We start from the raw sequence: 53,371 nt of genomic DNA, 5'->3' as shown, positions 1-53,371 counted from the left end.
GTAGGTGAAACGTAGCGCTAGGGCTGCTTAAATTAATATTTGTAGGGGGCACTATTGAGCCATATTGCCATTCTGAAGCATTAAAATCGTATCAGTTCACTACATCTTTGACTTTAAATGTGTGTGCTAAGTTAAGTTACATTTCAAACATGTAACAGTGGCTTATTCGATCACGGCGAATGATCAAACTTCGCCGATGCTCCAACTCGCCGCCCTTAAACGAATCCATACGATCTTTACTTTGAAGCATTATCGAGGTTTTAAGTCTATTCTGACACATTTTGAGAGTGATCCGATTAATCTGTGAGGAGAAGGGTCCGGAGATCATTTATGTATTTAGTTACACCTGTATTTTACTGCTAAGCGACAACAAAAGGTCGGCTGTGACAAAAGGCCTATTCAACTAAAAAGACCGTTAAATGAGTCAAATATTTGCAAAAATTGTAGGAAGTCAATAAAAATACGTAAAGACAGGGAAGACATCACTAAAAAGTAAAGTGCCAGTAAGGATCTAGGAAGACATGTACACTTAGGATTCCAACAGTCATAACCACTGAAGAAGCTTTAGGTTGTGCGATTTTATTAAGTGCCACAAGTAATGCGAACATTATAGTTTATCTCCGAATACTGCTGTAACTGGACAGGTGGAGTATCAATTATTTTCACACTAAATGTCCTGTGCATACATTATGAATTTTAAATGGTTATAGAATACAGTTCAATCACAAAAAACATCAAAAATATTTGTATATATTCAATTCATCTTAAGTCCCCTCATAAGCAACAAAACAAGTCAGAAAATAAGTATTTTTCTATTAAATTCTGCTTAAAAAAGAAATAGAAAAACTCAAGGGCTTTTGGCCTGACTCTAGCGCAAAATTCACAAACTCCATTGCATCTGTAATAACTAGGACCCCACACACACACACACACATAAACCACCACACTTCTGCATGTGAAAGCATGCATCCATACACACAGCACCTTTTGTGTGCAGTACATTTTGCAAATGGTATGCAGTGTAGGTGAGATTTTGGTCCCTTTGTCAGCAGGCAATTCAAAGGATTATCCAGATCCTCAGGTCTAAAGCGTTGGTGTTATGTAAATCTGGCCTTAGCACAATGGGATGTGGCTTGAGTCCATGGCAGCTGTGCAGCATTCGAGCTAAGAATAATCTAAAGAGACCGCGGAGGACGGGTCGTATGAAAAACAAAGCCCCAATGCTCATAAGAAAGGCAAGAAAGTTAATCATAATATTGCAAAGTATGGTTAAATGTGATTTTTTTTAAAAAAACATCCTCTGCCATTTCGTAGACTAGTGTCCATCTCCACGCCCCATCCCAAGGTCTATAATCGAGTTACAAGGTGTGGATCTTCAGAAGGACAAGCAGCACTCTATGTCCAGAGCGAGGCAGGTGTGGAATGGCACTCATTGGCGCGGGGACACGGTGGCTTGAGGGGAACCTCCTAGGCCTTGGTACCTCTGTTTGGCATGCTTCTCACAGTACATCAGATCTCCGACGCAAAAGTGACCTCGCATCTTGAGGTTAAGACTGCAATCTGTGCAAGTGTAGCACTCTGAATGGCGGAAGCGGTCGTCTGCAATGCGCACGGCCAGTGTGCTGTGAAGAGGCGAAACACAGGACTATCAGACAACAGGGCGAAATGATTTGCCTCAATCCCAATGCAAATGGAGAGATTTGCAAAAGTTAGCAACAATATAAATCATGGTTTAATTTGTGACAAGGTGACAAGATTACATCTTTGGCATGTTTGTGTTCCAATTACACTCAAATGTGGCGATACAATTTTTACAATGCAGTTTAACCTTCTCAGATAACATCTGTATCATGACAATACATTTAAAATCAAAACATTTGATCTGCTTTAGAAATAACTATTTTGTGCTTTACTTAGATTTAAAGCTTGGTAATAAACTACATTATAAACACTCAAGCATTAATAAAATATGACCTGAAGACTTGTTTCAGTACATTAAATAATTAGATTTAATAGTCATAACTGGTTGTGACCCAAGAACCCCACCCCCCCAGGAAAATACAATCATACTCTCACACCATTTAATAATCACACCCTACTCTGTGGAACATACTTTACTGCAGGGCAACTTATTTTAATAGCTCACACATCTATGTTACTCCAGTGAACATGCAACTACAGGGAACTTACACAATGCTGGTGCCACATTTCTCGCAGGTGTGGTTTTTCTTTGCTCCTCCCACTGATGTGCTTTCTTTGGGGACGTTGGGCGAAAGTTTCCCTGGGAACTGCAGCGCTGCCTCTGGAGTCAACGACACACACAGAGCCGCTAAGAGGGAAGCTGGGACAGGCCTTCATCTCGGTTCAGCACATCAATCATAATGCGTCTCTGTCAGTGCAGCTTGTTTGCGTTTCCCACTCGTCATCACAAGCTCATCACCCATGGGACACGCTCCATGAAATGGGTTTCCACACATTGGCCATTAACGCGTCATGAAAGAATGTTAGTGCTATGTGGATGCATTTGTCCCACCATTTATCAAAAGCAGAGGGGTGGGAAAAGGACAACGGATGAATTCCATGATATGGTATCCACAATCTGAACTGCACACTGGAGAGCTTTTCTCTCTTACTGCACAAGTAGTGGCCATATGGCAACAATGCAATTTTAACATTCATGTACTCGTTATATTGAGTAGGGGCGTACTGAACATCATTTAACTTTTAAAATCACATATTTTGCAGGATAAAAACAGATTTTAAATTCACAGTATATGGATGATAACATTTGTGCAAATGTTGAGTATTGCATGCTAAATAGACAGCAAGGTTTTTTATTTGTGCACATTTGTTTGTAATTTCAAGTGCTTCTAACCTTTCTCGTCAGCCTCCAAGACCTCTTGCAGCATTTTAAAGGTGTTGGACTGACGAGGCGCCGTGCGGGACTCCTTATTCTCCTGAATCATCTTGTACACCTCCGAGTCCCTGTCGAACTTCTGCATGGCAAAGTCAGAGCTCGAACTGATGTAGAAGGAAGACATATAAACAAAATCACAGGCTGCCGTTGTCACGTTCACGAAAGTCATGCCGTGACATCTTGGTGACGTGTTCAGCAGAAAATGTACATTTATGAAATACTTGAGTCTGGTTTCACTGAATCCAGAGGAAATGAAGCAAGAGGCAGCAGCTGGCTTTGAGACGTTGACCTCCGCGCATCAAGTAGATTGCACACCACAGGCAAGAGGCCAAACAGTGTCCAATCGCACATCATTTCCCCAAACGGGACCCCATCGTATCCCCTTACAAGAGGCACCGTTCCCTATATAGACTGTGCAACATCTTTGCAATATGAGAGCAGTTAAATATTTTCAGCAACCGTCAGTGTGTAAATTAATTAGGACGTCCTACTGGATGCCCAACACAAAGCATGATGGACAATAATGGACTTTAGCCTTGTACCTTGAACTGATAGTCTACTAAACGACCTCTTGCCAATGCACAGGAGGGACAGGCGGAAAGAGGAAGCGTTCACCTACCACCAGTAAATACTGACAATTCATTAAATAACAGTGGCTCTCTTTACAAGCAAATTATTAATCCCTGGTCTGGTGGAAAAGTATTTATTTTTCACAGCTTCAATCACTGCTGAAGAAATGCATACATTAAAATCCAGACTGCAAGTAGAAAATAAAATGCAAAGTATGTTCTCATGTCAGTGTGTTTGTCTGGAGGGAGCTGGTGAGCGTTTGCTGTCAGTAGGAACCGGTTGGCCTGGTATTCTAGCCGAGCCAGGTGTGGCTTGATGCCTTCCACCTGTAGCCGACGGGCCCTCCTGTTGTCACATACAACCCATCTACCCAAATATTTACTTTAACCGACAACTGTGCTGTGAAGAATCTGCTCAGAGACAATGACCTAAACTTCCATCATGGAAACTGTTATTGTGACTTAATATGGAAACCTTTTGGCATCCATGCACTAAGAGTTATAATGTTGTAAAACGACAAAATCAAGAAGCTTGACAGTGGCAAGTTGTGTTGAGTCTCTACTCTTGTTCACTGGATCTGAAATAAAGTACATCGTATAAGCTTTATGTCGGGCGAACAGGGTAGGAATAGTGGTCACATCACATTTGGTTTTAAAGCCTTTGAAGTCAATGATATTTATGAACTGCGGACATCAGCAAATACTTGGTATGTTCTCTAGTGATACTCTGCCAGATTTGTGCTGCAGCAATTTTCACATCTTGCTTGTTTTAGGCTTTTAACTTCAATCTGTCAAGCACATGCGGGCAGCTGTAGCTCATGGGGAGAGTGGTCGTCTTGAGACCACAAGGTACCCGGTTCGATCCCCCGGCTCGATCCCCCGGCTCGATCCCCCGGCTCGATCCCCCGGCTCGATCCCCCGGCTCGATCCCCCGGCTCGATCCCCCGGCTCGATCCCCGCTCTACCCATAGTTTGCATGTTGAAGTGTCCTTGAGCAAAACACTGAACCCCCCAGGCGCTGCTGCTCCTAAGGATGGGTTCAATGCAGAGAACACATTTCATATATGTATGCAACTACATGTAATATGACAATATTTATAGGGTTTTCAGTTGTTTTTTCACCCCAATTGGATTAAGGTCAGATGACAAACTTGGCTTAATTTACAATTTTGAACTGTAAAAAATAAACTCCCTGGATGCTTTGGTTTTATGTTTAGGATCCCTGTCCTGTTGCATTGTCCCATCACATTGGGGGCTATGCATGGAAATGGATGCCTGAAGTCAGAACTTTGACCTCATAGTGAAAGGTTGTATTTTAATCATCTTACATGTTCATAGTGGTTCATAAGCTTCATGCTTGGCTGTGTACGTGTATTGTTCCGGACGGAATTTCAACTTCCGTATTGCCGCTAAATGGACAAAGCTGAAACGGGAGATGGCAAACAGACAAATGCATGACCGAGGCAAACTCTCAGACCCTGTCCTCTGAATCACGAAACATGGTTCAAATTGAAAACAGACCTCTAGCACACCGTCCAAGTTCTGCACATGCTCAGCAGCTTCACCCTAAGCACCCATTTCTATTTTTGCCTTGCTCACCATCCCTTCTCAAACCAAATGGGAGAAAAAAAAAATGAGGGTGAGGGACAGAATTGTGCAGTACAATGTTTTAACATCCACACAATGTAGATGAATGTGTTGCTGGTTTCCATGCACAGAGCTGCAATGATAAAGATCTAGTCGTAGCACATGAGCGTAGCCAAAACATAAGATCACAACCACAACCAAATTCCAACCACATTTCTCCAACCGTGCAGTACAACTAAACCAGTTGGTACATCCTGACAAAAGAAATCCAAATGACAAACTCAAAATGACAAGACTCACCTCAAACAGAACGAGAGAGGGAACAAAGAAAGATGGCTCAACTATTCTTTGCAGTAACTGTCCCTGTATTGTAATGCTGTAAAAACTCGGAACAGACAAACGGAGAAAAAAACAATATTAGATGCCGAACACACACCTCTAGCTTCACCGGACGAGACAGAAAAACAAGAATCTTAACTGAAAGGTGTGCCTCTAGAGTTAAACTCATTGGACATGCGACATGAAGGGGTGGGTATATGGGTGTCACTGAGTCTGTGATTGGCTGTGGAGGAGCTGGGAGAGGCTTGGTGTCCGAGGTGGGGGCTCAGACTGGGGGCCAATCAGGGGAGAAGTAAAAATCAGACTTTTTTGGGAATATGGGGTGTTTGGATTATGACTGCAGTTGCTGACACGTCATATCACTAGCCGTGGTTATCCAGGGAGGAACTGGGGCCAAAGTCAACCATCCTTCACTGTGAAAACACAGGCACCAGCAGGAGGAGTGGACAGAGGATTGTGTGCGAGACTAAAAGATTTTTATTTCTGCTGAGAAAAAAAAAACTTTGGTGAGTGATTCCAAAAAAGGGGGCAACACCTGCCCGCTATGAACTGTCAAATTACAGCTGCATGACCTCAGAGGGGGCGAAGCAGGAAAAGGAAAACTGTAGTGCAGGCGGGGGACACAATCTAGCGTTTCTCAAAGGCTGAAAGTTAATTTGTTGTTGTCGACTTAGAGTGCAGCTGCAAGCCGCTCGAAGCACCAATGGTCAGCTGCAACACAGCAGTGAATTCAAAAGCTGACGAACAGTTGTGCACTAAATGAATGCGTTGTGTTGACCGACGTATCAATCCATTTGCTCTCTTTCAACTGATTTTCCACACAGACCTTTTGAAAAGAAAAAGTACAAATATGCAAAGGAATGTTTCCAGAAGAGATTTGCGACCAGCAGAATTGCAAAAACGGGTAAAACGGCAATATCATAGCCAGTGAAATAACCCCATGTAATCCAGCTATAATATTCCTACAATGAAACATACTTTTGTTAGCCTTAAGGTGACCATTTTATATTGAAACAATGAGAGAGCGGTCGACTCAACCATACTGGAGGGTTAAGTAGATACCATTGTGTTGTTCGAAGAGATTACACACTTCCATATAGCAATTTAGAAGTAAATACAGACTCAAACATTAACTAAATGCATTTTCTTTAAGAAAAGGTAGTTATTACGAGCTTATAATGAAAGCTTCTTATATTTCTTACTTTGTGTATGAAATGACTATTGATTGATTTGTAGGCTTGAATCTGTGAGTGTAACTAACCCCTTCTGGCCTACAGATGGCACTGCATGTCTGCCTGAACAATAGACACTTCAATAGGACACCATCATGGTCCTGTAAATATGTGGAAGCTTAGACTGTGCTTTACACTGAAGAGTGACTGGTTTTATGGGCTAAACTAGAGAAACATATTGGTAGTTCTGCACATTTTGTATTCTGTGGAATGTAAAAACATTGTTTGTATTCAAGCATGTAATTAAAGTACAGCATCTTTTTTCCACTAGTTACAGTACAAGCAATTACTGAATTGGAATAGCTCGTTCATGATTCATTGCAACAAAAGATTAAGTTTAAAGATTAGAGGTGTGTATCCATAGCAGACTGCGGTGTTTGTCATGTTTTATTGGTGTAAAACCGAGTTGCCTTTACCTGCGACGAGGGGACATGGGTACGTCCCGATCAACGGGGCTATGGGGCGAGTAGCGTCCTGGTGGGGTCGGGGTTCTGCTGGACACTGAATTATTCCTGTAGTCTGAAGGGGAGAACTCCTGTGGAGGAAGAGGAAAGCGTCAACAAAAGAAAGAGACAGAGTGAGCATGAAAGTCAAAGCTGAAATCAAGTTTGTAGTTCCAAGTTGAGGAATCTATTGAGAAAAGTTTAAGTGCTTGGACTATGATGCAATGTTACTGTAAAAAAGTTACAATAAGAGCTACAGTATGATCTGTAGAGAAGCAGGCATTCAGCAGCAGTATTTTTGAATCGCTGCTACTCCAAGCAGCGTATTGGCACTGAACAGATGTAGCATCCTCATTTCAGTAAGCTCTAAATCTGAGGGGAACACACTGTATGACAAGTGTGAATAATTGTGACACTATTGCGAAGGATATACTCCGTCAGGATCAAAACAAGAGATTTATAAGTAGACTAAAATCAGCTCCAGATGAATAAACGCAGCATACAGAATAGCACAGATCCATTTTACTTCTTAGTCATCGATGATTTGACTGAAACCTGGAGAAGTGCTTTCAGTGGAGCATAAACAATAGACTTGTTTAGTGTGTGATTGTTTGTGTTGCCCTGTGCGCTCAAAGTTTCTATTGCACGAGTCACGCCCAACATTCCTCTATCATTCCTGATCAGTCTCAACAGTCACAGCAACCCACATCATCATTTTGTGTTTTTCTTGATTTATATCAGAGCTGTACTTCAGCCCCTCAGCTGATAGATGGTGTGGCAACAAATGTTTGGCACTGACTTCAATGTTGGTCTGATGGGAAAGAAAGAGCCAGCATGTACTTCAATGTTTCCAGATGTTGTACAAATCTCACAATTATTCATGGTAATTATAAACACTGTCCATTGCTACGGAATGAGACATTCCACACGGCCAGAACCTCTTTATGCGAAACTAAACGTACAGTAATGTACAAACAATAGTGTAATTCAGGAAGGAAAGTCTTAAGTTATTAAGTGAGTGTTTGGCTTTTGACAGAAGAGGGCGCTGCACACCTACTGTACACAAGCTCATACACTAAGGTCTCAGCATAGTGCCAATGACATTTTTTATTGGAGCTGTTAGCAGAAACCAAAGACGGGATACACAGTTACAACACTGAAGGCAAAGGTTGAATTATTCAACTTTAATTACGTCATAAGAGTGCAGGAGTGAGCAACTAGTGAAAGTGACCTTGGGCACATGTTTAAACTAAACACTCGGCACACCTGGACCATTTCTGAACAGCACATAACTCAACACCGACAGTTTTACTGTGAGGAATTTCAACAAACTAATTGTTTTTAACCACAACACTGTCTGGCATCTAACCATGTCCACCTGCAATACTGACCACTTACTGATCACAGAAAGCATACTCACGCATTGCTAACATTCTCAATCGAACAAAATTATTTGAAACTAAGTAACTCCAAACATGTTCACAACTCCCAGTTTGGTTGGAAACAAAGCTATGAATTTATTTTAGAGCCGTGCCGTCCAGGAAAGCATTTAGTTTGAATCAAACAGCCCACAGACAGCTCAGGGAGTACAGCTTCCAGTTTTTCTCCATCAACTGTCACCAGCTGGCATCGGTGTTACAGGCTCCATCCAAGGGAGAAGCGTCTCCACCCATGTCTTTCAACTACTACATGACAGACTCAAGTTTGAGGTGATGCTGGAGCTCCATGCAGACAGTGGCACTGATGGAGTCAAATATTTGTGTTTCCAATGCAAGCACCCGCTTCCAATTCAGAAACTCTTTGAACAATGTCTCTGTTCTCAATTGAATCCAATTGTCCTCCTTTCTTTGCTTAGTGAGTGGGCAGATTAGTGGTCCATGCCAGGAAGCCTTTACCAGAAATAATCATTGGGACGTCTCCTTGCAATTCCTCTCAGGATAACCATAAGATCACATATTCATAAGATCACATATTCTTTAACATCAGAGTTCAATAATAGAGACATCCATGTCCTCTCCTGCTGTGAACCAATCTCACACAAACACACGATAGACATGCATGCTTTCGTTATTATTTCAGGAAGACCTAGTAAAGCCACATAGTATGTGCCGATGAATCCACACGCAAACCAAGCCTTTGTTATACAAGTATCTGGCTACTGAATGTAGATCATCAAGCTCACCAACAGCAGAAGAATTAGATAAAATCACAACTCTGATGAATGAGCTGTGAATGAGCTTGCCCTTAGTACGTTTTTTCTTTTTTTTAAAGAAAAAGGGGGGGGGAGGGGGGGGGGTTTACCAGAGCAGTTCCTCAATCACCATCATCCCCTCGACAGTCTCCTATGCCAGCCTTTTATAGCAGTAACATGTCATGCCGGTAATGGCCTTAAACAGGGCTCCCCAAAACATCTTTGTTCTAAAATCATCACTGCTCCATTATAAACCATCACACAGCAGATCTTAGAGCTACAATGCAGAACACACTTGGTCAACTGTACCACGTCATCTGCATAACCGAACTTAAGGAGTAGCACACAGTCGGGCTGAGGAAAGACTATTATTTTGTCTTGGTTGGGGCATGTTTCAGAGATGGAAGAGACCACTAGGAAAACATTTTTTTTTTTAAAAAGCCAATTCTTCCCGTTTCCTCCGGCTGGCAAGAGGTATGCTGTGCTGGTCTTGAGCTGCATAGACAATAACATATCTAACCTAAAAGTCTGCCACTTTAAGTTTTGCACTTTTGTGAGAACATTTGTGTGAATTCATGCATGTTGACATTCACACATCACTGTTACAGGCTCAATCAGCTTCTTAATACGAGCAATGGGATATATTATACACACTTTTTCCACTGTGGATGGGGTTCAGTTGGAAAAGGGTGATGTCACCTGCAATTTTAGTGCACCAATTAGGATTTTGCAACATTTGAAAAAAAAAAACTGATGCCAGTACTTGTTTGCCAATGTTGCCAGGCCACTGTTAAACAAACCCACACAGTCCTGGTGAAGAGTTGTTTTGTGTTGACCTCATAATAAATACCAATGGATTTTCTTTTCCAAACTTTAACTTTGGTTATTGCTTATTTTAGTGAGAAACGCTTCAAATGTAATACCAAGTTTTCAGAGGCTTTAATGTTGACATCTAACTTTCTGCAGAGTGTGTACAGCAAGACATCTGCAGCAAAGCTGGCAGACAAGTTGTGGAAGGTCGTGTTGAAAGCTGCAGTTTATTTAATTTTCCATCTATCCATTTTGTATAACTGCTTTATTCCTGGAAGGGGCACAGGGGCTGGAACCTATCCCATCATGCATTGGAAGAGAAACAGGGTATGCCATGGATGTATAAAGAGAACTAGATGCAGTGTTTATTCCTATGAAAGTTGCCCAGTGGCCCATGAAGTCCAAATGGCTCATTCACCTGAACAGAGGGAAGAGAATAACTCTGGATTTAACCATTAGTGCATTTGTACAACTTTTAAGAACCAATGATCTAAATAAAACAATAGTTTGCGTTGTTTTTTTTTAATCAGTGATTTAATAATACAAAACTATTAGGGATACCGGCATTAAAATGTGTTTCTAAAACCAATTTCTTTTAAATGTTCTGTTACTCTAAAACACATTTGTGGATGACTGAGCATAAATATCATGATACGATTTAAGTAAACGATTGATAAAGTGTGACTGGCTTATGGTCAGGAAAATGGCAGGTAAACTGTCAAAAGTACAAGACAATCCCTCTATCACAGTAACAAGCCTGTGGCTCATTGGCCACTTCAAGACACAAACAAAACAAACAGGAAATGGTAAAGAGAAGTGCGGGCAGCTGTTTCATATCAAGGCCCATGGACAGTGCCAGTGGAGGAGCCTTCAGACTGGCTCCAAGCAAGTCACTCAGCATAATCGTCATTACCACCCTGCAGCTTCAATTACAGGGCATTGGCCAGCAGCACACAGGGCTGATGCCTTGGGGCGCTTTTATTTTGGGAAGCTTGATGCTGCCGTAACAAAGTGGCATAACTGCTCATTCACCGTCTCCACCACAGACATGACTGCTGCACTGCAATGAGGCGGGGGACAGCAGACATGCTGGGCTGAGTAATCAGAGTGGTGTACTTGTGTTTCCTATCCAGCAGTGTGCATTGGTGGAGGTCCTGAGCAAAGACCTGAGGCTGACTGCAACCTACTCGTTATCCACTGTCACTGATGGACCCTGCCTTGTAATTATGTATGTCTGATGGTGCATCACTGTCCATGTTCTGTAACAAATAAAAACATGATTGTTTTATATCAAAAATCATGTCATTAACATTCTTCAGCTTTTTTTATTGCCTCACATCCCACTGCAGCTGCTTTACGTAAGACCTCACACTAATAATGATATGACAACAAGACAAGTGGACTTAGCACAGCTCCTATAGAGGCTGCTTCAAGCTATTTTACATGCGTGTTCAAGTCCAACATTTAATATACGTAGGATGTATATAGAGGATCTAGTTTTCCAACCTTCAGGCATGCTTAGTTTACCTTTTATTTCAAAAATAGGGACGTAATACACAGTACCCAGTCCATACAGCACATGGAGTAAGCTTTAGAAGTCGAGCTCAATGCTCTATAATGCTTCATACATATACATTATTGGCCCTGGCTTACGCTGCAGCATTCAATAACATGGAATAAAATGACAGATCTGTGATGCCAGTGCTAATACCTCCCCCTCTCTTAATTTGTTCGCCATGGCCACACACACCATCCGACCGCTCCAGATACAAACCATATGTACAAGATTAGAGGCCAAGTAAGCAGCAGAGAGATGAAGACAACAGGATGACTGAGTATACAGTAATTCACTGTGAAAACACACATTGAAGAGTTTACAAGTGGAAGTTAGAGGAAATATTTGGAAAAAAACAATCAGGTCAAAGTCTTTCTAAACTGTAATGCCCATGATTCCTGCAGGTGAGTACATGATAAATATGAACCCGATTGTGTATGTGTGAATTTTAATGGCATAGAATTCTGAGAGAAGCCAAAGCCGTCTCATGTGATCATAGTGTAGGTGGTCTGAGGGAGGCGCTCTCACATTCACACACACAGCCACCAAAAGCCAAAGACATTATGAGGAATAGTCTGAGCATTTATTTATCCACAAACAGTGCTACAAGCAACACATGTTTCATCCCTATTAAATTCTCCACAAGGCTCCAACCGGAGCAGCATATCAAGCTCATTAGACATCTGCAGTTCATTAGGGTTGAACTGAATCCGCTGTATTTTGTGGTAATTTTAATTTATAGTCACCAGGATGCGTCTTCTTCGTTTAAATTCAGCTTCTTTTGAATGTATTAACAGGTCATCGGTGAAAATCCCTCCATAAAAAGTGATTGGGCTCTAATGGTTAATGAGCCTGACAGCATCACAACTGCAGTACTTAGACAGAAATCACCTGGTACTGTACGTCTCACTCTGGTTTCAGAAGTACAGTAATTATACTGTGCAATAGTGCTGTGACTTATAATGCAATATGATACTAATATACTCGTATTTCCACAGGAATTTCTGTGAATGGCAAAACCATAAATCTAAAATGTCAGCAAGACATGCATTTATTGAGTCTGAGTGGAGTAGCTTAACTATGATTTATGACCAACAAATGAGGCATTAGAAACCATTACCCTAAAATGTAGGTGTTGTCCTGTATATAACAAAGGGGATATACAGTATGCTGACATGTCTGTTTTTGCTGGCATAAACACACTAAAGGGCAGTTATACATATCGTTTCCATGACAACTTTTGGAATGTTGACACTGTTCAACCACCTTCATAAACAGCACCAACTAGTAAAAAAGGCCCATCTCTCCTGGCCAACATTTCCCCATAAAACTTGCAGGGCTTAGTGTCTCCATGAGTGCACCCGGGGGCCTGAAAAGCTCAGGGAATCAAAAGTGCCCCAGTTTGCTTTTCCACTCCAGGGGAAAGAAAAACCAAGACGAACTGATCAATCAGTGGGGTTGAGGAGAGGCATGCCGCCTGTGCAGTGGCCACAATGGACCCCAAGCTTAACGCTACGAGTCCATGTGAAAAGGCCTCACACTGTCCAGTCACAGAGCTCACTGTGCAGAGAGGAGGAAGAAAACATCGCTCGACTGTGACCACGGCCAGCACCGCTCCCCTGACACTGGCTTGGCTTGGCACAGCATCGGTCTGCCAAACCAAACAGCCCAACTCATGTCAGACCTGAAATAGTACATCATTCCAAGCAATCATTGTCAAGGAGGCGATATGCGCGTCTGTATTTAGGGATGGAGGAGAAGCCACTAAACAGGTGAGCTGCATTTATCTCCAGTCTCAAGTCCTGAAGATAAAGACTTTCTAATAAATTAAATCCTTAACCAACGTGCGTTATAAAGTTTAACATTTTGACTCAATTTAAAAACATTAACTTAGTTATATTCCTACATGCCAAGTCTCCATTTCTGCTCCAAAGGGATGACCGCAGCTTTGTACTCCAGTCCACCACAACCTCCAGAATAGAGCAGGACAAAGCCAGCTGCTGGCATGCAAGCTGCAAGGAGAATAGTGGACAGAGTATTGTAGGGGATGGAGGATGTGTGGAAGGATACTTACCCTGCTCTCTGGATAAAGAGATTGGTGACAAATGTCACACAGCCAAGGCCACTGCACCCAATTTAGCATAAAGAGGACCGGTTCGGTCTGCACGGGTGTCACCCTACAGGAGCTGGCCATCCTACACTAGGAGTGATATTTATAAAGAAACCACCCTATGCCAGCACAGGATCAGGCAGCCCACTAAGGCAACCCTCAGGAACCTCAAAGTGCAGCAATGGCAAACCCAGACGTGGAGCCTGGTCCTAATGGCCCAGTGATGGGTCATGTCTCATGAAAAGCAGTCTGGTTTTGGCTCCGCTCATCGCAACAGAGATCCCGTTGTGGTCATTCCTTGATGATATAAACAGATGCTCTGAATCATGACGGTGGCCAGCCAGTTCAGATACAATCTCAAGCCAGCATGCAGGAATCTAGGATGCCCTTGCTCCTTTTGTAATCGAGTAGGTGTTAAGGTCCATGAGCACGGCCAGTCACATCATGGCATGACAATACAGAAATACAAGTTACAACTAATGTGTATCAATGCAATGCACTCTTATTCCTACAGGGGTTTCAAACATACATGTATCGCAATGCATTTTATATCTCAGCCATTTTCTTTGCATTGGTCTTTCCTCTTAAAGTGGAGTAAGCTGGACACTTAAGCAGGATGAATGCTTCCTGCAACAAGGACCCACACCTTTTGATTAAAGGTCACTTTCCTTATTCAACCAACTACCCTTTAGAGCTCTTTAACAATATGTACTGTATACATTTCCTGAAAAACATTCAGTCTAGTGGCCAATTGTCTCTTGTCATTATGGGAAACGTTAAGGTCAATACAGACATTGTTATTAAAATTAAAAAACGTTAATGACAATTACAAACATTGGCTGCACTAACTACAAAGAAGAATCTACATTTTTCCACAGACACTCCACATGCATGGTAATATGAAATATGCAGAAAATGCCAACATTCTTCAATGAAGCGCATTCAAGCCAAGTGCTTTTGTATATGAGAGACATGAAGTGCAGTAATCATTTTTAAACATGCAACTCAAATCTAATCAGCAACACACAGCACACGTGTGACAATAAGTAGACACTTTGGACTCCATGATGAGGCACAAAGTACGCTGCTGTGTTTGAGCAGAATGTTATGGCTTAAGTACGGTTTGGGAAGGTAATCAGGTTTCCTGGGGTCCATCCCGCTCAACCCCGAGCCCCGTCTCTCTCAGCTCCCCATCACACAACGACAGGCCTTGTGACGCGAGGGAAAGAGCAGCACCAGTTTACCACAGCTTCTGCCATCACAGCCACTATTGTACACAGGCTTTTTCTCAGGATATCCAACACCCTGGAAAATAAAGGATCCTGTTGCGCATCCCACTCTCCTCACCCGGGGAGCCAAAACAAGGGTGGAAAGGCCTTTTAGGAGCTTTTCTGAGTGGCTGATCACCTGATACAGCAGCACTCTACACCTCTCAGGCAGGACAGAGGCCCTTGTCATGGAGGCTCCAGATCTAAGCGCTCACTGGGCTGCTGTGTTCCTGCCAGCCCAAGCAGCATAACGCACCATGTACTCATGGCAGGCCTCGTCCTGGCCATTTCCCCAAGCTCTGAAAGAACTCCACTCACTAATCACAGCACTGCGGTGGGAGGTTCGTCACCACTTTAAAACCAGGGTAGACATCCCTTGGAGGATGGGGTCAGCCAAAACCCAAAAATCTCATCCACTCGGCTGGATGATGGTAAACACTGAGGCTGTCAGGCATAGATGGCAGAGCAAGCAATCCAAGGCAGCTTTAAGACCAAAAGTAGGAAAGGGTGAACAAAGCAGTGATTAAACATCTCAAATTATTTTCAAAACATGTAGTTTGATATTAATTCAACCATACTGAAGGAACATTTAAAGATGAGGCCAAGTTGATATTGAAGAAGAGGGAGATAGAAGGAATGCAACGTCTCCCAGAGGATATGGATTCCAACGTCAGGAAAATGAGACAAAATTGTGAAGAATGGGAGCACAGGCGACTCCATAAATACCACAAACATGCGATGTCTTCCCCAACGGACAGCTGCCTTTCTTAAAGGACTCACAGATGGAGCCCTCAGCCACAACACAGCTCATAATGTCTTTTTTTGTCAGCCAATACAAATAGACCAATATTATACAACTGTTACAGTAAAGCAATTTTACTTCCGAGTGCAAGGACTTTATCATCTTCAGTCTACCGTCTGCCTTTGGGTGTCAGCTTTCATGTCCGTTGAATCTGCTTGAACATATAAGTTTAAGCAGATTCGTCAGAGAGCCAATTCATGTCCGCACACAGACATCCTGCAAACCCTCCCTGCCCTAAAACAACTTGGAAGGAGACATGTCTTGTGGCTTTGCAGTCACATCAAATTAGTTATTAGGACCGACTCTGCTGGGCTTTCCTAAAGACTGTGTTGTCGGGACCAAATTGCAAGTGTTTTAGTTTGATAAAGAAAACAAGTAATGACGGCATTCGCAAAAGGGCAACTTGAACCGCAATTAAAGCCTAGCTAGACTGGTTCATCTTTCTCCAAATGTGAAAGATCAAAACCACTCAGAGGGTGGACACCACTGTGAGCAACATGTGCACCTGAATCCCATTTAACATGTAAACATAAGGAACACCAAACATTTTAAAACAAACCTTCTCAGCAAACGGCCTCTTACAAGGAACGATTAAATGTTTTTAAGTTCAAACCTCTGCATATTTATCCAACTTTATGTAACGTCCAGTGGTCCAAATTCCTTGTGCCATTCCAAAGGTCTTGTCATGTTTTTTCCTGCTCGGTCATCTCGCACGTTCTAGCAGTGGGAGCCATGCTTTAGAGCGAGCATGTAGGCATAGCTGAAATAGCTCATGAGGAACTTTCCCACAACATTTTCTCTCTTTAACTTATTGAAGTATTTCCAGACGCAGAGTTCTCTTCTTGGCTTTGTTGTTAGAACGGTAAACAAGCACAGCTGAGTTGTGTTGCAGTCTCATGATAACCCCAAGTCTGTATTTTACCACTTTTCATATTTTACTGCTTGTGATCCATTTAGACAACTAAAGGTCTAGGCCATTGTTTTGAGAGAAAGTATTATTATTTTTCGCTGAATGAAACTGCTCCAGATGGTTGTTTGTCTTAATGTCAGATCATTTCAAAGACTGACCTTTGTAGTTTATACACTCCCCGCTATAAAAATGTCAAACCTTCTGTGTCTGGCCTTTACCGTTAAGTCCACACATACAGTACACTTGAGCTCACAAATCTTTTGTTGGGCATCTTCTCTGGCACCAGAGAGTAACAATTCAAGAGGAAAGTCTAAGAATTCAGACATGTTGTTCTTGCAGTGGAAAGAAATACAGATCTACAGACGGGAGAACAGCCTTCCGCTGTACTGACAAAGGGAGCTGCAGCCTAAAACTGCAGCTACAGATGGATGGAGGATTTAAGGGATATTTAACATTCATCTAAAATGTGAAAGCATTTGTTCAGTATACTGTACTCTCCCAAGATTCAAAATCCTTATGATGCCAAGTAAATCCTCATGTAAAATTACTGGGGATCCACTTGGAATAATTTGACGTAGCCAATTTTCAGCTTTTAATCTTTGTTTTGTGAAATACCACCACAAGAGAGATGTACTAGCAATATATCAGATTTGCATGAAACACATTTGCAGACTGAAAAGAGAGAGCAGTTGAAGATTTGTTAGATTAGAACGCAATCTATAAACTATTAAAGATTTACAATAACAAATATGATTTGTTAAACTATAAAACCTTATGTAAAAACACATTTTAAAAAAAAGATAATTAAAATGAATTTGAAGACCTTTCACAGAAGCCTGGCAGAGTGCTACAAACCCCGCTTTGACCATCACCGACTTAAGTCTGAAGTAACATAATAATATATTTCTACAGTAGTGTTGGTAGTAAGAAAGGAACACAACAAACCTCTCCTGATTCTGGTTAGACACCATCATTTCACACTCTAAGAACTACTCGTTTTCTTTAGCGGGGTGGAAGGTTAATGACTAAACAAGCTAAGCTGAACACTTCAAAAGCAGCACTTTCAAAAGGAATGAATAGAGAATTAGTCTAAGGTTTAAGGAAACAGAAACCAACCTGTGACAGCGGTCTGGACAGCCTATGGCTCTTCTCCTCTGGAGACCATGGACGCAGCTGGACACTGTAACAGAGATAACCGTACATGTGTGTGATTTTGGGGTAGGCAATATATATTACATGAGACAAATCCCTCTGGGATTGTTTCAAATTGTTAATGTGGTACTGAATTTATCCCTTTATCCCCCTGAACCCCACAACCTGCCAGTAGGATTAAAAAGGGATGTTTTCCTTCTTTAAATCCATAGCCAGAAACTGTAATAACAGAAATCATTCTGTTTTTACAAATGTCCAACAGTAAGACAACTAATCAGGTATGGATGTGTAGGGCTATCGTGGACAATTTTGCAAAATCAATAAGCAGGACAGACAATGTTGGATTCATTTTTACTTATATTCAAATGATTTATGTAATGTACAATCCATGGGGGATCTGTACACTTTATTTTGAAGGAAAGAAAGCACAATTCCAAAAATGACTGCTGTATTGAAATTGATTGATTTACTGCATACATTTACTCATTATATTGTTCTGTCATCTTAATAATATATAATGGAACATTGATTTATAAACACTTGGACATCATGTAGTCTGGGCAGGAAGCTTCATCAATCCAGACGAGGAAGGATATCTAAGTTTTAACTGACCTACTAAAGTTGTCCAGGATGAACTCCAATGGTCATGCAGCGAGAGCACACACACACACACACACCAACACCCAGAGACAGAGAGACAGACAGACAGAGAGAGAAAGAGAGAGAGAGAGAAAGAGACAGAGAGACGCGGTGAACGTTCCACATTCTGCCTTTTGTTAAAGTGAATGTAAACGGTGGAATGTGATATCCTGTGCATATCCTTTGTTACTACAGTACAATCCCATGGTTCCACTTTGTCTGTTATGCCCAAACCTATTGACTCTGGGCCTGTTGTGGAGTCAAGAGAGCACTTGTTGCAACCCTTTGACCACATACAAGCCTATTGAAGTGGTGAATGGATAAGTTTATGAAAAGACTCACCTGTCCATCTGAAATGTTAAACTTAATACACCCAAGGACTTCATCTTAGACCCTGTTCATGCTGAAAGGCTGACTGTCTAAACTGTAATTTATAAGTAACCAGATCACAAGCGAGTCTCCAGACAGTAGAATCCTTTGCTTTTGTTACAACATTGGTAAGCACGGTAACACTGCAAGAGTGGACAAGCTGGCTGAAGGTTCAGTATCTGTCCAACAACAGCACTAACGAATTTCCTTGTATGTAAAGTCTAAACTTTGTGGTCCAGAGTGGATTCTTCATGAAAGGAGAGGGGCGTTATCTGCCTCAGAAACATGATAGTCATTGAATATGCATTTCAGTCATTAGTTGGACTAATCAGAAATGCTTCCATCTGCATGCTTGAACACTGCAAAGCTGACTTCCACTACAGCAGGTTGAGTAAGTTACCCCTTGTTAGTGGTCGGTGTCAGCCTCTCCCTCTTCCCATTTGGTGTAGAAAAAGGATCTGAAGAATAAGGTCCAGGGGACAGCGATGCAGGGCTGGAAATGGTGTACTCTTTGTAGTTCTGATTCTCATCTCTACTCACAATCACTGCCTCCTACAAAACATCACAGGAATGCTATTACAGTATCAGTTGAAAGTACCTTGATCTTTACTAATGCATTTTTGACAAAGAAGTAGTAAACGGCCTAAGTGAGACGCATAATAGAAAGCTCTACAGACTTTGTACTCAGTATCACCATGCATTATAGCGTTGGGATTCATTATGATCTCAATCCAACACAGGAACAAGTACTAAATCCCCACAACTTCTTATATTGCTTCCATCTTGAGGACAGTGAATGAAGCAGATGGGTAATAAACAGTTGCGTGACACATGCATTAGTAGAAATCAAACAGCATTCCCTGTGTAGTCAAAACAAGACATTACTCTACATAAACAGGCCCGAGCAAGGCCGGAGAAAAGACAAGATATGGAGAATGCTGCTCTGAACATCAACTTGCCATATGATGTTCAGTAATCAAGACAAACTGTAGACAGATTGAAGCTGTAACTCTGACCTGGAAGCGTCCGGTGAGCTGCTCAGGGGTGCTGATGCCGTTGGTCTGTCCAGGACTAGGAGGTTCAGGTCTTGAAGACAGAAAACCAGAGATCAAATCACTGTCAACACTGATAATATCCGACTACAAAGATTCTGTCCATGTCTATGTAGCATGTGGGATAAAGTCTGATCTCATTGCTGCTGAGCTAAAAAAAAAAAAAGAAAAAGACAATCAACTCGGGCAGTAAGGAAGTTTGTGTTAAGTGAGGCATTTAAAACTGGTTTAAGGACATTCTGGACAAGCTGATGCACATAAAAGTATGAAATAGTCAAGAACTGGCAAGAAAAGTAACGACTAAATGAAGACTTTTTCTGAAAAATGGTCAGAAGTCTGAACAAATATTTGACATCCTTTTTGCTAATGTACTTGCATGCATCCATCAGTATGTCCCCATGAATCTTAGAGATTACTGCAGGAGATGAGTACTGCGGACTCCATCCCCTTTTTAAAATAGTATTCCGATGGATCTCATCTTTTCAACTAGTCACTTTTGCTTTACTTTCTTAAATAGAACACATATTCTGTAAGCAACTCTATCACTGAATTTGGAGGGGAAAATATGGCTATAAGTGCCAATTCAAACAGTGCCCCCCTGGCTGCACGGCCAAAGGCTGACTGGCTTTCGGTTGAGCCCGGGGTAATGAAGCACACAGGAAGGCCTGGATGCCTGTGGTAAATCACCCAGAAACACACCTCTCGTGGCCTGGGCTCCACATACCGAGTAGAAGAGATGAGAAGAAGACGCAAATTGATACAGCAGCCATAAGACAAGTCTTAGGAAGAAAGGCTTGAAAAACTAATTGTTTTAAGTTCTGTGATGAGATCAGTGTCTGGTCTACTCTGTTCATACATCTAACACAGAACAAATTATTTATTTCTGGTGAAAATGATAACTTACTTTATATCACAGAGATGCCAAACAGACATAAATCAGCACGTGAAACCCTTTGCGGATACTAGCTGTGAACAGCTGTCATCAAGAGGAACTGCAGTTAAATTGCCTAAGACAGATTCAAACATGTGCATTGTAAGACTTCCTCTCAATTATGAGAACGGAAATAATAAAAAAGGTAATATTGACCAGAATTCAACAGGATTCATAGCCACAAAAAGCAAACGTACTTTGCGTCAAGCTGTGGTAAGTATTTGGGACGAGGTAAGCCACTACGTTACAGGGTGTCGTTGGACATTTTAATACTTGCACTCGTATGAGTTAATGTTGCCAAAGCAATACCTACATTTGTTTGTGACAGTTTCTGATTTTTAAATAAGTAAACAAAATTGAACTGAACAGCACTTTAAGAGTAAGTTTTGTGATTTGTTGGTGATCAAATGAGATAATGATGCTAGCTGCAGGGTGCACACACACACATACATAGCAGCAATACTTGCATGCACAACACAGCTTCTTAGTAACAAAGCAGAACCAGTATAGCTGTGTGGTAAAACTACACCCACAAGGTGTAGATGGCCAACTCTATTGGAGAGCAACAGGATCACAGAGAGACAACTGCTCCGGTCAACATGACATCATCAGCCAGGGCATCAATGAAGTCCAAACAAGTAGCCGCAAACAAAGCCAGACTAAAGCACTTTTGGGGTCAATGACAAGACAGTGATGCTGTAGGTGCTTTGTTATGTAAAAATAACCCAAGTTAGCAAAATCTGGGATGAACATGTCGTTGGATGCGTCGACAATAAACCAGTGCCTCTGTATACAGCAGATAATCTGCTTGACCAGTGGCGTTAAGACAGGAGCCTGTGAGGTACTTAACCGCCTTGATGCTGAGAACCGCTGACAGTTAACAGAGTGGGATTAAAGACATGGCAGGACTACACAGTGGCATTGTCCTGGGCAGGCAATAAGTAATGGTGTTGTTTCTGGCTTGGTGGGAGACATGAGGTCAGCGGGGAAAAATTCACTCACATAGACATGGGACATCCAAGGAGGAAGTATGTGAAAGCACACGTGCGTGAGTGTGTGTGGGTGGGTACATGTTTGTGTATGCAGAGAGAAAGACAGTTTTTTTGGCACAGCAGTTACAATAAATGAGAATTTAGGGAGGACCTATAATGAAAATGCCAGCCAACAGCAGTCCTGACTCAAAGGAAAACCTTTTAAGTAGCCAACTCTCCATCATCCAAACAAGATCTTGGCAAATCTCAAAACAGGTTTTATTACGAGGGAAGGGGAAACAGTGGCTCTTGCACATGCTGGCATTTCCCCTGATTACAATCACTAGTTTGTTTGTACAGTGCCCGCTTGATGTTAAAAACAATGTAAATAAAGATGGAAGCTGAGGCAACTGTGGTCTTAGCACAACACAGAAAATTAGGGATATTCGTAAGGGGAATGATGCTGCAGAAGGTTGCATGGGACTGTATGCAATTTATGTCTGTAATTCAACATGCACAAACCAGCAGGAAAGTTTGTTGCATTTCAGCTTACCTCTCCACTGCAAGCTGCAGCTGAGTCTTTGAGTTCTTGATCTTGTTCTGGGCCTCCACGTTCAGCATGTCTGCTGTGTTTTCCCCATTGATCTCCAATATAATGTCACCAGGTTGCAGATCAGCCTGCTGTGCCTTGCTGCCCCCGTTGACCTTTTGAACAGAAGAACAAGCTCCAGTTAGGTCCTACTGGCCTCAGGTCCTGCTCTGAACATTACCCTTTATGGATGCCATCCATCTGGCGAGTACAGACAGATTTGTATATTTGGGCTGTGTGGACAATTTTTCAGTGAATGACATTCAGCAATAACAAAAGAGTAGATGATAAAAGGTGTTGATGAATTGCCTCACATGTTTTTAATGAACCAATAATGCAACTCTCTGCAACTCATAACCGTCACAGCGTATACAATGCGACGCCACAGCGTTTCACACACATGGATCGAGGCAGTGCCGGTCAACAGCGGACAGATTCATGACACCCTCGGGGAGAAGGTATTAGTGTGACACTACTTGATGGTTTGACTGGGCCTGACCTTTGCAGTCAGCCTCATCGCATGTCAAAGCCAATGCAACACCACCCCATCAGACGGAATTCCACACTAATGGGCTGAAACATAACATCCTCGCCACTGCTTTCAGATTGGTTCCTCTGTCCCCAGCACACACCCCCAAACATGCAGGCTTACTAAAACAAAATGGCAAAAAGAGGAGGCTAATGCTGCTAAATGCTATACTTCAGTGCAATGACATTTGCCACAAACAGTGCTCGCCTCACAAATAAAAACAGGGGCAATAAAACAAAGAATGCAAAAAAAAACAAATAAGAGCCAATCACAGAGGATGAAAGACCCAGTCTTACATCTCGAGGAAAATATGGATGCAAATAGAGTGCCAGTCAACTTTTTTGTCAGCTTAGCCAAGCAAGAAGGCAGAGGGGCAATGTCTGTGGGCCCACTCGAGAGGCAATTAAGCGTTGCTGTGGTGACCCACAGTAGTGCGTGCCTTTTATGATCGGGACACGCCTGGTTTCACAAACTCAGAGCAGCTGGGGGTTCTTTTCTAGGGACGGTGCCCAAGTGAAACGGAGGCAAGCTATCTTTCAGGCCAACAGGAATAAAAGAGGGCATCCATGTGGTCTCCGTGCCAAGTGCAAACCACTTGAGATGGCCAACTCTGTGGTTGCTTAACTGCTGGGGGGGGCTACGGAGTGATAAGCCGATTCTCAAACCAATTTCAGTGATAAAGTTTCTCTCTAAGCAGGAATCCCCAGAAATCGTTTGATATTTGAGACAAGCAAACATGCTGGTGTCGTTTACACGTTTGCAGTAACACAATCTGATTTATGATCTAGTTTTTTTTCTCATGAATAAGTCAAGGTCTGTGTGAAGCACTGGTACCCTGCCACGATTCAGCAATAATTGATCTTTTATGGTATGAGGAGCTACTGGGGAAGTCTCACTGGTAAAAACAGGCTGAGGTGGCGTCAGACCAGAATGGGCAGAACTGGGTGTCTCTGGCATGCAGAAGGTTCCCTGATGGTGTTTACTGTGTCGTCTGTTTACACTTCTATTCCATCTCGCCCTTTTTTTAACAGTGAATGGGAATTTACTGATGCACGTGGTTATGTACGAGAGCTAGCAAAGAAACACAAACCCACTCTCAGACTGCACTTTGGGATCAGGAACCCATCTCCACCCACCTCAACTTCCACTGTAATCAGTGGTTTCCTTCTTATGTAATCTACTTCCATTCTATTCTAACGGGTTCAGTAGTCAAGGAAATAGGTACGAAGCAGCCCGCGGACACAAACAAAGACAAGAAAAGAGACGCAGTTAGGAGGAAGTTGACTTTGCATGACATAGCAGGCTGCGTTTTGACAAAAACAGAGGATATGATTTGATAGGTGTGACGAGGTTCAGCAACAGGGCGGCTTTTGACAAGTACCTTTGATACAGTTATGGCCTTCTTGAAGTCCCTTCCTCCAAATATTCTGAAGCCCCATGGTGAAGGACCGATAATGTTCACCGTCAGCGCCATTGAGTGATCAGGTCAGCACACTTGTCAAAACCCTGAAAAAAAAAGGAGGGACACAGTGAGAATAAGAGGGTGTGTAACATGTGGGACATAAATATGTGCATGTCAACATGCATTTCTGCTAGCCAGACTTATTAGATCAACAGGTGAAGACGGTGAACATTTGCATGCTGCCTTTCATCTCCAGCAACAGTTCACGTTCACAGGCCCAAGTCCCCTTGAAATGGATTGTACAATCACATTAAAAAAAGAATTGGAAGAATATGAAACCAAAGACACATGACTAACATTGCTTGAGTGCCAGAAATGCCAAAGAGGTTCATCAAATCTAAATGCTCTTTCATAAAACGTGCAAACAAAAAAGTCGTGCAAGCGCACAAGGAGCTGCACGTTTTGTAGCGTTTCACTGTGTCCAATGTATACAGTGGTGTCATATGATACCACAACATATAGTATGGTAGCCTTTTAAGACTTGTTTGTTTTTGGACAGACAGACAGACATACGTAGCTCTTTAAATTACTGGTGAGGATTGAGCTTTCAAAATATTAAATTATCAAAATAATAATTGTGATGACAGTGTGTTGCGTGCTACAGTCTGCGGCATATACATGTCCATGATCTGCAACAGTTCATCCATGTAAACTTTCAACAATAATTTACACGAGTAAATAAATGCTGAATGCTAAAAGCAAGGCTCTCTCTAGGATCATTGGCTATCAAGCTTCATGTTGCTTGATCAACTGCTCAAAACACCTGCATGTGTTGGAGCATTCCTTCCAAACAGCTGCTCTGTCTCAACTCTCCTCCTCCATAGTGTGACATGAATACAATGACAGCAAGATACTGAACGGGCCAAAACATGACACGAATGTTGGCAATAAATAAATTCTCAATAAACCCATAACAGTTAATTATCTGCCGCTGGTTTCAATCCCAGTTACCAAAACTCAGTTAAGATTTACAATATCTTCTACAATATTAATGGGCCCAAACAGGAGCAGAATGCACTTTGAGATATTGAAATAGTTTTCCAAATTGGGATAGCCTGCGATTTAATTGCCAGTTTACTCAGACTGCTCACAGCTAAAGATGAAGCTCGTCTGTTGAAGGTCCCCAGTTGGCGACAGAAGAGCTCTGTGGCGTTCAGTGATGATGGGATGAGCACTTACAGGTCCGTAAACATCTCATCAACACCTGCACAAAGAACGCATACACACGCAGCTGCTGTGTCTGAAACAGCATTTATGTTAGCCACATTGGTGTTATACTAATATATAGGTGCACATGTAGACAATGACATAAGCTATTTTAAGTATAGATTATTCTGCTCTCGCTCAAAAAAAATAAATAAAGGTCTACACCCAAACATTTTCAAATCATCTGTTGCTTAACTCCCAACTCAACCTCTGAAAGTAAAGGCAGGACTTGCACCCAATAGTGACTGTTGCTTTTGTGGTCATCAACACAACTACACTGTAATTTGGACCTTTGAGTATTATATTTATTATCACCAGTCATTACTATTATTTTAAAGTTCAGAGAGAAGCATACACACATTGAACTGAATAGATAGTGTCAAGTAATTATAGCCGTACCATATTTTGGACCTCTGAATACATACTGTAACTAGATCAGTTAATATTTCATGATCTCAATACAAAGTTTATAATACTTGAAAGTTCAGGTTGACCCAAAACACTGCTTACCAGACAGAAAAAGTATATTGTGGCCAACATTGGAATGTAAATAATCTCACTCGATGTCTATAAATAAAGTGATAAGTCTGTCAATGATTACACGGATTTCATAAGAGAGTTAAAAAAGTAAAAGTGGATCTAGGACAGCAGCCACATTACTCCCCTAAATCTCTCCAAACACTGGCCCATTTCTTGCGCTGCACATTCCACAAGTCTTTGGGACACGCAGTGCCGACCCAGTAAGCCATTAACAGTCTTGGCTAATTAGCAGGGTTACTGGGCTCACCATCATTAGGGTCTTTTAATTGCGATGGCCTCCAGAAGTAAGTGCAGTTGTGATAATGACAGGGAGCAGCCGCCTCAAAGTTTTCCAGCCACTGGGGGTGTCAATTAGTTCCATGAGCTTCTGCAGCTACTCCTATAGAGCAGCTATTATGACCCGAGCCCCCTGCTAAGTCCCTGCGTAAAAGTTGAGTGTTAGCATCATAAAAGCACTAGTGGTGGATAATGTCAAAGTGAAAGGATGGTGAAAATATGCAGCAAAGGGGACAAACGACGGAGAAGAAAAACAACACTCGGTGGTGGTGAGAATAAGTGGCACACTCATGGGCTGTGCTTAATGGGACACTGATGAGGTTTTAAGACTGCAATGCTGCTCACATAAAACAAAGTGCTGAACATGAAAACTCACCATCACACAAAAGTTCTGTTGGGTAGCTAAAAGGCAAATTATGTTCTGGTGACATCTCGCTGCCTTTGCAGCCACGCCAGTCAGACAGCACAATACAGCACACAGAAGAATTCTAGTCATTAACTCCGTTCTATTGTTCGCAGGTCAGCATCAGCCGCACAGCAGGTCGTCAGCGTGAGGAGAATAGAAACTGGTACTACAAGGTGCATGTAGTGAAACACTCCAACTTCCGACCAACAAATGGACAGGTATACGACTTACATATCAACAAACAGCACGGTGTCAAGTTTGACAGACTACAAGAAGCAGCATCCAAATTTCCAGGACAGTTTTATCCATTGGCTCATGACCGCAGTTACGAGTTTTAAATCGTTCACGTAGCTCAAAATAATGTAGTTTAATATAACACAACAGTATCCATTATAATATAACATTGTATATTCAGTTTGGGTTTAAAGTGTTTTAAGGAGGTGTTGATTCTACCGTTTGTCATTTTAAAGGCCATGCTGTTGAAATGTATTGGAAGAGGTGTTTTTGTCAAAAGATATTTGGATGGTCTAATCGCTAGTATATTTCACCCCAGCTGATAAATGTTGAGGATTTACTGGTTTTCTTGGTCTTGTGATGTAAACCACATAATCACATTTGGTCAGACAAAACAAGTAAATATCAACTTAGGCTTTGAATAAGTTATTTTTTCCCAAAATTGTTTAAGGTTATGAGGCAATATACCTCCATAAATTTGTATTTACTGCATCTAATGAAGTGTTTATGGCAGGTGAGCAGTGGACACGTCACCACTGAACTGGAGCAGAGGATCATTCTGCCTTAAAGAGCTGCTGAAGCTACCGATGTGTTATCAATGTGCTCCTTGTCATGTTGCATATAAAGAACACTTTAGACCATAATGAGCTCAGACTCAGTTTCCATAAGGGACATGTTCACCCTCTCTGGGGGAAATCTAAGCCAGTCATGTACACTCTTTTTGTTAAAGGCCTTTTGGCACAGTCACATCTCTGGGAGATTGCCCCCACAGGCAAAAGAGATAGTGGAGGTATGAAGGGGAAGAGCAAGCCTATCCGAATGTTGGATTCAAGGCTTATTGCTCCAACATGCAGAGAGCCCCAAGCTGTATTTGCAAAAAGCTTTCAACAATAGACTTTGTGCTGAGGGTGAAACACAAATGACTGAAAGACCACCACAGTATCAAATAACCAAATTGATTAGTGAAGCCAAAACAAATATGAGCATTATATTACTAATGAGTTACATTCCGAATTTTTGACATTAAATAAAGAGGAAACGGTTTACTAATTACTTTGTTTAGGATATTATTGTATCCATGGACTGTAGGCATTATTATTTGTCTTTGACTAGGAATGAGAAAAGACATAAGCTATAAGCCCTAGTGTACCTCCCTGGTGGTCAGGGGCGGCTGACTGATGTGCAATCTTTAATTTAGCACGTTTACATAACCTAGTATAGCCCTAACAAGGAAACTATGAGCAGTTTGGGCTGAACAAGCAAAACCTGCCGACAAGACTGAAACTCTAACGTAGTGAATTCTAATGACTCACACCTGAGATTCATTAGCTTTGATCAGCATGTCATCACAACACAGTTGTAGCAACCAGTGGTCATGATGACCAGCATTGAAGAGTTTAAAGAAGAATAAATTAGATGGAAAGAGCCTGCTAAACATGCAGAGTGAAAGGGGCCAACCAATAAACCATTTCCATCACTATGTTTAGCCAATCCTAAGAATTAACACCTCATTCATTCAAAGGAATGTAACATTTGTAAAAACAAGTTGTTACCATATGTACTGTAGTGGAAGTAAAATATTCATGAACTGAAAAGGTATTAGATTCACTGTGAAGAATGCCGACTAAAGCTCTGTACAATAAAATATTTGGCAGCCAAACCCGACCACCTACATCAACTCTTAACCGAGACCGTTTCTCTTCTCCCTGAACTCTGGGCAGAAATTCCCTGGATTGAATGAACAAGCACTGTGTCTGCAACATGCCAATAGTGAAAGAATGGCTGATGAACATACCAGACGCAGTACATCCAACTGAAAGCTCAGGCTGAGCTTTGATGCAAAGGCACACACTCTGGGATGATCCACTGTGGCTGAGGGGGAATATTCCTGGTATGAATCACACTTGTCAAAGCTCTCGCTGGTGGCCATACATCAGGTTAAACTTTCCACAGCTCTAGTCAGTGATGCGGTTGGATGTTGACTCTACTCTGTGTCACGCACTACACTGACAGGTCGGCACCTACCTGGACACACACACACCCACTGACTGTAAAAAGGAAAGGAATGCATTAGCAAGCCTCTCCCCGGACTGAGCAGAGTGAAATAACATTCTGGGCATTCTCAAAATCACACCCATTTGGTCAGATCGCTGCAGTCGCTAGGGAGATGAGAAAATAATATCAGACAACAAATGATGTCTAATAGGGTGTTGGTTGTCAAGTTTCTGTACCGTCATATCTAGAGTGTATTGCGAAAAGTACATGAGTCATCAAAGTAATTATACACTTAGCCATACCTGTCATTTGTGCGCCCTTTTCAGTTTTAAGGGTGCACACTCCTGTAGAGGGCTGCAACATATTCTTAAACATTTTACATAATGGTATCACAAGACAATGAAGCTGGTGGTGGCTTCACTCATCTCCCTCGTCATCATCGTCGTCATCATCATCATCAGGAGATCACGTTACTGCTGTTCACACTCCACTGCTGCTGCTTGGCAATCAGACCAGTTCACCGCATCCTCTGCATTCACAATTAGGCCCTCCTCACTAGAGACACCAACCACCGCTTTGTTCATTACTTGCACGCTCTTAAAATACTCTTTTGCAACGGTGCACTTCGGTGCTTCCAGAAGAAAGATACTTTGTGAGAAACATCCTCAGCCCCCTAAAACATTTGTGTCCCACACAGTTTGAGGTAATGTGAAATAATGAACAGTCAAATAAGCTGCGATGACTCTCCTAAAACTGAAAACCACAGATAATTTTTTGTAAAAACACTATATCATTCAGACTTAACACAATACCAACTTCCTGCATAACTTTAAACATGTTCATCGTCAATGAAAGCTGCCCGTTATAGGCCTTGAACTAAAAAAGGAAAAACACAACGTTCCTTACTTCAGTAAAAAACTAAAATGCTCTCCTCCAGATAAAAAGGTGACCAGTTTTCTTGAAAAGCCACCGCTTTGCTCTATCCAAAATTACAGTGGGCTGTTTTTGGTTGCTGGATGGTTTTAGGCCCATTCTACTGGAGTAACAGTACAGTTAACTTTTATATAAAAAAGCAAAGCCACCAGGAAACTAAGTGAGAGGAGGGTGAGGTAGAGTATGTATCATGATGGGGAAGGTACACAACAGCAGTTGGTGGGGATTTTAAAAAAAACACCTCAAAGTGCTTTCCCACCTGCTCAACTCGCAAGCAAGATACATTTGTTTGTGAGCATTTGATTTAGTGAACCGTAGGAAGGGTCTAGACACGTTAAAGGACGGAGTACATTGTTGAACTGTAACCACAGTGGACCTGGCTAATTCAGTCAGAGGTCCACTCCAGGAGAGAGAAGATAGCTGATTCACCAGAAACTAATGTGAAATAAATACTGACTAAGAGTCGTCCAGCCCCTCCCCAAATCACGGGGACTGCTTAACGTGTAAATAAATAACCTTCTCTGCTCTCCTGAATACAGTCTGCGTGTGAACTTAACTTTGCCCGTCAGTTAGACTGACTTCTAATTTCCACATATATCACGCATCGTTAGCCAAAAATAGCTCACAACTGCATAGTTGGCATCAATCATAATTTAGCAAAGCTTCACTGCATTCTCTGCGGTCGCAACACTTATTAAAATCAAGAGATAAGAGTCTCTCGGGTTTAATGACCTATAATACAATCACAATAACTACCATAAAACATTACATCACATTAGATTAAAAACATAAATCGATGCCGATATGGACAATCCGTCTGCCCCAACAAATAAACGTGTGACCCACTTAAATCCGGATTAATTGAGCTGCATCACAAATCAAATCCAGTTTTGGATTCAGGACGTCGAAACACCCAATAACGCCATGCTAACTTACCAAGGGGAGTGCAGTGATTTCAGGTGCCCTCTTCTCCACCTGTTAAACGTCCGCGCGCTCCTCGACGATACACCGAGCACACACCCAGCAGGCAACACTGGTCCCACTTCAACTCTGGCTGAAACAACAACAGCGTCCAGAATGCGCGCAAATGAAGCAGAGCGCAGCGTGTTTGGAGCACTGGTGAAGCGCTGGTAGTCCCTTGTCTCCGTCTCTCTGCTGGTGTCTCAGATGCGTTAAGGTGGTGGCACGTAAGAACACCACCTGTGGCTGCACGCGCATTTGGAATCAGTGGGAAGAGCTCAGAGTGCCATGTGCTATTACCAAAATAAAAGGTTTGACACAGGCAGCACAACTGGGCGTGTCGCATCAGCGAGGCGGTATGAAAGGAGGGTGCAGCAGTGATAATTGAGCCATTTATTCAGAAAACTCTCGCGCTGAGTTTTGTGTCTGCGCGCGCCACCTGCTGACGGCGCGGAGCTAAGCAGCATGTGCTCCGACCGGAGCCACGTCAATTAACTCGTGACGTAGATTACATTTCGGTCCTTCTGGCTTATTAATTGGAGTTAACCGCCTTCACCTGGTGTCACAGGTGTACGTAGGTCGCTGATTAGATAGCGAGACTTAATAACTGAACTCTAGCAAATAAATGTAGCATGTGATTGTACTGAAGCATAAAACTGACAGAACTACTTGCACTTCATTTGTAACTATTCCCTTCAAAATCAATTCCCCTTGTTTTTTTAAATCTGTAAATACATTTGTATCTTGTAATTTATATGTCCTTAAACTCATTATAATCTCACATTCTTATCAGAGGCAACGTAGCCCCACTTAAAATGAACATAATAATTTCACAATGAAATACATTTATTAAATCAATGCTACACGAAAGAGATTAATAATGAATCTCCTTTTTTTCAAACGTCTTAGATTTCATATACATATACCCACAAAGACCACCATGATAAGTGTGATTAACACCCTTGTCTTTATGTAGAGGAGAAGGAAGGATGCTGTCATTGAATGTATTTTGATTTTATTGTGAAGCTATCCTGAAGCTGTGACTGACATTCTCTCAGTCGTCCCTGCTCGTCAGCGTCATACTTGCCTGAAGTGTTGAATTATATATGACAAGCATTTTACAAAATGAACACAAGCTACTTTAAGTATCACTCTGTAATGAAAAAATTACGTACCATACATATGCAATACATTGTTTTATAAGCAAATATATATTATACTTTAAATTTGATAAAAGGTTACGGTCTGTACAATCATGAATATTCATATAAAATTGCAAAACTTGTCAAAGGTTGCACTCGTACAAACATAACTGATTTTAGAAACACGGTCAAAGGGAGAATGTTAATCCTATAACATTGTCTAAGATGGAAAAAATGAGCTGGGATTGTTAAATGGATCATTTAAAAAAAAAAAAATATCATGAAAGGTCAGATTTGGCACATTTTACTTCAAATACTTCCAAAGAACATTCAACCATTTGCTTTAGAGTCTGTCCATTTTTACTTTTAGAGTTATTCAACGCAGCTGATCTACAATTTACAAAGGTTCGACATTCAATTTCAGAGCAAAGCAACTTCTCTTACAGCACATTGCATGATCTGTGACTTTAAAAATGTTCATTCCACTCCATGGCTTGAGAAAAATAAGCCAAATACTCTTTAATGAATAACTTGCTTGTGAAAACAGTACACACATTAATTATATTTGCTCTTCTGCATAGCCTCGTGAAAGGCTGTAAACTTCTCTTGGCATGTCCGAGCCCTTACTGTGCCTCAAACTTGTCCATGGTATTTTCAGAGATCTGAAAGAAAATCTGAGTAAGATATTTGAAGGAAACAATCAATCGCAGTGCCTGAAAAATGTGTCATCCTAATTCACTAATTCTCAGCAGTGGTTTGTGACGGCGCTGGTGACACCAAAGCTGAATGCAGCGTCATACTGTGCTAGGACCTCTGGAGGAACAGCACTGTTCACTGGGAAGGAATGCAAATGTCCTGCAGCTGCAAATAGTTGTGGAACAAAAAAGTCCATTCTTTGCATCCGAAACAGTATCATCAGCATTCATTCTTTCCTCTCAAATGGTGTGTGTGAAAACACTCTCCAAGACTCAGTGTCACACACACACACACACACACACACACACACACACACATACATGCACTCATGCAGGGAGGTGAGGTGAGAAACCACTCATTGTCCCTGCCTTCCCCTCTGTTCTGGGAAACAGAGTGAACATGCAGGTCTGACTAGGTTTGGGAGTGTGGTGGGTGTAACGGGACGAAGAAAGGCTGGAGTGTCAAAGAGGGATCTGTTGGAGAGAGCTGAGTGAGTGGTTGGTTAAGCTCTTATGAGTCCAGGTGGATGTGGGCAAGCAGGAAGTGAGTAGATCAAAAAGGTGCCACGTAATTCCCAGGAAAGGTCCCAAAAGCGTGAGTCCGTTCTGACGTACCTACAAAGAACAGAGCACACGCTGTGGTCACACAACAGAAACAAACGTATGCATTTATTCTCCCAAAGAAATGCACAGTTTGTCAATCACATCTGCAATGTTTCATGATGTCCACTAGAGGGAGGACTTGTTTTGATATTGCTCACAATAAAAACAAAATAACTAGAATAACTAACTTTAAATAAAGGCAACCGTTTCTGTTTGCCTTTTATTAAATCATTTCTTACACTGCATTGTAACTTTTATTCTTATATTTTATACCTGTCTTATTTTATTTTCTATTTTATTGGCTCTTAAATAACTTTTAATTGGATATAAATGTACTTTATAATATTTTTTGCACTTTGTCTGTTGGTGTTTATTGCAAAGTGCTTATAATTGCCTTGATGCTGAAATATGCTAAATATATAAACTTGCCTTGACAAAGAATGTCATTTTCATCAGTTTCTAAGAAATGTTATGATTTTATTTTTTTAAATACTGGAGACTATAGATAGTAAAATCCCAATATTTTACTATAATCTTGATTGATTCCCTGTTGAGGTATAAGAAGCTCCATCAAAGACTTAACAATTAAAATATAAAACTACTGTTCTTAACTGATACCCCATTGATTTGTTCAACAATTAAAGACTCAAACGATGCAGATGCTTCATACAGGACAGAAAGGCCCCCTAAATGTTTTTTATGAGTATTTAGAAAATGTCTATCACGGCTTTTGAAGTCACCTAATCTTAATACAACAACAACAACAATATCACATATCAGATATCTTGGAGCGACTGGTTAGCCATGAGTGCCCTTCAATAACACCAGACAAGGGATTATATTTTAGGATATTGATGTTCCATCTCTCCAGCAGAGGCGTTAAAGCTGTTCTGGAAGCTCACAGCGGCACAAAAAAAAAAGACAGATGGGTTTTTTCTCCTCTTCAATTCGTCACCTATCTTAAGATAAGGTCCTGCTTCACTCTGCTGTTTCCATAGGAATGATTTTGAGTGCTTTATTTAGTAAGTGAAATGAATCATTCCTTACCTACAAACCAGCCATCATCGCATTTCTCCATCACTCTTACAACGTCTCCTTCTCTGAGCTCCAACTCATCTGAATTTTGTGGTTTGTAGTTGTAAACAGCTTTATATCTAAAATAGAGATCAATCATAAAAAAAATGTAAAGCACAAATGTTGTATACCACAAATTCACCAAAGCTGCCAAAATGTGGACAAATAAAAATGTGTAGACGTACGGTTGGCGATGCACCACTGTTAAATCCGGATTGTTTGGCAGTTGCGTTTGTGGCAGGGAGTTACCCTGTGGATTAAATCGGGCAGACTGGTTTGGGATGGCACTCTGGAAAAAATAGAAACCTCACATCAGGAATTATGAAATAAGGAACAATAAACAACAGTCCTATAAACACAAATAGTGACACCACGGGTGTGGACATGCAGTGACTTCCTCAGGCAGTGCAGTGAAAGCAGACCTGTGAGGGCTCAGTGTATCTGGGAGACGACGTGTTCGCTGTGGAAGCTTCTGCTCTGTGTACAGACGACGATGGCTGAGTGGAAGGTGAAGCAGCTCTAGCCACGGAGCTGTGGTTAGCGGAGTGTGTCCCAGTCCAGTGGCTGTTCTGGTTGCTGAGTGAAGCATTTTTGCAGGGCCACCGATTGGCCGTTTCTTTGGCTACAGGTGACTGGGTGGGGGAGCGCGACTGTGAAACTGGGCTGCCATAAGGTACAGGGGAAGACGGCTTCAGTGGGGAGTGCTCAGGTTTGGGGCTGAGGGAAGTGGGGGTGAAAGGGAACAATGGTGACCGCGGGCAGGGTGAGTGGAGCGGACGCCCTGGACTCTGAGGTGCAGGGGAGCCAGGAGACATGGGGCCTGGTGAGAAGTCATCAGTCGAGAATTTGGTGCGGGGCATCTTGTTGACCTGGACATAACTGGCCGGGAAAATGCCGCTCCGGGTGGTCCCTGAGATCCTCCCCCCTAACCACTTTTCGTCAACACGCCTGGTTATATTGATCGTCTCACCCTAAAGAAAATAATAACATTTAGAAAGTTAGATATTACACAGTGAATAACACATTATCCAATGAAATGTAAATATGTGTTTGTATATTTCCTAGGCAATTATAGCATGCCAGTAATATGCAAACCGTGTAACTGCAGCCCAGTACAACCACAACACATGTTTACATGCTCTTACAGTTTTTGTGCCGATTAAACAAACATGAACCATCTTGATCATTGAGCTTTAGCTAACCAGCTGCTGGTAGCTTCCCATTTAGCATACAGACATTGGGAGTAGTATCAATCTTCCCATTTAACTGCTAATAAGATGTTCACATTCACTGCATTACAAATACATGTGGTCCAATACAAATGTGAAGAGAAAGCTCCTTGATCGCTGTTACAGCAGCACTGCAATACTCACTTTCCGAAAAGAAAGTTCCACAGGTAGGTCAGCGTTGAAGTTAAACAGAGCCACGGCTTCCCCGTAGTCCAACACCTGCAGAGTGGGGGACTTAATAGGCGTCGGCTTCTCGGAAGGAAGCAGAATCTATAGAAGACGGTGGAAAGAGTTTTGAGCGAGTAATCACAGGGTTTAGATAACCAGCACAAAGCAACAGTACAGAGCGACAGCATCAAATGAGACGCATGAAGAAATTCACCTCCACATAAGATGTGGGGAAAATGCCAGCTCTTCCGTGATGCTCTCCTTCAAACCAGTTGGCATCTACCTGCCTGTGGATGTAAACAATGTCGCCTTTCTGCAGCATGAGCTCCCTGAATAAAGGAATAAGATAAGATAATCCTTTATTAGTCCCGCAGTGGGGACATTTACAGGATTACAGCAGCATAGGGATAAAGCACACAAGAAACATAGTAAAAAATATATATTTAAACAAGTGATGTAAACAGTAAAACAGTAGTACAAAAACAGTAAGAATGTACAGTAAGTAAGAATCTACAGTAAGATGATTATTTCGAATGTGCATCATGAAGATAATTTAGTCTTCATATTTGACAGCTTTAAATCTGATGCTGGTGCTATAACAATGGAAATCATCATTTCAGCTCACACTCACTTGGGTGACTGAGCCTGGAAATTGAACTTGGCTCGCGCTGCTTTCATCTGGAAAAACAAATAAATCATACAGCCTTTAGGTAAGATTTGTACAGATGCACAAACTAACTCAGATCACAAAATAATATGACACTTAAACCCACATAACTAAATGGATTTGAACATTTCAAGCCTTTAAGGAAACAAGAAAATCTTAGAAACATACCCTTTTCTCTTCTTTCTTGGGTGGGAGCTCCATGGTGTCATTTGCAGGGGAAAGACGTTCTACTGGAAAAGTAAAGTAACAGCGGAATGAGTGGAGTCTAAAACATGCAACTCTTTTGTGCAGCAAATGTTTCCTTTTGGATGTGTCGCTATGTAAAAGTAATCACGGCCCTAACAGCTACATAAATTCAAAACGGATCTTGGAAATGTTGAGGCTGGCTCCATTCTGGACTAATTTCCAGGAAAAACAATAGGATTAAGCTAATCTCTAATCAGGTCTTCCGAGTTCCACTTCCTATTTTTGTGTGCTTCCTCTCCAACCATCTACAGCACCTTTGAATTATGTAGGAAAAAAATTACGAAAGCTTTCCGTGTTCACATCAGCTTCGTTTAAAATGTGAAACACCAGAGCAAAAGACAATAGTGGCAATGAAAGAGAATCATGGGACCTTCAATTAGATTACTGAAAGCCTACATCAAATATATGCTGATTAAATGAGTGGCTCACACTAAAAGTGCACATGCATTTTGTTGGGTTCAAAGAAGGGCAGAACATGATCAACTTAAGAACAGTACAGAGAGAAAGACAATGAATACTATAAACGTCTTAAAATGAATCTGTGTTGCACATCCGAAAGAGAAGAAAGTCCATGTTTACCATAAGTGGGGGCAGAGGTCAGTGATGTGCCAACAGAGTGATGGACAGGCGGCCTTGCTGCTGATGAATTGCTGAAAAAGTCAAAGAAAAAGTATAATGTAATATTTATATTACTGTCACTGTGTCTTCCAAACAAGGGGGGGTTCTAATGATATCAAAGTACAGCGTGTGTGTGTGTGTGTGTGTGTGTGTGTGTGTGTGTGTGTGTGTGTGTGTGTGTGTGTGTGTGTGTGTGTGTGTGTGTGTGTGTGTGTGTGTGTGTGTGTGTGTGTGTGTGTGTGAATAACACATCCGCTGTGTTTTGTACAGAGATAAGACATATAATGAGACAGCTAGAAGGTCATGCAGATGATACTGAGATGATACGGTGTGACTCATGTTGTCATCTCGTTTAGGTCTTGATAAGTATCATGAGTCTAGTTCTTTCTGGGTTAAGAATTAATCCCAAACCAAAAGCTTGCTGCCTGGCCTCCTCTGAACTCATTGGCATATTTTCAGACAGTGTTGTTTTGTATTCCAGTACTTGCAGCTGGACTCACATACAACTTGTCCATAACAGGAAACGTAAAAAAAACTATTCGATTTCTTGCTGCTGTTTGGTTTAATTTCACATGTCCTTAGCACCAGGCTCTTTAATAGAAAGCCCTCCCACCAAGCTAGAAAAGGTCAAACCATGAACTCAACTTAGCAAACTTCAGCGAGAATCCTGCAGGAGAGCATTACGCACATGGAGAGAAATGTGGAATGCTGCCTGCTGTTTGAAGCAACAAATATGTACTTAAACTTGTTAAACTTCAACAGCTTCCGAACAGAATCCAGCACAGAGAGTCACCTGATCAACTAACAAAACAGATACCCCACAGAGTATTAATGGTCCTGCTGTCCAATCACAGTGCTGGCTTTCTTAAAACAGCAGGAAGCAATGGCCAGTTACTCCCACCTGATGAAGCAATGTCAGGGTGGATTAAGAGGCTGGTGTTGAGCTCAGGGGAGCTCTGTTATGTGGGGATTGTGCCAGGCCTTTAAATTACCCTGTGCCTCTATTATACAATCCGCATATTGAAAATAACACCACAATATCATTTATTTAGTTAACATTAAAACTGCTTTCTTGACATATATCTCACTGAACTCCACTTGTACACTTGTTAGTGAACAAATTGCATCACTGACAGTAACAAAATTAAGTAAAAGGCAAAAAACGCCGCACAACACATAGTAATCCTCGTCAGCATTGAAAGCTCTGAATATATACTTTAAACAGTCTTATTGGTATGTGTTAGAACACGTTGAGTACAATCTATATTTGAGTGAAATTGACCATTGTCATGTAATACAACATATAGATACAAGTTATGATGTGGAAGAACACTTTTAGTGGTTTATATTGGAGATCAAGTCATCTCAGATGATAAAAATATTCCACATTGCTTTCTTAAGTAACTGACCTGTAGTATGTAGTCTCAGTCTTTGGAGCAGTTACCGGATCCCCACCTCTGGCCTCCTGAAAGCAGAGTGAACATTAAACACAAGTTGTTCGCTGCAGCCTTCTGTATCTCACAGCTCAAAGGAAATCTCCCAACAACTCAGACAAAGTAGAGGTGCTGACCGCTCCCGAAGGAGCAAGAAATCCCCTGGGTCCTATCCTCCCCGGTCTAAAAACAACACCATTCCTGATCTGTCTGAGCTGCCAGTGATTTCAGTCAAATCACAACCTATGAAGCAAATGTAATCACAGAAGAATCAGGAACCAGTTCAATCTTTTTTCGGCAGGGTCACATCCAAGTTGCTTGGGCGATTGCAAAGGGAAGTTCTTCACAACATGATCAAAAGATATGATTGACAGGAAATCTTTGCAAAAATTTAAAAAAATTGCAGAAAAATGTGCATGTGGGTGGGGGGCAATTTGCAGGCAGGCGATTAACATAGCAGATCAATCCAAGAGCAAGGCAGGCAGGCGATTCCAGGGCTGTCATCCAGGTCAGAGAGGGAAAACAACAGACGTGGCTAGCAAGCAGTGAGGGCCTCACTGAGACTCACAGCCTTCATTGAGAGGGGGGAGGGGGGTGAAGGTGAGGGGGGTGAGAGTTCTGCTAGGTTGGGGGGAGGTTGGGGATGCTTTAGCAGAGAGAAACAGGAGGGGGGCTCAGTACCTCACCCCGGCCTCGATGCTGCTTCTTCTGGGAAAGACTCTTCTCCAGGCCCTCGATCTCCGAGTCCAGCTCAGCCTCAAACCGACTCAGCTCAGAGACTAGACTGGCCTGAGCCCGAGCAATGATGGAGTTGGAATGGCAAAATTAAAACACCTATACAGTGCACTAAAAAAACGTTTGGAGCTACTGGTGTCCCTTTAAAATGATTTCTAAGACAAAATCTCGATAGAGTGAATTCAGAAATTAAAATTCTGTGAAAGCAGCTCACCTCAATTGATGGGGACTTTGCTGTGTCAGGTTGTTTCTTCGGAGATACATGAACCTAAGGACAGAAAAAGAAAATGACAACATTGAACAGAAGTTTCACCACCTAAACTTAATCCAGCCATGCTGCCACCATTTCCCCTTCTGTTTAGGAATTAAGAGGGATTGAGGACCAACAGCAATACTACCGTTTCTATCGAGGGTTAGGAGACATCTCTTTTTTATCTGGTAATTTCTAATGCAGTGGGCGGAGCTTTTGGGGACAGATAGATAAGCAATTGAAAGTAGCCATTTAAAAGTAAAACTCAAAAAAGTTTTTAAAATGCAGGAATGCAGGCTAGATTTCAAGATGCCAGCAGAGATGTAAGGAAACACACACATTTTTCTTGATTTCACGACCTGGCCGATACCACTTTCACCCTCTCTTTCCAAAGACTTAACACCGAGGGAGCAGCTGATTCAATCAAACATTACTTTAAAAGGCTCTGCTGCCGAGAACTACGGACCCTCGTCTCCATTCTCATTTCTTTTTGTAAAAACCTTGGCTGAGGGCCTTTCCCTCAGCTGGGAGTCATCGTCACTACAACCACACACTGTAATGTCACTGTGAAGCAGCACAACACCTGATATGGTCTGGGCGCTGGTTTGCTAAACGCTGTCCAGGGGATAGAACCTAGGCCGCTGTCATAAAGAGGAAATGAAATAAGTCTCCGCGCTGTGAGCCATTATACACCACAAGAGGTTAATGCCATAATTCGGATCACAAGCCACCTCAGCTCCCGTGGGGGAGTGGAAACAAAGAATCCTTTTCTTCACAAGCGCAGACACAATATGCACCAGATCTGGGACATTGTTGCAAGAGCCATTCAAAAAGAAGAAAAAGAAAACCTCGAGACACCGGTCTATAACTCACCAGAGGTGTTTAAACACAGTGACACATACAATCGGCTGCACACTCAATTACAGCAGCTGGACAGTGCAGAATACACAAGCCAATAAATAACAACCCCGGACTTAAATAAATATGAGTCAGAGTGTCACCAGCTGGTAAATCACCGACTTTCAGCACAATACCTGATAGAAATTTCAGCATAGACAATGTCTTTTCTTGTCTGAAGTACTGAATGAATGAATGTTGGATCCTCTGAATAAGAGACAAAGTGAGCATATCTGGTGGCAAGTAGCTGGCAAACTGAAATGACCACACTCACAAGTTACCTCGCGTGAGAAGATGAAATGTGAGGATTATAGGCTTAATCCTGAAAGAAAAGGAGCCCATCCTCAAACCCTATTCTTGATCCTCCACACTAAGAAAACAGTGCAAGACCACACAAATAATTCCAGTGATTAGAGACAACAACAATGCTGGATAAATCTAGAATTTAAAGAATCATGCAGACATCTTTTTTTTTTGTTTCTGCTCGTGTGATATTACAGCCTATTTTTAAACTATGACTGTGTGTGAGGTTGTTACCTGGCTGTGGATTCCTGAGGTGCTGCTCTTCCCAGGCTCAAAGTCGAATATGCTCCTCGGTTCAGGGGGCTGCTTTCCCGGGTCTGATACCTTATCTACATCCTCGCTCCTGAAACATAACACCCCGACACGCACACCACGGACAGCAGCTAAATCATGGCTTCATTGTCAGTGCCTGTAACAACAAATCCAAACTTGTCTGTCCCACACGGTTTCCCTCCCCTGTTCTTGGACTTTTTGGTTGGTTTTCAAGACGCCACCTGCAGTGCTTATCTGTTGTGAGGAAGAACTTCATATTGGTTTAAATAGTCTAATCTAGTACTTGAAAAGAAAAAAAGAAAACCTCAGTAAACTGTTAAATCTCCTCTTTTGAACACTGTGAATTTGCACATGGATTTATGTCATTTCTTGTCTCTTTAAAGCAGTTGTGATGCATGTAAAGGTAACTTTAGCATTATATCACACTTAGCTGTCTGGTCTAATTTTTACATATGTAATATTATTTTATCTGCGCTTATAGTTAAAACCATATCTGTAAATGTGCATATTATATAATCTCCAAGAAGTAACTGTGAAAAGGAAGGCTAGCTATTTCAATATTTTTACCAGTCTTTGTGCCAAGATATGCTAACTGGCTGCTGGCCATAACTACATATTTAGGCATGTTTAGAGTACAGAGGAGAGAGTGTTAACCATCTTCTCAGCTGTCTCTTTTCAAGAAAGCGAGTAAGCGCATTTCCTAAATGTCGTACTATTCCTTTAAGTCTGACTCCCGCCTTTGTGTCATCCTGTGTCCAGTGACCCCGAAGCTGGTACATCAAACCAGTGTAAACTCACCAGTCTGGTAGAGCTCCATGAGGCGTCAGTCTAAAGAGGTTCTTGTCTGATTCATTACTTTCTTCTGTGTTGGCAGATAACTGGAGGCCTGCAGATCAGTGCACATCATTAAGTAAAAACGGATTCTGTAACTGGACAGGATGACAATGTGGACTTTGGTGGATTCACTTACGTTCGACTGACCACCGCTCCGAATCCTCCAGATCAGATTCTGGTAAACGACAACAGAGACACTGAACAACATTAGTTTATATAGATAAATCAAACAAAATATCTATTATCTACTTTCCATGCTCTTGTACTCCTTTACAATATGTCTGTATTTGTCTTACGAATATTTTAAATCCTTTACTTCAGTAAAATGAAACATTTCACAGTGTGAAAGTTCTCTGATACAATTAAATCAAACATAACAACTATCTTCCCCTTCACATCCTCATACTGGACTTCATTACAGAATTCAAAACTGCTCTTAAAACCCATCACGTTGACTACAATAACTACATCTTATTTTCATAGATTTCAACTCATTGTGCGGCTCTGCTTTGTTGCCTGTTATGTGTATAATGTTGACTTTTATTACAGATTATATATGATGTGGCATGAAAGTGAGTTCTATGCTAACTTTGAAATCCAATATCGTTTAAGAACACAACTCACTTGCAGAGAGCTGAAAATATTCCTCTAAAACAAAACTGATCCAGAGCAATCCACTAAAAGCACCTCAGTGCAACGATGTTGACGTTAACCACAAATAACACGGAATGTGCTTCTATTAAGCAACACATAACAGATGAACAGCTAGATTTAGGAGGGGCTGAGGGAAGAAGCTAGATCATTGTCAGAGTTAATAAGCAGAGATGACATAAGACTTTCAGGCTCTTTCATCATGTCTTATTTTGCCCCTGCAATAATCTGTTTGCTGGATCACCTCTGTACTACTGACACTGGCAGAGAGGAATTCACTCTGGTATTGTGTATAGGAGGAGGAGGAAGAGGAGGAGGAGCGTGCTTACCCTCTGGCTTCTTGTGAATCTGTCTGAACATGCTCTTGTACCAGTCTCTGGGCTTGTTCACACTCTGGTATAGGAAAAGAGGTAAGGGTGCAGAGGTTAAACACATCTGGTGAATTAGACTCAGACAAATACAACACCAATGGATTTAGCAGGAACTAAAAATGTTGTTGAGAACAAAAAAGATAAATGAATATAATTGAACGCTGGTTTATCAAACAGTACATTCCGTGTCTTTGTCTTACTGATCTGGAGGCAATGGGCATCCCAGTTTCATCCACTGGACCGATTCCTGAGAACTTGATAAGCCTCTCCTCCCGGGTGGGAGTCCAGCTGCGGGATAAAGTGGACGAGCCCTGGTCACCGTTGGACAGGCCACCTGGGTTACAATCACAACAACAAGATGTTGTGGTGAAGTATACAGCCATTGATCTGGTTGTAAACCCTCCCACGTCACAGGGAACCAGTATCGTGCACCACTTTACAAATCAACTGACATGTCAGCTGCATTCATCTTTCACCCTTCGACTGCTTCGAGTTCAGCTTCCTTCAGGGGTTCCTCGTCAACTAATATTTCAACTGCATTTGTGTCTCTTTGAACAACATTTTAACTACTTCCACATTTTAACTGATACTACAATTTCTCAGCCGTTACACTTAAATGAACACATTTTAATTTGATTCAGTGGCACTTCAACATCTTTCAGTATTACATTAAACTTTGACTTCATCTACAATGTTAAAATAGCTAAACAGGTTCATTTCAGCAGTGAGCACACACATGTACCAGTTAATTTAGACGTACATATATGTTGAAAAATTACATGTAATGTTTCCTTCCTGAAAACTTGAGATGTTCAGCAAGACACTTGTGTGCATAGATTTAAAGATAATAATAATAAAGAAATAACCATACCGTGCAACTGTGAGGGGCCATAGTAAGATCCAAAGCTGAGAGTTGTTGGTCCACTTCCATTCACATCTGACAACTAAAAAAGGAAAGAATGATGTCAGTATATTAGTAATACAACCACTCGGTGTCATGTCACTGACAAGTGCAACAGTGGTGGTTTCAAAACAAGGCTGAACGTACAGTCTGTGATGCATCGTTTTTCCACAGGGAGGAGCTCTTGTTTACTGAATTCCATGAACTCAACCTCGGTATTGTTATTAACACAGCCTCCAGGAAATTACTGTGCATACCTTGTACTCTCCAAATGGCAATCCTGTAGAGCGAAAAGGGCTCAGAGGAGGCGTAGGGAGTCCAGGGGAGATAACCACCTCATGGGTCAGCTCTGGAGACCTTAGGATTTGCTGACCTGATGAAACTCCAGGCTCCTCGGTGAAGATAACCCGGGAGCCATTTGTATCGCCAACCACTTCCACACATTGCTAAACAAAAAGGAAATGGGAAATGTTGATGTACGAAAAACAATGTGTGAACTTTGCTCCTCTCATGTCCTCTCCTGTTGGCCCGGGGTAAACACTGCTCTCTATGGGAGGCCATGTGAACTTATTAGCGGCCCAGCTATTCTCCAGAGAATAACTGACCTCAGTGGGGGAGCCACTGATGAAAAGGCCCCTAATTTATTTAAAGCAGGACCAGTAGGAAGTGGTATTCCACCCACTTCATCATCTCTCTTGCCACAATTGCAGAAAGGCCTCATTCAAAGTGCAGAGTGGAGGCACTGAAACAGGAGAGGACCATTATGAGCCCATTAACTCTCTATTCACCAGGCATCCCTATTCTCCAGCCAAGGGGTGCCACAGAGGTTTTGAAGGGGCCGTTGATGTCAACTTCAAAGTCCAGCAGGGCTAGCGGTGGTCTTGTGGTGTCCATAGTGATCATTTTTACGTCTCTCCTCCGTGATGGCTAGTCCAGCACTTCTATTGGAACGCTATGTATTTGAATCAGGTACTTTTGGTTCTCCCTGCGTGGTTCCTGGGGTTCATGTGAAAGCCCATGCGCCTTAACGCTAGAACTGCTATCTGCACCAAAGGCATGATGTGGTGAAACACTTTGCATAATTACAAAACAATGGCTTTACCTGCGACTGCATGTGATCTGTTATGGTCCTGTTAAGTACCTGCAAAGACATGCAACATGGAAATAGTTACACGATAGTACACTTATATTTTCTAGAGAGGTTGCAATATTTGTATCAAAACGACTTAAAAAAAAGGGGGAAATTGAAACGCAACTTCAGATTCGATATCATCAGATCAAGATGATGTTTTTGTGCCTGAACTCATTGCTAGAGCAAACCATTGTTTTTAAAAGTGCAGTCTGTAAATAACTTTATCTTCATGTGTGTTGTATTGTCAGTTCATGGTTGCTCTACCTTGAGAAATCTTTTGGTAATGTTATATTGGTTACCCACTGTTATTAAATTAATTGTGTTGCTTTATTAAGATTGAAACACTATGAAACAGCTTGAGTCTTAGTTACATTCTCACAGCTGTCAGCAAATTGTTATGCAAATGTTGCGAAATCTTCAATGTTGCACGGAAATGCACGACATCACATTTTTCCAACAGAGCCTTCAAAGCAGGAAAGAGCTTCAAACCAGTAAGTGGAAGACAGACAGAAATACAGAAGTTGTTCATGTAAAATATCCTAAACTGCTCAGTTAAATTCCTCAAAGAACAATCTGAATGAGAATATAGGTTTTCATTGGAGATATTATCCAATCAATGTCTGTGAAAATTATCTAAACATCTGGAGATCGTATCCCTTAAATTTGTGTTCTGAATATTTCAACCGGCTCTACCCTTTGAGTCATTAGTTGTGTCATAAATCACATATTTCAACCAGGCAGACGGGACAACTGTTCCATTATCCCCTCCCACTAGTATTCCAAAGAGGGAAAGTTAGCGTCACCCACTTTTCTTTTTTACTAAGGAAAAACACACTGAAAAATGACAGTGACTCACAGGCCTGCTTCACTCTTCCCAGTCATACAATACCATAATAATCTGGATTCAAGGGGCTGGCTGATGGAGAAGGTCTGCTACTGAAAGTGGAGACCAGCTTCCAATCAATTGCACCTCAGAAATACAGATTAGGCCCTGCTGTTTCAACATCAAAGGCATGGGGAAAATGAGAGGAAAGCCATTTCCGCTCCTGGATGCGGCAGGCACCTCTCATCTACAGTGGCTAAATGGACCATAATAACATTGTAGGCATAGAAACCACAGCCATGTACAGCCCTGCATACGTGCAACCCTGGCCCTCTGCAGAAACAAGGTTGTTTGGTGACTCTTTGTGCACTTGGACTGTGGTCAAAGCGTATCTTGTCTTGTCTTATCTTGGGGGAAAGACAACACAGATTGTAAACAAACACTAGGATTAATATATGGCTACTTTTTCCTGTTCTGATGCAAACTCTAGCTGTGTAGCTTGGCAAGAAAGTAATGACCGAGTGTGGGCCAGACTACTTACTACCGGCTGAGAGCTGCCCAACACAATTTGCACAAACCACTTTTCCATGTGGCATTTGCAGTTAAGCATTAGAGTCTATAATCCTTGTGGTCAATTCCAAGAAAGCTACACACACTCTGTGTCTCTGAGCACAAGGTTAAGACATACAGCACAGAGCGCATACACTGATACAATCAATGCTCCAGTTTCCAGACGATGTAGTCATCTCCCAATAAACTGCCTTACATAACGGGGAAAAATGGCAACTGGAGGATTGTGTCTACAACACCATTACCGCACAGGCATGACGGATGACTTATCGTTACCCAAAGCAATCTCAGCCAGACGATTATCCGTCCAGCAACAGGCAACACTGCAAACAAGCTACATTTACAAGTAATGTGCTTAAGTAATCTCATTTACAATGTGTTTGACATTCTGGTTGTTATTTACACCAGATCAGGCTGCCATGCACTTTAAAAGGCCCCACCACACTGACAAACTAGATGAGTAATTCATTGGTATTTTTTATGAGTACTGTTTCCACACATTTCTTTTATACAGAAATCCTGAAGAGCAAAGTAGCTCCTTTTTCAAGACAGCTGCCTTTTTCCATACCCATGCATTTCACAATTGTTGCTGTTACTTGAAAACTATAAACAAATATATTAATAAAATTAATAAAAACAGTTTGGGGTCTCACAAGAAGCAGGTTAAGAATAAAAAAGGTCAAAAAGAAAGTAGCAGAGATTACGTTTAGTCTCGCTCCAAATGGATCCTACATAGCATCTCTTTGGCAGATTTGTTGTTCTTATAAAATACATTTGCATAAATATTAATTAGTATGTATTATGGACCACTTTTAATTTTCCCTAGATTACTAAAAAGTTGACATGGGAGCTCAATTCCATCAGGGGCCCAACAGACGGAGAAGCCTGGCTTTATCAATGTCACATCCTGATGAGTAAGCTCATGTCATAACAGTGTCTCTGTGTTTCATTTCTCTGTGGAGTTGAATCAAACAGGGAAATACTCCAACAGTGCACGGGTCTCCGTCTAGAGCTCCAAACACAATCCTACCTAATAAGGAAAAATCAGTGTTGATATCTAGCAAATCCCTGTCCCTTAAGGCCGGCTCTCCCAACGCATTCTTACATAATTACTGAGACTCAACCGCGAAGGCAGCTATAAGCTTTCACATAGATACCGTTTTTCAAACTGGTGGTATGTGACTGTGTTGATGCCATCATTCTGAGATGTGTAAACGGTACGGCTCTCGTATTAGTTGAACCCCTGCTAAGTGAGAGGTCCATTATCACCGCAGGATCCGTTCTGGGATGGAAGGAAAAACTGAGCCATAAAAGGTCTATGTGCTTCTCGGCTGAGAATGAGATGATGTCCTGCATTTTATATTTACAGCTTACTGCAGAGTATCATTTGTTGGATTCTGCTTTACATTTAGTCTGATACAGGGCAACTAAGGACATGCACAATGAAAATCAGGGGATTTTAGTCAGAACATCTCTGCATCTGTCCCCCAGGAAACTCATCCGGTCTTGAAGCCGCACAGTGCCAGATGTTAAACTCTTGAACTGATCTACAACACAGAAGTCTAACAGCTTCACAACATAATCAAATCATACATGTGTGTTGCAATATATAAGAAATTAAAATAAAATAAAAAGTTACATTAGTGGGGTTTTGTTTTTCCTTTGTTTTACCCACAAGGAGTGGATGAGGAACCAGACTGTTGTGTGGAGTTGCTGAGCCAAAGCAGACCTACTCAGCAGCTACAAGGTCAGTGAACCTTACCACACCCCTGATTCCTGTGAATCACGATGGGAGGTTTCCATAGCCGGGAATAGCAACACAACAGTATTGCAATGGTAACACTATTGCAGAAAAGAAATTGGCAAATATTAAGAATTTGCGAAAAAACTAAAGCACTCCACAGTTATCATTCAGTGTCACAGCGACGGATGACAAGTAAACCTGCTGGGAGGTCAGTATTCCTCAGCAATCATTAGTCATCAAAAGTTTGTCTTCTAATGTTCTCTTTCTTCAATAAAAGAATGCAACTGGGTCTTTTTGCGAAGATACTGACCTACGACGACCTCCTCCTCCTCAACAGAGCTTCTTGCATTGTTCTCACTAAGAACAAGGCTGTCAAGGTGACAACACCTAATGAATAACTGTCACAACGTTGACCTGTGAACTTCTGCAATCTTTTGGAGCACCATCACGAAAGTAATGATTTGTGGTCAGAGGGCAAATCACGTTCTCCATAAATCTGCAGTGACGGTGGAGAATGTGTCAGTAATGAGCAGGGACAATGACTGAAAGTCCTGGGAGTTAAATAAAACAAATAAAACTGTCACTCCTGAACCAATGTCCATTCAGAAGCACTAGTGTGAACACTAGAACCTCTGCTTCTGTGTGCAGGGTATTGAGGAGAAATGCAGAGTTAATCATTGACTCCGTGAGGTGGGAACTGCTGCACATGAACGGATCTAAGTACTACTCACATACATGAAGGACACCGGCCCAATTACGAGCTCAATATTTGCTGAAGGTGGTCATTTTGTTTGGGTGAGCTCTGACCTGCATTGAACATGACCTTAAACACTCTGGTCATACAATCTTCAAGTGTTATTTCCTTGATATTTACTGACCACAAAACGACAAACAGAGAAGTAAAGTCTGACGCACAAACACAATGTCACTGCAGCGCAACAAGTTGCATCACAGGGTCGTAAAACCAGAAGAAATCTTGCCTTAAAAAGTGTGTGAGAAGGTAATCACAAGCACATTTGCTGAATAAATAAAGTGGGCATTTACTTCTAAACAAATTAAGTGAGTCACTCTGCAGTTATGTTGGAGAGATGTTAGAGGTCCTCTGAGGTCGATCATGCAACAATGCTGCCCTTCTGCAATGTAGCAGATGAGCGGCCCCTACAAGGTCCTGGAGCCGCAAGTTTATGATATGTAGTTATTGGGGGATACAGACATTTATCAGTAGGGAAGTATTTCACCTCCTTGTATGGTGCTCCTCCAGTCAGAGCAACAGGAGGAGTCAGTCTGTGTGCTTCTTGTCAATGGAGAGGCGATGTGTTCCCAGGAGGAGCTGCGAAGCAATAAATAACAAACCCTCACCCAGAAGCGCCTAACACTGAGCTGAAGTTTATCAGATTTGTCCTTACAACAAACACACTGTGTATCATTCAAGGTAAGTCCATATTTGGTTGGATTTTGTTCAAGTGAAACCGTAATACAATGTGTCAGACAAAGCATGAGAAAATACACACACAAATCAGGGTAAGTACTGAAGAATCTCACAAATCCTCATGCCTGTCATTGTGCATCTTCAAAGCTGAGTGCAGCCTGTGGATATGAGGACTGGCAGCTGGACCCTCAGTGATATCACAAAGGGAATCAGAGCCGGCTGTGCAAATCACCCTGACAGTGAGGGGAGCCACCAGAGATGACTGGATGGCCCTGATTTCAGGCCATTACCCCTGAAATCCACAGCAGGATGGGAAAGCAAATGATTTCCTTTAACTCTCTGGAGCTCTGCCTGCACAGCAATGAGGGATGACATGTTGGGAAACACTGCCCACGTTGCCTTGTCTCTCCCTCTGGGCTCCGGCTGTAACTCACAGCTGCTTTTGCCTCCACTTGCCAAACAACTCAGTCAGTTAACTCCCACAGGTTTCAACATCAAAACTATATACATCACATGGGTCAACTTGTTTTCAGGTGCAGGTCTGCAGCACTAATCCTGTGGAGCAGCCGTGAGCAGTCAGACAGGTTACTCAACCTTCAAAAGACACACTTGTCTACAGTCTCAATGTTTAGGATCACTCCCTGTGATTTCAATATGTGCCTCCATAGGAAAGAGTGTACTCACCTTAAAAGTGGCACCAACAAGTGAACTCACAGCTCTTACTGTCCGACCATGAACCACGCTGCAGACCCTCCCTGCTGGTTCTCTCTCTCACTAATGAGACTAACCAGGACACACAATCTCTCTCTCTCTCTCTCTCGTTCTCTCTCTCCCAGCCTTTGCACTGCCTGACTTCCCGGTTGACAGGCATCGCCATAGCAACCCACTTCGGCCCCTGTTCAAAAGCCACCCTAGGCTCTTGGCTTGTCAATTCGGGGGTCACCTCCTTCAGTGAAGCAGCCCTATTGTTGTGATGAGGTGATATTTCACAGCGCAGGGTTAACCAAAGGGGAAAGCAAACAGTTCATCACCTCCATCGCCCAGACACTGCCCAGTGACTCCACAACACCCCCTCCTAACTTTGTCTCTCCCAATCCCCCCTCTGCTATTGTGTGTGTGTGTGTGTGTGTGTGTGTGTGTGTGTGTGTGTGTGTGTGTGTGTGTGTGTGTGTGTGTGTGTGTGTGTGTGTGTGTGTGTGTGTGTGTGTGTGTGTGTGTGTGTGTGTGTGTGTTTTATGTGTTTTATGTGTGTGTGAGTGCAAAGGCCAGATCTCTGGCATGAAGGGAGAATAGGAGCTCTTGTTCCAGGAGCTCTGGAAGTGTATCAGTCATTACTCTGCACACCATAGAGTCCACCACTGACAGCACAATCCTGTTGACTTTTCTCCCATGATCTATCTAAATATCTCTCTCTCTCTCTCTCTCTCTCGCTCTCTTTCTTTCTTTCTCTCTCTCTCTCTCTCTCTCTCTCTCTCTCTCTCTCTCTCTCTCTCTCTCTCTCTCTCTTTCTCTCTCTCTTGCTCACAAGACAAGATGTTCAAATTAGGTGATGCTGTCTCTGCACAGATACAGATACAGATACAACTTCCAGCAGGACGGTTGTGTAAATCACAGTGCAAAAAAACTGTCAAACTGTTGCTCCTGCACACAATACTTGCCCAAATGAGACCAGGAATTCCAGTTTGCCTGCAGTTCTTGCCAATGAACAGTAACAGTGCAACACCGGAAACCTAACGTGCTGACTTGCTTTGACGCTGAGTCTGCAGCCGGTAGACTGAGTTATAAGGTGAGAGATCCAGTCACCTGCTACCAACACAATCAGCTTCCTGGCTCATATGCACTTTGGGTTATAGCAATAAACTGAACGGGACAAGAATTATGTCTCTCTGTGTGTAGGCCAGTTCCAACTTGAAACTGAAGGACTCTGTTCTTTTTTAATAATTCAGTGGTCCGGCCTGGTAGAATGAAACTCAGGGCAGATATCCATTTACACAACCTGTCCTACGAATAGGGTTGATTTTGTCAAACAGTTGAGCCGTCGAACCTGAGGGGCGAGCTGGGCAGTGTAGGCTTCAGGTGGAGGCTCCCCTCATAATCTGTGCAGATTCTCACCCCGCTGTGAACCCATCTGACACCCTGTCACTCTGCAGCTAAATGAGGTAATCACGCAAGAGGCCTGGGACCTGACACCTCTCCCCGCACTAAATGCTTGTTCATTTGGAACTCCGTCTCTTCGCTAAACGAACAAGGCTTCACCAACGCCAGCTTACTTTTTTAATAACAGAGAAACATTGTCAGAACAGGGAGGGACAGGCATGATGTTTTACCTGAGTCCATCTGCGGTGCATGGCTTCCAGCAGACCGTTACTGTGCCAGTATGTTACGACAGAAGCTCATTTAAAAAGCCTGACAGCCAAAGATTCCAGCGAGTGAATAAACCATGACATAAATCTGTTACATAATCACCCTACTCTGAAGAAACAAGAGACAGCAAGTCTGTAAGAGAGTTCTCGTCAAACGAAGATAAAACTGGAGTGAAAGAGGTGAGTCTCCAGGTAAACAAGCATCAACATAACAATGCAGGACAGATAAGGAGATCTGGACATCATTCAGTTTTCTTCATACCACAAGTTGTGCTCTGACGTAGCACTTGCTGAATGTCTCTAGGAACATGTTTTATTTGAGCGGTAAACTACTTTATCTTGAGGCGTGCATGTCCCAGGACTCTGGGTCACACTGCTGGTTGACGAAGACAAAAAAATGTGAGAAGTTTGGTGAATAATAAATGCATTGAGTACATTTCTAACAGGGAAATATTCACACACTAAAATGTTTCCGACCAAAACAACAAATAAAACACCTAAGGAGGCTGCTTTCAGGACAGAGGTCTGATGATCTTCTGAACCACAGACAGTAAAAGGTTGGCATCTGCAGTAGTAAAGTCCTCCTCATATCCGCTCCTTTTCCATATAAATGCTCAACTGTTGCTCAACAACTCTGAGAAAAATATAGAAAGAAATCCTGTCACAACATTTACAGAGCAAAGCAAAACAAGCCTATCTTGTTTGTCTCAGTGGTTTCCATCGATAAACTGAGTGATAAAGGAAAAAGAGCATGATGCTCAAATCTGTGTCAGAGGCAGCTTCCTTTCTATTGAAAATGTCAACACCACACCTCAACTAGCAAGTCAATCACATGAAGCAACACAATACTCCTGTTCTCTTGAATTGTGAATATTCCCTTCCATAACATACTAACCCTTGAGAAGTGGCAGCCCAAGTTATACAGTACTTACAGGCAGGCGGTAGCAGTGAAGTCTCCTCAGTGCAGCGTGAGAGAGGAAGTGAATGAAAAAGAAGGAGGGAAACACTGCTGCTCCACTCTCTCTCTCTCTCTCTCTCTCTCTCTCTCTCCCTTTTTTCTCCTCTCTTACTCCGGCCAACAGGGTGTCTTTTATCTTTGGTGAATGATTCAGCGTGGGTCTGAATGTTTGACTGAGCGTCCGTAGGAGTGCGTATGTGTGTGTCTGTGTGTGAGCATGCACTTTAAAGCTCATCAGGGAGAAGGCACTCAGTAATAGTTTCCATCCACAGCTGGAAATAATAG

General features: G+C 42.1%; 2 protein-coding genes across 9 annotated transcripts; both read right to left on the bottom strand.

The window, feature by feature from the left end:
* Window positions 1-568: 568 nt before the first annotated feature.
* Window positions 569-31,320, bottom strand: pdlim2 (PDZ and LIM domain 2 (mystique)). 2 transcript variants are annotated; one of them, XM_034542655.1, is made up of 10 exons: window positions 30,954-31,320; window positions 24,347-24,471; window positions 22,401-22,552; window positions 19,910-19,979; window positions 19,294-19,445; window positions 17,850-17,913; window positions 7,061-7,179; window positions 2,876-3,021; window positions 2,191-2,302; window positions 569-1,622 (listed from the first exon to the last, which is right to left on the bottom strand). In XM_034542655.1, exons 2-10 carry the CDS (start codon window positions 24,437-24,439, stop codon window positions 1,430-1,432), a joined length of 1,101 nt encoding a protein of 366 aa, XP_034398546.1. In that variant the 5' UTR covers window positions 24,440-24,471; window positions 30,954-31,320; the 3' UTR covers window positions 569-1,429. The 2 variants fall into 2 exon arrangements, with proteins under 2 accessions (XP_034398546.1, XP_034398547.1); XM_034542656.1 differs by lacking the exon at window positions 30,954-31,320 and adding an exon at window positions 28,885-28,961.
* Window positions 31,321-31,993: 673 nt separating this feature from the next.
* Window positions 31,994-53,093, bottom strand: sorbs3 (sorbin and SH3 domain containing 3). Of its 7 annotated transcripts, none has more exons than XM_034541898.1 (21): window positions 53,061-53,093; window positions 45,170-45,208; window positions 44,325-44,513; window positions 44,038-44,110; window positions 43,367-43,500; window positions 43,125-43,188; window positions 42,281-42,319; window positions 42,109-42,196; window positions 41,272-41,380; window positions 39,802-39,855; window positions 39,534-39,641; window positions 38,829-38,884; window positions 37,381-37,451; window positions 36,724-36,785; window positions 36,520-36,566; window positions 36,103-36,217; window positions 35,865-35,990; window positions 34,914-35,462; window positions 34,677-34,780; window positions 34,465-34,571; window positions 31,994-33,429 (listed from the first exon to the last, which is right to left on the bottom strand). In XM_034541898.1, the coding sequence occupies exons 2-21, from the start codon at window positions 45,179-45,181 to the stop codon at window positions 33,368-33,370; spliced, it is 2,169 nt and encodes a 722-aa protein (XP_034397789.1). In that variant the 5' UTR covers window positions 45,182-45,208; window positions 53,061-53,093; the 3' UTR covers window positions 31,994-33,367. The 7 variants fall into 7 exon arrangements, with proteins under 7 accessions (XP_034397789.1, XP_034397792.1, XP_034397791.1 ...); XM_034541901.1 differs by having other exon boundaries at window positions 53,024-53,065; XM_034541900.1 differs by lacking the exon at window positions 53,061-53,093 and adding an exon at window positions 50,450-50,678.
* Window positions 53,094-53,371: the final 278 nt, after the last annotated feature.

The sequence above is a fragment of the Cyclopterus lumpus genome, chromosome 9, assembly GCF_009769545.1.
Source record: "Cyclopterus lumpus isolate fCycLum1 chromosome 9, fCycLum1.pri, whole genome shotgun sequence".
Taxonomy (NCBI): Eukaryota; Metazoa; Chordata; class Actinopteri; order Perciformes; family Cyclopteridae; genus Cyclopterus; species Cyclopterus lumpus.
Note: the sequence above shows the minus strand (reverse complement) of the source record. Positions and strands in the feature narration are given on the sequence as shown.

Excerpts from the sequence above, each read along its gene's own strand:
- sorbs3 (XM_034541896.1), bottom strand. The coding sequence starts at position 45,220 with ATGTCTTTGCAGGTACTTAACAGGACCATAACAGATCACATGCAGTCG. Across the intron at positions 43,189-43,366 it reads TGCCCATTGCCTCCAGATCA|AGTGTGAACAAGCCCAGAGA; the intron begins GTAAGACAAAGA and ends TTCCTATACCAG. Across the intron at positions 34,572-34,676 it reads ACAGTGGTGCATCGCCAACC|ATATAAAGCTGTTTACAACT; the intron begins GTACGTCTACAC and ends TCTCTATTTTAG.
- pdlim2 (XM_034542655.1), bottom strand. The coding sequence starts at position 24,439 with ATGGCGCTGACGGTGAACATTATCGGTCCTTCACCATGGGGCTTCAGA. Across the intron at positions 19,446-19,909 it reads AGCTCACCGGACGCTTCCAG|GAGGCAGTGATTGTGAGTAG; the intron begins GTCAGAGTTACA and ends GATGTTTTGTAG. Across the intron at positions 3,022-7,060 it reads CCCATGTCCCCTCGTCGCAG|TTCGAGCTCTGACTTTGCCA; the intron begins GTAAAGGCAACT and ends CTTCTACATCAG.